This window comes from Leuresthes tenuis, unplaced genomic scaffold, assembly GCF_036924035.1.
Source record: "Leuresthes tenuis unplaced genomic scaffold, fLeuTen1.0.hap1 SCAF_23, whole genome shotgun sequence".
Taxonomy (NCBI): Eukaryota; Metazoa; Chordata; class Actinopteri; order Atheriniformes; family Atherinopsidae; genus Leuresthes; species Leuresthes tenuis.
This window is the reverse complement of record NW_027325377.1, coordinates 26769512-26841600: the sequence shown is the minus strand read 5'-3', so window position 1 is coordinate 26841600 and position 72089 is coordinate 26769512.

The window sequence follows — 72089 nt, the reverse complement described above, 5'->3', positions numbered from 1 at the left end:
CGTGGACCAGAAACGGAACATTACCGTGAAACCGAAACAGAACATTATCGTGGTCCAGAGACGGAACATTACCGTGAAACCGAACATTATCGTGGACCAGAGATCGAACATTACCGGTGACCAGAGACAGAACATTACTGTGGACCAGAGACAGAACATTACCGTGGACCAGAGACGGAACATTATCGTGGACCAGAGACGGAACATTATCGTGGACCAGAGACAGAACATTACCGTGAAACCTAAACAGAACATTATCGTGGACCAGAAACGGAACATTATCGTGGACCAGAAACACAACATTATCGTGGACCAGAAACGGAACATTACCGTGAAACAGAAACACAACATTATCGTGGACCAGAGACGGAACATTACCGTGAAACCGAACATTATCGTGGACCAGAGACGGAAGATTACCGTGAAACAGAAACAAAACATTACCGTGGACAAGAGACAGAACATTACCGTGAAACCGAAACAGAACATTACCGTGAAACTGAAACAGAACATTATCGTGGACCAGAAACGGAACATTACCGTGAAAAAGAAACACAAAATTATCGTGGACCAGAAACGGAACATTACCGTGAAACAGAAACAGAACATTATCGTGGACCAAAGACGGAACATTATCGTGGACCAGAGACGGAACATTACCGTGAAACCGAACATTATCGTGGACCAGACACAGAACATTACCGTGGACCAGAGACAGATCATTACCTGTAAACCAAACATTATCGTAGACCAGAAACGGAACATTACCGTGAAACAGAAACACAAAATTATCGTGGACCAGAAACGGAACATTACCGTGATACAGAAACAGAACATTATCTTGGACCAGAGACGGAACATTACCGTGAAACCGAACATTATCGTGGACCAGAGATCGAACATTACCTTGGACCAGAGACAGAACATTACCGTGGACCAGAGACAGAACATTACCGTGGACCAGAGACAGAACATTACCGTGGACACGAGACCGAACTTTACCTTGAAACCGAACATTATCGTGGACAAGAAACGGAACATTACCGTGAAACAGAAACACAAAATTATCGTGGACCAGAAACGGAACATTACCGTGATACAGAAACAGAACATTATCGTGGACCAGAGACGGAATATTACCGTGAAACCGAACATTATCGTGGACCAGAGATCAAACATTACCGTGGACCAGAGACAGAACATTACCGTGGACCAGAGACAGAACATTACCGGTGACCAGAGACAGAACATTACCGTGGACCAGAGACAGAACATTACCGTGGACCAGAGACAGAACATTACCATGGACCAGAGACAGAACATTACCGTGAAACAGAACATTATCATGGACCAGAAACGGAAAATTACCGTGAAACAGAAACACAACATTATCGTGGACCAGAGACGGAACATTACCGTGGACCAGAGACGGAACATTACCGTGAAACCGAAACAGAACATTATCGTGGACCAGAAACGGAACATTACCGTGAAACCGAAACAGAACATTATCGTGGACCAGAGACGGAACATTACCGTGAAACCGAACATTATCGTGGACCAGAGATCGAACATTACCGGTGACCAGAGACAGAACATTACCGTGGACCAGAGACAGAACATTACCGTGGACCAGAGACAGAACATTACCATGGACCAGAGACAGAACATTACCGTGAAACAGAACATTATCATGGACCAGAAACGGAAAATTACCGTGAAACAGAAACACAACATTATCGTGGACCAGAGACGGAACATTACCGTGGACCAGAGACTGAACATTACCGTGAAACCGAAACAGAACATTATCGTGGACCAGAAACGGAACATTACCGTGAAACCGAAACAGAACATTATCGTGGACCAGAGACGGAACATTACCGTGAAACCGAACATTATCGTGGACCAGAGATCGAACATTAGCGTGGACCAGAGACAGAACATTACCGCGGACCAGAGACAGAACATTACTCTGGACCAGAGACCGAACTTTACCTTGAAACCGAACATTATCGTAGACCAGAAACGGAACATTACCGTGAAACAGAAACACAAAATTATCGTGGACCAGAAACGGAACATTACCGTGATACAGAAACAGAACATTATCTTGGACCAGAGACGGAACATTACCGTGAAACCGAACATTATCGTGGACCAGAGATCGAACATTACCGTGGACCAGAGACAGAACATTACCGTGGACCAGAGAAAGAACATTACCGTGGACCAGAGACAGAACATTACCGTGGACCAGAGACCGAACTTTACCTTGAAACCGAACATTATCGTGGACCAGAAACGGAACATTACCGTGAAACAGAAACACAAAATTATCGTGGACCAGAAACGGAACATTACCGTGATACAGAAACAGAACATTATCGTGGACCAGAGACGGAACATTACCGTGAAACCGAACATTATCGTGGACCAGAGATCAAACATTACCGTCGACCAGAGACAGAACATTACCGTGGACCAGAGACAGAACATTACCGGTGACCAGAGACAGAACATTACCGTGGACCAGAGACAGAACATTACCGTGGACCAGAGACAGAACATTACCATGGACCAGAGACAGAACATTACCGTGAAACAGAACATTATCATGGACCAGAAACGGAAAATTACCGTGAAACAGAAACACAACATTATCGTGGACCAGAGACGGAACATTACCGTGAAACAGAAACAGAACATTATCGTGGACCAAAGACGGAAAATTATCGTGGACCAGAAACGGAACATTACCGTGATACAGAAACAGAACATTATCTTGGACCAGAGACGGAACATTACCGTGAAACCGAACATTATCGTGGACCAGAGATCGAACATTACCGTGGACCAGAGACAGAACATTACCGTGGACCAGAGAAAGAACATTACCGTGGACCAGAGACAGAACATTACCGTGGACCAGAGACCGAACTTTACCTTGAAACCGAACATTATCGTGGACCAGAAACGGAACATTACCGTGAAACAGAAACACAAAATTATCGTGGACCAGAAACGGAACATTACCGTGATACAGAAACAGAACATTATCGTGGACCAGAGACGGAACATTACCGTGAAACCGAACATTATCGTGGACCAGAGATCAAACATTACCGTCGACCAGAGACAGAACATTACCGTGGACCAGAGACAGAACATTACCGGTGACCAGAGACAGAACATTACCGTGGACCAGAGACAGAACATTACCGTGGACCAGAGACAGAACATTACCATGGACCAGAGACAGAACATTACCGTGAAACAGAACATTATCATGGACCAGAAACGGAAAATTACCGTGAAACAGAAACACAACATTATCGTGGACCAGAGACGGAACATTACCGTGAAACAGAAACAGAACATTATCGTGGACCAAAGACGGAACATTATCGTGGACCAGAGACGGAACATTACCGTGAAACCGAACATTATCGTGGACCAGACACAGAACATTACCGTGGACCAGAGACAGAACATTACCGTGAAACCGAACATTATCGTGGACCAGAAACGGAACATTACCGTGAAACAGAAACACAAAATTATCGTGGACCAGAAACGGAACATTACCGTGGACCAGAGATCGAACATTACCTTGGACCAGAGACACAACATTACCGTGGACCAGAGACACAACATTACCGTGGACCAGAGACAGAACATTACCGTGGACCAGAGACAGAACATTACCATGGACCAGAGACAGAACATTACCGTGAAACAGAAACACAACATTATCGTGGACAAGAGACGGAACATTACCGTGGACCAGAGACGGAACATTACCATGAAACCGAAACAGAACATTATCGTGGACCAGAGATCGAACATTACCGTGGACCAGAGACAGAAATTACCGCGGACCAGAGACAGAACATTACTGTGGACCAGAGACGGAACATTATCGTGGACCAGAGACGGAACATTATCGTGGACCAGAGACAGAACATTACCGTGAAACCTAAACAGAACATTATCGTGGACCAGAAACGGAACATTATCGTGGACCAGAAACACAACATTATCGTGGACCAGAAACGGAACATTACCGTGAAACAGAAACACAACATTATCGTGGACCAGAGACGGAACATTACCGTGAAACCGAACATTATCGTGGACCAGAGACGGAAGATTACCGTGAAACAGAAACAAAACATTACCGTGGACAAGAGACAGAACATTACCGTGAAACCGAAACAGAACATTACCGTGAAACTGAAACAGAACATTATCGTGGACCAGAAACGGAACATTACCGTGAAAAAGAAACACAAAATTATCGTGGACCAGAAACGGAACATTACCGTGAAACAGAAACAGAACATTATCGTGGACCAAAGACGGAACATTATCGTGGACCAGAGACGGAACATTACCGTGAAACCGAACATTATCGTGGACCAGACACAGAACATTACCGTGGACCAGAGACAGATCATTACCTGTAAACCAAACATTATCGTAGACCAGAAACGGAACATTACCGTGAAACAGAAACACAAAATTATCGTGGACCAGAAACGGAACATTACCGTGATACAGAAACAGAACATTATCTTGGACCAGAGACGGAACATTACCGTGAAACCGAACATTATCGTGGACCAGAGATCGAACATTACCTTGGACCAGAGACAGAACATTACCGTGGACCAGAGACAGAACATTACCGTGGACCAGAGACAGAACATTACCGTGGACACGAGACCGAACTTTACCTTGAAACCGAACATTATCGTGGACAAGAAACGGAACATTACCGTGAAACAGAAACACAAAATTATCGTGGACCAGAAACGGAACATTACCGTGATACAGAAACAGAACATTATCGTGGACCAGAGACGGAATATTACCGTGAAACCGAACATTATCGTGGACCAGAGATCAAACATTACCGTGGACCAGAGACAGAACATTACCGTGGACCAGAGACAGAACATTACCGGTGACCAGAGACAGAACATTACCGTGGACCAGAGACAGAACATTACCGTGGACCAGAGACAGAACATTACCATGGACCAGAGACAGAACATTACCGTGAAACAGAACATTATCATGGACCAGAAACGGAAAATTACCGTGAAACAGAAACACAACATTATCGTGGACCAGAGACGGAACATTACCGTGGACCAGAGACGGAACATTACCGTGAAACCGAAACAGAACATTATCGTGGACCAGAAACGGAACATTACCGTGAAACCGAAACAGAATATTATCGTGGACCAGAGACGGAACATTACCGTGAAACCGAACATTATCGTGGACCAGAGATCGAACATTACCGGTGACCAGAGACAGAACATTACCGTGGACCAGAGACAGAACATTACCGTGGACCAGAGACAGAACATTACCATGGACCAGAGACAGAACATTACCGTGAAACAGAACATTATCATGGACCAGAAACGGAAAATTACCGTGAAACAGAAACACAACATTATCGTGGACCAGAGACGGAACATTACCGTGGACCAGAGACTGAACATTACCGTGAAACCGAAACAGAACATTATCGTGGACCAGAAACGGAACATTACCGTGAAACCGAAACAGAACATTATCGTGGACCAGAGACGGAACATTACCGTGAAACCGAACATTATCGTGGACCAGAGATCGAACATTACCGTGGACCAGAGACAGAACATTACCGCGGACCAGAGACAGAACATTACTCTGGACCAGAGACCGAACTTTACCTTGAAACCGAACATTATCGTAGACCAGAAACGGAACATTACCGTGAAACAGAAACACAAAATTATCGTGGACCAGAAACGGAACATTACCGTGATACAGAAACAGAACATTATCTTGGACCAGAGACGGAACATTACCGTGAAACCGAACATTATCGTGGACCAGAGATCGAACATTACCGTGGACCAGAGACAGAACATTACCGTGGACCAGAGAAAGAACATTACCGTGGACCAGAGACAGAACATTACCGTGGACCAGAGACCGAACTTTACCTTGAAACCGAACATTATCGTGGACCAGAAACGGAACATTACCGTGAAACAGAAACACAAAATTATCGTGGACCAGAAACGGAACATTACCGTGATACAGAAACAGAACATTATCGTGGACCAGAGACGGAACATTACCGTGAAACCGAACATTATCGTGGACCAGAGATCAAACATTACCGTCGACCAGAGACAGAACATTACCGTGGACCAGAGACAGAACATTACCGGTGACCAGAGACAGAACATTACCGTGGACCAGAGACAGAACATTACCGTGGACCAGAGACAGAACATTACCATGGACCAGAGACAGAACATTACCGTGAAACAGAACATTATCATGGACCAGAAACGGAAAATTACCGTGAAACAGAAACACAACATTATCGTGGACCAGAGACGGAACATTACCGTGAAACAGAAACAGAACATTATCGTGGACCAAAGACGGAACATTATCGTGGACCAGAGACGGAACATTACCGTGAAACCGAACATTATCGTGGACCAGACACAGAACATTACCGTGGACCAGAGACAGAACATTACCGTGAAACCGAACATTATCGTGGACCAGAAACGGAACATTACCGTGAAACAGAAACACAAAATTATCGTGGACCAGAAACGGAACATTACCGTGGACCAGAGATCGAACATTACCTTGGACCAGAGACACAACATTACCGTGGACCAGAGACACAACATTACCGTGGACCAGAGACAGAACATTACCGTGGACCAGAGACAGAACATTACCATGGACCAGAGACAGAACATTACCGTGAAACAGAAACACAACATTATCGTGGACAAGAGACGGAACATTACCGTGGACCAGAGACGGAACATTACCATGAAACCGAAACAGAACATTATCGTGGACCAGAGATCGAACATTACCGTGGACCAGAGACAGAAATTACCGCGGACCAGAGACAGAACATTACTGTGGACCAGAGACCGAACTTTACCTTGAAACCGAACATTACCGTGGACCAGAGACAGAACATTACCATGGACCAGAGACAGAACATTACCGTGAAACAGAACATTATCATGGACCAGAAACGGAACATTACCGTGAAACAGAAACAGAACATTATCGTGGACCAGAAACGGAACATTACCGTGAAACTGAAACAGAACATTATCGTGGACCAGAAACGGAACATTATCATGGACCAGAGACAGAACATTACCGTGAAACCGAAACAGAACATTATCGTGGACCAGAAACGGAACATTACCGTAATACAGAAACAGAACATTATCTTGGACCAGAGACGGAACATTACCTTGAAACCGAACATTATCGTGGACCAGAGATCGAACATTACCGTGGACCAGAGACAGAACATTACCGTGGACCAGAGACAGAACATTACCGTGGACCAGAGACAGAACATTACCGTGGACAAGAGACCGAACTTTACCTTGAAACCTAACATTATCGTGGACCAGAAACGGAACATTACCGTGAAACAGAAACACAAAATTATCGTGGACCAGAAACGGAACATTACCGTGATACAGAAACAGAACATTATTGTGGACCAGAGACGGAACATTACCGTGAAACCGAACATTATCGTGGACCAGAGATCAAACATTACCGTGGACCAGAGACAGAACATTACCGTGGACCAGAGACAGAACATTACCGGTGACCAGAGACAGAACATTACCGTGGACCAGAGACAGAACATTACCGTGGACCAGAGACAGAACATTACCATGGACCAGAGACGGAACATTACCGTGAAACAGAACATTATCATGGACCAGAAACGGAAAATTACCGTGAAACAGAAACACAACATTATCGTGGACCAGAGACGGAACATTACCGTGGACCAGAGACGGAACATTACCGTGAAATCGAAACAGAACATTATCGTGGACCAGAAATGGAACATTACCGTGAAACCGAAACAGAACATTATCGTGGACCAGAGACGGAACATTACCGTGAAACCGAACATTATCGTGGACCAGAGATCGAACATTACCGGTGACCAGAGACAGAACATTACCGTGGACCAGAGACAGAACATTACCGTGGACCAGAGACAGAACATTACCATGGACCAGAGACAGAACATTACCGTGAAACAGAACATTATCATGGACCAGAAACGGAAAATTACCGTGAAACAGAAACACAACATTATCGTGGACCAGAAACGGAACATTACCGTGAAACTGAAACAGAACATTATCGTGGACCAGAAACGGAACATTATCGTGGACCAGAGACAGAACATTACCGTGAAACCGAAACAGAACATTATCGTGGACCAGAAACGGAACATTACCGTGAAACAGAAACACAAAATTATCGTGGACCAGAAACGGAACATTACCGTGAAACAGAAACATAACATTATCGTGGACCAAAGACGGTCCATTATCGAGGACCAGAGACGGAACATTACCGTGAAACCGAACATTATCGTGGACCAGACACAAAACATTACCGTGGACCAGAGACAGAACATTACCGTGAAACCGAACATTATCGTGGACCAGAAACGGAACATTACCGTGAAACAGAAACACAAAATTATCGTGGACCAGAAACGGAACATTACCGTGATACAGAAACAGAACATTATCGTGGACCAGAGACGGAACATTACCGTGAAACCGAACATTATCGTGGACCAGAGATCGAACATTAACGTGGACCAGAGACAGAACATTACCGTGGACCAGAGACAGAACAATACCGTGGACCAGAGACAGAACATTACCGTGGACCAGAGACCGAACTTTACCTTGAAACCGAACATTATCGTGGACCAGAAACGGAACATTACCGTGAAACAGAAACACAAAATTATCGTGGACCAGAGACGGAACATTACCGTGAAACCGAACATTATCGTGGACCAGAGATCGAACATTACCGTGGACCAGAGACAGAACATTACCGTGGACCAGAGACAGAATATTACCATGGACCAGAGACAGAACATTACCGTGAAACAGAAAGACAACATTATCGTGGACCAGAGACGGAACATTACCGTGGACCAGAGACGGAACATTACCGTGAAACCGAAACAGAACATTATCGTGGACCAGAGACGGAACATTACCGTGAAACCGAACATTATCGTGGACCAGAGATCGAACATTACCGTGGACCAGAGACAGAACATTACCGTGGACCAGAGAAAGAACATTACCGTGGACCAGAGACAGAACATTACCGTGGACCAGAAACGGAACATTACCGTGAAACCGAAACAGAACATTATCGTGGACCAGAGACGGAACATTACCGTGAAACCGAACATTATCGTGGACCAGAGATCGAACATTACCGTGGACCAGAGACAGAACATTACCGTGGACCAGAGACACAACATTACCGTGGACCAGAGACAGAATATTACCGTGGACCAGAGACAGAACATTACTGTGGACCAGAGACCGAACTTTACCTTGAAACCGAACATTACCGTGGACCAGAAACGAAACATTACCGTGAAACCGAAAGAGAACATTATCGTGGACCAGAGACGGAACATTACCGTGAAACCGAACATTATCGTGGACCAGAGATCGAACATTACCGTGGACCAGAAACGGAACATTACCTTGAAACCGAAACAGAACATTATCGTGGACCAGAGACGGAACATTACCGTGAAACCGAACATTATCGTGGACCAGAGATCGAACATTACCGTGGACCAGAGACAGAACATTACCGTGGACCAGAGAAAGAACATTACCGTGGACCAGAGACAGAACATTACCGTGGACCAGAAACGGAACATTACCGTGAAACCGAAACAGAACATTACCGTGGACCAGAGACGGAACATTACCGTGAAACCGAACATTATCGTGGACCAGAGATCGAACATTACCGTGGACCAGAGACAGAACATTACCGTGGACAAGAGACAGAACATTACTGTGGACCAGAGACCCAACTTTACCTTGAAACCGAACATTACCATGGACCAGAAACGGAACATTACCATGAAACCGAAACAGAACATTATCGTGGACCAGAGACGGAACATTACCGTGAAACCGAACATTATCGTGTACCAGAGATCGAACATTACCGTGGACCAGACACAGAACAGTACCGTGAACCAGAGACAGAAATTACCGCGGACCAGAGACAGAACATTACTGTGGACCAGAGACCGAACTTTACCTTGAAACCGAACATTACCGTGGACCAGAGACAGAACATTACCATGGACCAGAGACAGAACATTACCGTGAAACAGAACATTATCATGGACCAGAAACGGAACATTACCGTGAAACAGAAACAGAACATTATCGTGGACCAGAAACGGAACATTATCGTGGACCAGAGACAGAACATTACCGTGAAACCGAAACAGAACATTATCGTGGACCAGAAACGGAACATTACCGTGAAACAGAAACACAAAATTATCGTGGACCAGAAACGGAAAATTACCGTGAAACAGAAACATAACATTATCGTGGACCAAAGACGGTCCATTATCGAGGACCAGAGACGGAACATTACCGTGAAACCGAACATTATCGTGGACCAGACACAAAACATTACCGTGGACCAGAGACATAACATTACCGTGAAACCGAACATTATCGTGGACCAGAAACGGAACATTACCGTGAAACAGAAACACAAAATTATCGTGGACCAGAAACGGAACATTACCGTGATACAGAAACAGAACATTATCGTGGACCAGAGACGGAACATTACCGTGAAACCGAACATTATCGTGGACCAGAGATCGAACATTAACGTGGACCAGAGACAGAACATTACCGTGGACCAGAGACAGAACATTACCGTGGACCAGAGACGGAACAATACCGTGGACCAGAGACAGAACATTACCGTGGACCAGAGACCGAACTTTACCTTGAAACCGAACATTATCGTGGACCAGAAACGGAACATTACCGTGAAACAGAAACACAAAATTATCGTGGACCAGAAACGGAACATTACCGTGATACAGAAACAGAACATTATCGTGGACCAGAGACGGAACATTACCGTGAAACCGAACATTATCGTGGACCAGAGATCGAACATTACCGTGGACCAGAGACAGAACATTACCGTGGACCAGAGACAGAATATTACCATGGACCAGAGACAGAACATTACCGTGAAACAGAAACACAACATTATCGTGGACCAGAGACGGAACATTACCGTGGACCAGAGACGGAACATTACCGTGAAACCAAAACAGAACATTATCGTGGACCAGATACGGAACATTACCGTGAAACCGAAACAGAACATTATCGTGGACCAGAGACGGAATATTACCGTGGAACCGAACATTATCGTGGACCAGAGATCGAACATTACCGTGGACCAGAGACAGAACATTACCGTGGACCAGAGAAAGAACATTACCGTGGACCAGAGACAGAACATTACCGTGGACCAGAAACGGAACATTACCGTGAAACCGAAACAGAACATTATCGTGGACCAGAGACGGAATATTACCGTGAAACCGAACATTATCGTGAACCAGAGATCGAACATTAACGTGGACCAGAGACAGAACATTACCGTGGACCAGAGACAGAACAATACCGTGGACCAGAGACAGAACATTACCGTGGACCAGAGACCGAACTTTACCTTGAAACCGAACATTATCGTGGACCAGAAACGGAACATTACCGTGAAACAGAAACACAAAATTATCGTGGACCAGAAACGGAACATTACCGTGATACAGAAACAGAACATTATCGTGGACCAGAGACGGAACATTACCGTGAAACCGAACATTATCGTGGACCAGAGATCGAACATTACCGTGGACCAGAGACAGAATATTACCATGGACCAGAGACAGAACATTACCGTGAAACAGAAACACAACATTATCGTGGACCAGAGACGGAACATTACCGTGGACCAGAGACGGAACATTACCGTGAAACCGAAACAGAACATTATCGTGGACCAGAGACGGAACATTACCGTGAAACCGAACATTATCGTGGACCAGAGATCGAACATTACCGTGGACCAGAGACAGAACATTACCGTGGACCAGAGAAAGAACATTACCGTGGACCAGAGACAGAACATTACCGTGGACCAGAGACAGAACATTACCGTGGACCAGAAACGGAACATTACCGTGAAACCGAAACAGAACATTATCGTGGACCAGAGACGGAACATTACCGTGAAACCGAACATTATCGTGGACCAGAGATCGAACATTACCGTGGACCAGAGACAGAACATTACCGTGGACCAGAGACACAACATTACCGTGGACCAGAGACAGAATATTACCGTGGACCAGAGACAGAACATTACTGTGGACCAGAGACCGAACTTTACCTTGAAACCGAACATTACCGTGGACCAGAAACGAAACATTACCGTGAAACCGAAAGAGAACATTATCGTGGACCAGAGACGGAACATTACCGTGAAACCGAACATTATCGTGGACCAGAGATCGAACATTACCGTGGACCAGAAACGGAACATTACCTTGAAACCGAAACAGAACATTATCGTGGACCAGAGACGGAACATTACCGTGAAACCGAACATTATCGTAGACCAGAGATCGAACATTACCGTGGACCAGAGACAGAACATTACCGTGGACCAGAGAAAGAACATTACCGTGGACCAGAGACAGAACATTACCGTGGACCAGAAACAGAACATTACCGTGAAACCGAAACAGAACATTACCGTGGACCAGAGACGGAACATTACCGTGAAACCGAACATTATCGTGGACCAGAGATCGAACATTACCGTGGACCAGAGACAGAACATTACCGTGGACAAGAGACAGAACATTACTGTGGACCAGAGACCCAACTTTACCTTGAAACCGAACATTACCATGGACCAGAAACGGAACATTACCATGAAACCGAAACAGAACATTATCGTGGACCAGAGACGGAACATTACCGTGAAACCGAACATTATCGTGGACCAGAGATCGAACATTACCGTGGACCAGACACAGAACAGTACCGTGAACCAGAGACAGAAATTACCGCGGACCAGAGACAGAACATTACTGTGGACCAGAGACCGAACTTTACCTTGAAACCGAACATTACCGTGGACCAGAGACAGAACATTACCATGGACCAGAGACAGAACACTACCGTGAAACAGAACATTATCATGGACCAGAAACGGAACATTACCGTGAAACAGAAACAGAACATTATCGTGGACCAGAAACGGAACATTACCGTGAAACTGAAACAGAACATTATCGTGGACCAGAAACGGAACATTATCGTGGACCAGAAACGGAACATTACCGTGAAACAGAAACACAAAATTATCGTGGACCAGAAACGGAACATTACCGTGAAACAGAAACATAACATTATCGTGGACCAAAGACGGTCCATTATCGAGGACCAGAGACGGAACATTACCGTGAAACTGAACATTATCGTGGACCAGACACAAAACATTACCGTGGACCAGAGACAGAACATTACCGTGAAACCGAACATTATCGTGGACCAGAAACGGAACATTACCATGAAACAGAAACACAAAATTATCGTGGACCAGAAACGGAACATTACCGTGATACAGAAACAGAACATTATCGTGGACCAGAGACGGAACATTACCGTGAAACCGAACATTATCGTGGACCAGAGATCGAACATTAACGTGGACCAGAGACAGAACATTACCGTGGACCAGAGACAGAACATTACCGTGGACCAGAGACAGAACAATACCGTGGACCAGAGACAGAACATTACCGTGGACCAGAGACCGAACTTTACCTTGAAACCGAACATTATCGTGGACCAGAAACGGAACATTACCGTGATACAGAAACAGAACATTATCGTGGACCAGAGACGGAACATTACCGTGAAACCGAACATTATCGTGGACCAGAGATCGAACATTAACGTGGACCAGAGACAGAACATTACCGTGGACCAGAGACGGAACATTACCGTGAAACCGAACATTATCGTGGACCAGAGATCGAACATTACCGTGAACCAGAGACAGAACATTACCGTGGACCAGAGACAGAACATTACCGTGAAACAGAAACGGAACATTATCGTGGACCAGAGACGGAACATTACCGTGGACCAGAGACGGAACATTACCGTGAAACCAAAACAGAACATTATCGTGGACCAGAAACGGAACATTACCGTGAAACCGAAACAGAACATTATCGTGGACCAGAGACGGAACATTACCGTGGAACCGAACATTATCGTGGACCAGAGATTGAACATTACCGTGGACCAGAGACAGAACATTACCGTGGACCAGAGACAGAACAATACCGTGGACCAGAGACAGAACATTACCGTGGACCAGAGACCGAACTTTACCTTGAAACCGAACATTATCGTGGACCAGAAACGGAACATTACCGTGAAACAGAAACACAAAATTATCGTGGACCAGAAACGGAACATTACCGTGATACAGAAACAGAACATTATCGTGGACCAGAGACGGAACATTACCGTGAAACCGAACATTATCGTGGACCAGAGATCGAACATTACCGTGGACCAGAGACAGAACATTACCGTGGACCAGAGACAGAACATTACCGTGAAACAGAAACGGAACATTATCGTGGACCAGAGACGGAACATTACCGTGGACCAGAGACGGAACATTACCGTGAAACCAAAACAGAACATTATCGTGGACCAGAAACGGAACATTACCGTGAAACCGAAACAGAACATTATCGTGGACCAGAGACGGAACATTACCGTGGAACCGAACATTATCGTGGACCAGAGATTGAACATTACCGTGGACCAGAGACAGAACATTACCGTGGACCAGAGAAAGAACATTACCGTGGACCAGAGACAGAACATTACCGTGGACCAGAAACGGAACATTACCGTGAAACCGAAACAGAACATTATCGTGGACCAGAGACGGAACATTACCGTGAAACCGAACATTATCGTGAACCAGAGATCGAACATTAACGTGGACCAGAGACAGAACATTACCGTGGACCAGAGACAGAACAATACCGTGGACCAGAGACAGAACATTACCGTGGACCAGAGACCGAACTTTACCTTGAAACCGAACATTATCGTGGACCAGAAACGGAACATTACCGTGAAACAGAAACACAAAATTATCGTGGACCAGAAACGGAACATTACCGTGATACAGAAACAGAACATTATCGTGGACCAGAGACGGAACATTACCGTGAAACCGAACATTATCGTGGACCAGAGATCGAACATTACCGTGGACCAGAGACAGAACATTACCGTGGACCAGAGACAGAATATTACCATGGACCAGAGACAGAACATTACCGTGAAACAGAAACACAACATTATCGTGGACCAGAGACGGAACATTACCGTGGACCAGAGACGGAACATTACCGTGAAACCGAAACAGAACATTATCGTGGACCAGAGACGGAACATTACCGTGAAACCGAACATTATCGTGGACCAGAGATCGAACATTACCGTGGACCAGAGACAGAACATTACCGTGGACCAGAGAAAGAACATTACCGTGGACCAGAGACAGAACATTACCGTGGACCAGAAACGGAACATTACCGTGAAACCGAAACAGAACATTATCGTGGACCAGAGACGGAACATTACCGTGAAACCGAACATTATCGTGGACCAGAGATCGAACATTACCGTGGACCAGAGACAGAACATTACCGTGGACCAGAGACACAACATTACCGTGGACCAGAGACAGAATATTACCGTGGACCAGAGACAGAACATTACTGTGGACCAGAGACCGAACTTTACCTTGAAACCGAACATTACCGTGGACCAGAAACGAAACATTACCGTGAAACCGAAAGAGAACATTATCGTGGACCAGAGACGGAACATTACCGTGAAACCGAACATTATCGTGGACCAGAGATCGAACATTACCGTGGACCAGAAACGGAACATTACCTTGAAACCGAAACAGAACATTATCGTGGACCAGAGACGGAACATTACCGTGAAACCGAACATTATCGTGGACCAGAGATCGAACATTACCGTGGACCAGAGACAGAACATTACCGTGGACCAGAGAAAGAACATTACCGTGGACCAGAGACAGAACATTACCGTGGACCAGAAACGGAACATTACCGTGAAACCGAAACAGAACATTACCGTGGACCAGAGACGGAACATTACCGTGAAACCGAACATTATCGTGGACCAGAGATCGAACATTACCGTGGACCAGAGACAGAACATTACCGTGGACAAGAGACAGAACATTACTGTGGACCAGAGACCCAACTTTACCTTGAAACCGAACATTACCATGGACCAGAAACGGAACATTACCATGAAACCGAAACAGAACATTATCGTGGACCAGAGACGGAACATTACCGTGAAACCGAACATTATCGTGGACCAGAGATCGAACATTACCGTGGACCAGACACAGAACAGTACCGTGAACCAGAGACAGAAATTACCGCGGACCAGAGACAGAACATTACTGTGGACCAGAGACCGAACTTTACCTTGAAACCGAACATTACCGTGGACCAGAGACAGAACATTACCATGGACCAGAGACAGAACATTACCGTGAAACAGAACATTATCATGGACCAGAAACGGAACATTACCGTGAAACAGAAACAGAACATTATCGTGGACCAGAAACGGAACATTACCGTGAAACTGAAACAGAACATTATCGTGGACCAGAAACGGAACATTATCGTGGACCAGAGACAGAACATTACCGTGAAACCGAAACAGAACATTATCGTGGACCAGAAACGGAACATTACCGTGAAACAGAAACACAAAATTATCGTGGACCAGAAACGGAACATTACCGTGAAACAGAAACATAACATTATCGTGGACCAAAGACGGTCCATTATCGAGGACCGGAGACGGAACATTACCGTGAAACCGAACATTATCGTGGACCAGACACAAAACATTACCGTGGACCAGAGACAGAACATTACCGTGAAACCGAACATTATCGTGGACCAGAAACAGAACATTACCGTGAAACAGAAACACAAAATTATCGTGGACCAGAAACGGAACATTACCGTGATACAGAAACAGAACATTATCGTGGACCAGAGACGGAACATTACCGTGAAACAGAACATTATCGTGGACCAGAGATCGAACATTAACGTGGACCAGAGACAGATCATTACCGTGGACCAGAGACGGAACATTACCGTGGACCAGAGACAGAACAATACCGTGGACCAGAGACAGAACATTACCGTGGACCAGAGACCGAACTTTACCTTGAAACCGAACATTATCGTGGACCAGAAACGGAACATTACCGTGAAACAGAAACACAAAATTATCGTGGACCAGAAACGGAACATTACCGTGATACAGAAACAGAACATTATCGTGGACCAGAGACGGAACATTACCGTGAAACCGAACATTATCGTGGACCAGAGATCGAACATTACCGTGGACCAGAGACAGAACATTACCGTGGACCAGAGACAGAATATTACCATGGACCAGAGACAGAACATTACCGTGAAACAGAAACACAACATTATCGTGGACCAGAGACGGAACATTATCGTGGACCAGAAACGGAACATTACCGTGAAACCGAAACAGAACATTATCGTGGACCAGAGACGGAACATTACCGTGAAACCGAACATTATCGTGGACCAGAGATCGAACATTACCGTGGACCAGAGAAAGAACATTACCGTGGACCAGAGACAGAACATTACCGTGGACCAGAAACGGAACATTACCGTGAAACCGAAACAGAACATTATCGTGGACCAGAGACGGAACATTACCGTGAAACCGAACATTATCGTGGACCAGAGATCGAACATTACCGTGGACCAGAGACAGAACATTACCGTGGACCAGAGACACAACATTACCGTGGACCAGAGACAGAATATTACCGTGGACCAGAGACAGAACATTACTGTGGACCAGAGACCGAACTTTACCTTGAAACCGAACATTACCGTGGACCAGAAACGAAACATTACCGTGAAACCGAAAGAGAACATTATCGTGGACCAGAGACGGAACATTACCGTGAAACCGAACATTATCGTGGACCAGAGATCGAACATTACCGTGGACCAGAAACGGAACATTACCTTGAAACCGAAAAGGAACATTATCGTGGACCAGAGACGGAACATTACCGTGAAACCGAACATTATCGTGGACCAGAGATCGAACATTACCGTGGACCAGAGACAGAACATTACCGTGGACCAGAGAAAGAACATTACCGTGGACCAGAGACAGAACATTACCGTGGACCAGAAACGGAACATTACCGTGAAACCGAAACAGAACATTACCGTGGACCAGAGACGGAACATTACTGTGAAACCGAACATTATCGTGGACCAGAGATCGAACATTACCGTGGACCAGAGACAGAACATTACCGTGAACAAGAGACAGAACATTACTGTGGACCAGAGACCCAACTTTACCTTGAAACCGAACATTACCGTGGACCAGAAACGGAACATTACCATGAAACCGAAACAGAACATTATCGTGGACCAGAGACGGAACATTACCGTGAAACCGAACATTATCGTGGACCAGAGATCGAACATTACCGTGGACCAGACACAGAACAGTACCGTGAACCAGAGACAGAAATTACCGCGGACCAGAGACAGAACATTACTGTGGACCAGAGACCGAACTTTACCTTGAAACCGAACATTACCGTGGACCAGAGACAGAACATTACCATGGACCAGAGACAGAACATTACCGTGAAACAGAACATTATCATGGACCAGAAACGGAACATTACCGTGAAACAGAAACAGAACATTATCGTGGACCAGAAATGGAACATTACCGTGAAACTGAAACAGAACATTATCGTGGACCAGAAACGGAACATTATCGTGGACCAGAGACAGAACATTACCGTGAAACTGAAACAGAACATTATCGTGGACCAGAAACGGAACATTACCGTGAAACAGAAACACAAAATTATCGTGGACCAGAAACGGAACATTACCGTGAAACAGAAACATAACATTATCGTGGACCAAAGACGGTCCATTATCGAGGACCAGAGACGGAACATTACCGTGAAACCGAACATTATCGTGGACCAGACACAAAACATTACCGTGGACCAGAGACAGAACATTACCGTGAAACCGAACATTATCGTGGACCAGAAACGGAACATTACCGTGAAAAAGAAACACAGAATTATCCTGGACCAGAAACGGAACATTACCGTGATACAGAAACAGAACATTATCGTGCACCAGAGACGGAACATTACCGTGAAACCGAACATTATCGTGGACCAGAGATCGAACATTAACGTGGACCAGAGACAGAACATTACCGTGGACCAGAGACAGAACAATACCGTGGACCAGAGACAGAACATTACCGTGGACCAGAGACCGAACTTTACCTTGAAACCGAACATTATCGTGGACCAGAAACGGAACATTACCGTGAAACAGAAACACAAAATTATCGTGGACCAGAAACGGAACATTACCGTGATACAGAAACAGAACATTATCGTGGACCAGAGATCGAACATTACCGTAGACCAGAGACAGAACATTACCGTGGACCAGAGACAGAATATTACCATGGACCAGAGACAGAACATTACCGTGAAACAGAAACACAACATTATCGTGGACCAGAGATGGAACATTACCGTGGACCAGACACGGAACATTACCGTGAAACCGAAACAGAACATTATCGTGGACCAGAGACGGAACATTACCGTGAAACCGAACATTATCGTGGACCAGAGATCGAACATTACCGTGGACCAGAGACGGAACATTACCGTGAAACCGAACATTATCGTGGACCAGAGATCGAACATTACCGTGGACCAGAGACAGAACATTACCGTGGACCAGAGACACAACACTACCGTGGACCAGAGACAGAATATTACCGTGGACCAGACACAGAACATTACTGTGGACCAGAGACCGAACTTTACCTTGAAACCGAACATTACCGTGGACCAGAAACGAAACATTACCGTGAAACCGAAAGAGAACATTATCGTGGACCAGAGACCGAACATTACCGTGAAACCGAACATTATCGTGGACCAGAGATCGAACATTACCGTGGACCAGAAACGGAACATTACCTTGAAACCGAAACAGAACATTATCGTGGACCAGAGACGGAACATTACCGTGAAACCGAACATTATCGTGGACCAGAGATCGAACATTACCGTGGACCAGAGACAGAACATTACCGTGGACCAGAGAAAGAACATTACCGTGGACCAGAGACAGAACATTACCGTGGACCAGAAACGGAACATTACCGTGAAACCGAAACAGAACATTACCGTGGACCAGAGACGGAACATTACCGTGAAACCGAACATTATCGTGGACCAGAGATCGAACATTACCGTGGACCAGAGACAGAACATTACCATGGACAAGAGACATAACATTACTGTGGACCAGAGACCCAACTTTACCTTGAAACCGAACATTACCATGGACCAGAAACGGAACATTACCATGAAACCGAAACAGAACATTATCGTGGACCAGAGACGGAACATTACCGTGAAACCGAACATTATCGTGGACCAGAGATCGAACATTACCGTGGACCAGACACAGAACAGTACCGTGAACCAGAGACAGAAATTACCGCGGACCAGAGACAGAACATTACTGTGGACCAGAGACCGAACTTTACCTTGAAACCGAACATTACCGTGGACCAGAGACAGAACATTACCATGGACCAGAGACAGAACATTACCGTGAAACAGAACATTATCATGGACCAGAAACGGAACATTACCGTGAAACAGAAACAGAACATTATCGTGGACCAGAAACGGAACATTACCGTGAAACTGAAACAGAACATTATCGTGGACCAGAAACGGAAAATTATCGTGGACCAGAGACAGAACATTACCGTGAAACCGAAACAGAACATTATCGTGGACCAGAAACGGAACATTACCGTGAAACAGAAACACAAAATTATCGTGGACCAGAAACGGAACATTACCGTGAAACAGAAACATAACATTATCGTGGACCAAAGAAGGTCCATTATCGAGGACCAGAGACGGAACATTACCGTGAAACCGAACATTATCGTGGACCAGACACAAAACATTACCGTGGACCAGAGACAGAACATTACCGTGAAACCGAACATTATCGTGGACCAGAAACGGAACATTACCGTGAAACAGAAACACAAAATTATCGTGGACCAGAAACGGAACATTTCCGTGATACAGAAACAGAACATTATCGTGGACCAGAGACGGAACATTACCGTGAAACCGAACATTATCGTGGACCAGAGATCGAACATTAACGTGGACCAGAGACAGAACATTACCGTGGACCAGAGACAGAACATTACCGTGGACCAGAGACAGAACAATACCGTGGACCAGAGACAGAACATTACCGTGGACCAGAGACCGAACTTTACCTTGAAACCGAACATTATCGTGGACCAGAAACGGAACATTACCGTGAAACAGAAACACAAAATTATCGTGGACCAGAAACGGAACATTACCGTGATACAGAAACAGAACATTATCGTGGACCAGAGACGGAACATTACCGTGAAACCGAACATTATCGTGGCCCAGAGATCGAACATTACCGTGGACCAGAGACAGAACATTACCGTGGACCAGAGACAGAATATTACCATGGACCAGAGACAGAACATTACCGTGAAACAGAAACACAACATTATCGTGGACCAGAGACGGAACATTACCGTGGACCAGAGACGGAACATTACCGTGAAACCAAAACAGAACATTATCGTGGACCAGAAACGGAACATTACCGTGAAACCGAAACAGAACATTATCGTGGACCAGAGACGGAACATTACCGTGAAACCGAACATTATCGTGGACCAGAGATCGAACATTACCGTGGACCAGAGACAGAACATTACCGTGGACCAGAGAAAGAACATTACCGTGGACCAGAGACAGAACATTACCGTGGACCAGAGACACAACATTACCGTGGACCAGAGACAGAATATTACCGTGGACCAGAGACAGAACATTACTGTGGACCAGAGACCGAACTTTACCTTGAAACCGAACATTACCGTGGACCAGAAACGGAACATTACCGTGAAACCGAAAGAGAACATTATCGTGGACCAGAGACGGAACATTACCGTGAAACTGAACATTATTGTGGACCAGAGATCGAACATTACCGTGGACCAGAAACGGAACATTACCTTGAAACCGAAACAGAACATTATCGTGGACCAGAGACGGAACATTACCGTGAAACCGAACATTATCGTGGACCAGAGATCGAACATTACCGTGGACCAGAGACAGAACATTACCGTGGACCAGAGAAAGAACATTACCGTGGACCAGAGACAGAACATTACCGTGGACCAGAAACGGAACATTACCGTGAAACCGAAACAGAACATTACCGTGGACCAGAGACGGAACATTACCGTGAAACCGAACATTATCGTGGACCAGAGATCGAACATTACCGTGGACCAGAGACAGAACATTACCGTGGACAAGAGACAGAACATTACTGTGGACCAGAGACCCAACTTTACCTTAAAACCGAACATTACCATGGACCAGAGACCCAACTTTACCTTAAAACCGAACATTACCATGGACCAGAAACGGAACATTACCATGAAACCGAAACAGAACATTATCGTGGACCAGAGACGGAACATTACCGTGAAACCGAACATTATCGTGGACCAGAGATCGAACATTACCGTGGACCAGACACAGAACAGTACCGTGAACCAGAGACAGAACATTACCGTGGACCAGAGACACAACATTACCGTGGACCAGAGACCGAACTTTACCTTGAAACCGAACGTTACCGTGGACCAGAGACAGAACATTACCGTGAAACAGAACATTATCATGGACCAGAAACGGAAAATTACCGTGAAACAGAAACACAACATTATCGTGGACCAGAGACGGAACATTACCGTGGACCAGAGACGGAACATTACCGTGAAACCGAAACAGAACATTATCGTGGACCAGAAACGGAACATTACCGTGAAACCGAAACAGAACATTATCGTGGACCAGAGACGGAACATTACCGTGAAACCGAACATTATCTCGGACCAGACACAGAACATTACCATGGACCAGAGACAGATCATTACCGTGAAACCGAACATTATCGTGGACCAGAAACGGAACATTACCGTGAAACAGAAAGACAAAAATATCGTGGACCAGAAAAGGAACATTACCGTGATACAGAAACAGAACATTATCTTGGACCAGAGACGGAACATTACCGTGAAACCGAACATTATCGTGGACCAGAGATCGAACATTACCGTGGACCAGAGACAGAACATTACCGTGGACCAGAGACAGAACATTACCGTGGACCAGAGACAGAACATTACAGTGGACCAGAGACCGAACTTTACCTTGAAACCGAACATTATCGTGGACCAGAAACGGAACATTGCCGTGAAACAGAAACACAAAATTATCGTGGACCAGAAACGGAACATTACCGTGATACAGAAACAGAACATTATCGTGGACCAGAGACGGAACATTACCGTGAAACCGAACATTATCGTGGACCAGAGATCAAACATTACCGTGGACCAGAGACAGAACATTACCGTGGACCAGAGACAATACATTACCGGTGACCAGAGACAGAACATTACCATGGACCAGAGACAGAACATTACCGTGGACCAGAGACAGAACATTACCATGGACCAGAGACAGAACATTACCGTGAAACAGAACATTATCATGGACCAGAAACGGAAAATTACCGTGAAACAGAAACACAACATTATCGTGGACCAGAGACGGAACATTACCGTGGACCAGAGACGGAACATTACCGTGAAACCGAAACAGAACATTATCGTGGACCAGAAACGGAACATTACCGTGAAACCGAAACAGAACATTATCGTGGACCAGAGATGGAACATTACCGTGAAACCGAACATTATCGTGGACCAGAGATCGAACATTACCGTGGACCAGAGACAGAACATTACCGCGGACCAGAGACAGAACATTACTCTGGACCAGAGACCGAACTTTACCTTGAAACCGAACATTACCGTGGACCAGAGACAGAACATTACCATGGACCAGAGACAGAACATTACGTGAAACAGAACATTATCATGGACCAGAAACGGAACATTACCGTGAAACAGAAACAGAACATTATCGTGGACCAGAAACGGAACATTACCGTGAAACTGAAACAGAACATTATCGTGGACCAGAAACGGAACATTATCATGGACCAGAGACAGAACATTACCGTGAAACCGAAACAGAACGTTATCGTGGACCAGAAACGGAACATTACCGTGAAACAGAAACACAAAATTATCGTGTACCAGAAACGGAACATTATCATGTACCAGAGACAGAACATTACCGTGAAACCGAAACAGAACATTATCGTGGACCAGAAACGGAACATTACCGTGAAACAGAAACACAAAATTATCGTGGACCAGAAACGGAACATTACCGTGAAACAAAAACAGAACATTATCGTGGACCAAAGACGGAACATTATCGTGGAACAGAGACGGAACATTACCGTGAAACCGAACATTATCGTGGACCAGACACAGAACATTACCGTGGACCAGAGACAGAACATTACCGTGAAACCGAACATTATCGTGGACCAGAAACGGAACATTACCGTGAAAGAGAAACACAAAATTATCGTGGACCAGAAACGGAACATTACCGTGATACAGAAACAGAACATTATCGTGGACCAGAGACGGAACATTACCGTGAAAGAGAAACACAAAATTATCGTGGACCAGAAACGGAACATTACCGTGATACAGAAACAGAACATTATCGTGGACCAGAGGCGGAACATTACCGTGAAACCGAATATTATCGTGGACCAGAGATCGAACAGAACATTATCGTGGCCCAGAGACAGAACATTACCGTGGACCAGAGACAGAACATTACCGTGGACCAGAGACAGAACATTACCGTGGACCAGAGACAGAACATTACCGTGGACCAGAGACAGAACATTACTGTGGACCAGAGACCGAACTTTACCTTGAAACCGAACGTTACCGTGGACCAGAGACTGGACATTACCATGGACCAGAGACAGAACATTACCATGAAACAGAACATTACCGTGGACCAGAAACGGAACATTACCGTGAAACAGAAACAGAACATTATCGTGGACCAGAAACGGAACATTATCATGGACCAGAGACAGAACATTACCGTGAAACCGAAACAGAACGTTATCGTGGACCAGAAACGGAACATTACCGTGAAACAGAAACACAAAATTATCGTGTACCAGAAACGGAACATTATCATGTACCAGAGACAGAACATTACCGTGAAACCGAAACAGAACATTATCGTGGACCAGAAACGGAACATTACCGTGAAACAGAAACACAAAATTATCGTGGACCAGAAACGGAACATTACCGTGAAACAAAAACAGAACATTATCGTGGACCAAAGACGGAACATTATCGTGGAACAGAGACGGAACATTACCGTGAAACCGAACATTATCGTGGACCAGACACAGAACATTACCGTGGACCAGAGACAGAACATTACCGTGAAACCGAACATTATCGTGGACCAGAAACGGAACATTACCGTGAAAGAGAAACACAAAATTATCGTGGACCAGAAACGGAACATTACCGTGATACAGAAACAGAACATTATCGTGGACCAGAGACGGAACATTACCGTGAAAGAGAAACACAAAATTATCGTGGACCAGAAACGGAACATTACCGTGATACAGAAACAGAACATTATCGTGGACCAGAGGCGGAACATTACCGTGAAACCGAATATTATCGTGGACCAGAGATCGAACAGAACATTATCGTGGCCCAGAGACAGAACATTACCGTGGACCAGAGACAGAACATTACCGTGGACCAGAGACAGAACATTACCGTGGACCAGAGACAGAACATTACCGTGGACCAGAGACAGAACATTACTGTGGACCAGAGACCGAACTTTACCTTGAAACCGAACGTTACCGTGGACCAGAGACTGGACATTACCATGGACCAGAGACAGAACATTACCATGAAACAGAACATTACCGTGGACCAGAAACGGAACATTACCGTGAAACAGAAACAGAACATTATCGTGGACCAGAAACGGAACATTATCGTGGACCAGAGACGGAACATTATCGTGGACCAGAGACAGAACATTATCGTGGACCAGAGACGGAACATTATCGTGGACCAGAGACGGAACATTATCGTGTACCAGAGACAGAACATTACCGTGAAACCTAAACAGAACATTATCGTGGACCAGAAACGGAACATTATCGTGGACCAGAAACACAACAGTATCGTGGACCAAAAACGGAACATTACCGTGAAACTTAAACAGAACATTATCGTGGACCAGAAACGGAACATTATCGTGGACCAGAGACAGAACATTATCGTGGACCAGAGACGGGACATTATCGTGGACCAGAGACGGAACATTATCGTGGACCAGAGACGGATAATGGCATTAAGGCAGTGAGTAGGTCTGTGAACACTGGACAATGTTGCCCCTCTGAAAAGGAAGGTAATCAGTCAGAAGAGGTTGGCTCCTTGGTATAATTCACAGCTGCGTGCGTTAAAGCAGACTGCAAGAAAGATGGAGAGACAGTGGCGTTCCTCTAATTTAGAAGAGTCTCAATTAGTCTGGAAAGATAGTTTAATAACGTATAAGAAAGCACTTCGTAAAGCTAGAACTGCTTATTACTCATTATTGATAGAAGAGAATAAGAATAATCCCAGGTTTCTTTTCAGCACTGTTGCCAGGCTGACAAAGAGTCCGAGCTCTGTTGAGCCATGTATTCCTTTAACTCTCAGCAGTGATGATTTCATGAGATTCTTCATCAATAAAATTGTTTCTATCAGAGAGAAGATTAATGGAATCCTTCCCATTATTATCACTGTGTATCATCAAGTAGAGCAGCTTTAGAAGTATCTTTCGAACCTGAATTGTATTTAGACAGCTTCTGTCCAGTTGATCTTTCTGAGCTAACAACAGCAATAGTCTCTTCTAAACCATCAACTTGTATGTTAGACCCAATCCCAACCAGACTGTTCAAGGAGGTTTTCCCCTTAATTGACACTTCCATTTTGGATTTGATCAATCGGTCTTTGTTGATAGGATATGTACCTCAGACTTTTAAGGTTGCTGTAATTAAACCTTTACTTAAAAAACCTACTCTTGATTCAGAAGTGTTGGCTAATTATCGACCTATATCCAATCTCCCTTTTTTGTCCAAAGTTCTTGAAAAAATAGTTGCAGCTCAACTTTGTGATCATTTACATAGAAATAATCTGTTTGAAGAGTTTCAGTCAGGATTCAGAGTGCATCATAGCACAGAAACGGCACTGGTGAAAGTTACCAATGATCTCCTGTTAGCTTCTGATAGCGGACTTGTTTCTGTGCTTGTCCTGTTGGATCTCAGTGCTGCATTTGATACGATCGATCACAGCATTCTGTTACAGAGACTTGAACATGTTATTGGGATTAAAGGAACTGCATTAGGCTGGTTTAAGTCATATTTATCTGATAGATTCCAGTTTGTTCTTGTAAATGAAGAATCTTCCTCACACGTTGGAGTAAGTCATGGAGTTCCTCAGGGTTCTGTGCTTGGACCGATTCTTTTTACTTTATACATGCTTCCATTAGGTAACATTATCAGACAGCATGGCATAAATTTCCATTGTTATGCTGATGATACTCAGCTGTACTTATCTATGAAACCAGATGAAACCTATAGGTTGGTCAGACTACAAGCCTGTCTTAAAGACATAAAGACCTGGATGACTCAGAACTGTCTGCTTTTAAATTCAGACAAAACTGAAGTTGTTCTCTTTGGACCTGAGCGCTTCAGGGAGAAATTGTCTAGTTATATAGTTACTCTAGATGGTATTTCTTTGGCTTCTAGTTCTACAGTGAGGAACCTTGGAGTTATTTTTGACCAGAATTTATCATTTGACGCACATATAAAACAGGTTTCTAGGACTGCCTTCTTTCACCTTCGTAATATTGCTAAAATCAGGAACATCCTGTCTCAGGGTGATGCAGAGAAACTAGTCCATGCATTTGTTACTTCAAGATTGGACTACTGTAATTCCTTATTATTGGGCTGTCCCACATATTCTCTGAAAAGCCTCCAGCTGATCCAAAATGCTGCAGCCAGAGTTCTGATGAGAACTAACAGGAGAGATCATGTTTCTCCAGTTTTAGCTTCTCTTCATTGGCTCCCTGTTAAATTCAGAATAGAATTTAAGATTCTTCTTCTCACTTATAAAGTTCTTAATGACCGAGCTCCATCATATCTTAAAGATTTAATTGTAAGATATTTTCCTAACAGAGCACTTCGCTCCCAAACTGCAGGTTTACTTGTTGTTCCCAGAGTTTCTAAAAGTAGAATGGGAGGTAGAGCCTTCAGTTATCAGGCCCCTCTCTTGTGGAATAAGCTGCCAGTAAATGTCCGGGAAGCAGACACCCTTTCCACTTTTAAGATTAGGCTTAAAACTTTTCTTTTCGATAAATCTTATAGTTAGGGATGGCTCAGGTAATCCTGAAAAATCCCATAGTTAAGCTGCTATAGGCTTAGACTGCTGGGGGACCTCATCTGTCACACCTTTCCTCACTTTGCTCTCTTTTTCCCCCTGATTAATTTCACAATTGATTTTATGTACATGTGACATTATTGTGATTATTAACCTATGTTTCCCTGTTCCAACAGATATCCTTTGAATGGCGTTATGGTGTTCCCCCCCCCCCCTCTTGTTTCCCGTGACCAGAGACAGAACATTACCGTGGACCAGAGACAGAACATTACTGTGGACCAGAGACCGAACTTTACCTTGAAACCGAACATTACCGTGGACCAGAGACAGAACATTATCATGGACCAGAAACGGAACATTACCGTGAAAGAGAAACACAACATTTTCGTGGACCAGAGACGGAACATTACCGTGGACCATAGACGGAACATTACCGTGGACCAGAGACGGAACATTACCGTGGACCAGAGACGGAACATTACCGTGGACCAGAGACAGAACATTACCGTGGACCAGAGACAGAACATTACCGTGGACCAGAGACAGAACATTACTGTGGACCAGAGACCGAACTTTACCTTGAAACCGAACATTACCGTGGACCGGAGACAGAACATTATCATGGACCAGAAACGGAACATTACCGTGAAACAGAAACACAACATTTTCGTGGACCAGAGACGGAACATTACCGTGGACCAGAGACGGAACATTACCGTGAAACCGAAACAGAACATTATCGTGGACCAGAGACGGAACATTACCGTGAAACCGAACATTATCATGGACCAGAGACGGAACATTACCGTGAAACAGAAACACAACATTATCGTGGACCAGAGACGGAACATTACCGTGAAACCGAAACAGAATATTATCGTGGACCAGAAAAGGAACATTACCGTGAAACCGAAACAGAACATTATCGTGGACGAGAGACGGAACATTACCGTGAAACCGAACATTATCGTGGACCAGAGATCGAACATTACCGTGGACCAGAGACAGAACATTACCGTGGACCAGAGACAGAACATTACCGTGGACCAGAGACAGAACATTACCGTGGACCAGAGACAGAACATTACCGTGGACCAGAGACCGAACTTTACCTTGAAACCGAACATTACCGTGGACCAGAGACAGAACATTATCATGGACCAGAGACAGAACATTACCGTGAAAAAGAACATTATCATGGACCAGAAACGGAACATTACCGTGAAACAGAAACACAACATTTTCGTGGAACAGAGACGGAACATTACCGTGGACCAGAGACGGAACATTACCGTGAAACCGAAACAGAACATTATCGTGGACCAGAGACAGAACATTACCGTGGACCAGAGACAGAACATTACCGTGGACCAGAGATAGAACATTACCGTGGACCAGAGACAGAACATTACCGTGGACCAGAGATAGAACATTACCGTGGACCAGAGACAGAACATTACCGTGGACCAGAGACAGAACATTACCGTGGACCAGAGACGGAACATTACCGTGAAACCGAAACAGAACATTATCGTGGACCAGAGATCCAACATTACCGTGGACCAGAGACAGAACATTACCGTGGACCAGAGATAGAACATTACCGTGGACCAGAGACAGAACATTACCGTGGACCAGAGAGAGAACATTACCGTGGACCAAAGACAGAACATTACTGTGGACCAGAGACCGAACTTTACCTTGAAACCGAACATTATCGTGGACCAGAGATCGAACATTACCGTGGACCAGAGACAGAACATTACCGTGGACCAGAGATAGAACATTACCGTGGACCAGAGACAGAACATTATCGTGGACCAAAGACGGAACATTATCATGGACCAGAGACGGAACATTACCGTGAAACCGAACATTATCGTGGACCAGACACAGAACATTACCGTGGACCAGAGACAGAACATTACCATGAAACCGAAACAGAACATTATCGTGGACCAGAAACGGAACATTACTGTGGACCAGAGACAGAACATTACCGTGGACCAGAGACAGAACATTACCGTTGACCAGAGACAGAACATCACCGTGGACCAGAGACAGAACATTACTGTGGACCAGAGACCGAACTTTACCATGAAACCGAACGTTACCGTGGACCAGAGACTGGACATTACCATGGACCAGAGACAGAACATTACCATGAAACAGAACATTATCATGGACCAGAAACGGAACATTACCGTGAAACCGAACATTATCGTGGACCAGAGACCAAACATTACCGTGAAACCGAACATTACCGTGAAACCGAAACAGAACATTATCGTGGACCAGAAACGGAACATTACCGTGAAACAGAAACACAACATTAGCGTGGACCAGAGACAGAACATTACCGTGAAACAGAAACACAACATTGTCGTGGACCAGAAACGGAACATTACCGTGAAACAGAAACAGAACATTAGCGTGGACCAGAGACAGAACATTACCGTGAAACAGAGACAGAACAATACCGTGAAAAAGAAACACAACATTACCGTGGACCAGAGACAGAACATTACCGTGAAACGGAAACAGAACATTACCGTGAAACCGAAACAGAACATTATCGTGGACCAGAAACGGAACATTATCGTGGACCAGAGAAGGAACATTATCGTGGACCAGAGACGGAACATTATCGTGGACCAGAGACAGAACATTACCGTGAAACCTAAACAAAACATTATCGTGGACCAGAAACGGAACATTATCGTGGACCAGAAACAAAACATTACCGTGAAACCGAACATTATCGTGGACCAGAGATCGAACATTACCGTGGACCAGAGACAGAACATTACCGTGGACCAGAGACAGAACATTACCGTGGACCAGAGACAGAACATTACCGTGGACCAGAGACCGAACTTTACCTTGAAACCGAACATTACCGTGGACCAGAGACAGAACATTACCATGGACCAGGGACAGAACATTACCGTGAAACAGAACATTATCATGGACCAGAAACGGAACATTACCGTGAAGCAGAAACAGAACATTATCGTGGACTAGAAACGGAACATTACCGTGGACCAGAGACAGAACATTACCGTGGACCAGAGACAGAACATTACTGTGGACCAGAGACCGAACTTTACCATGAAACCGAACGTTACCGTGGACCAGAGACTGGACATTACCATGGACCAGAGACAGATCATTACCATGAAACCGAACATTATCGTGGACCAGAGACCAAACATTACCGTGACACCGAACATTACCGTGGACCAGAGACCGAACATTACCGTCAAACCGAAACAGAACATTATCGTGGACCAGAAACGGAACATTACCGTGAAACAGAAACACAACATTATCGTGGACCACAAACGGAACATTACCGTGAAACAGAAACAGAACATTAGCGTGGACCAGAGACAGAACATTACCGTGAAACAGAAACACAACATTATCGTGGACCAGAAACGGAACATTACCGTGAAACAGAAACAGAACATTACCGTGGACCAGAGACAGAACATTACCGTGAACCAGAGACAGAACATTACCGTGAAAAAGAAACAAAACATTGCCGTGGACCAGAGACAGAACAGTACCGTGAAACGGAAACAGAACATTACCGTGAAACCGAAACAGAACATTATCGTGGACCAGAAACGGAACATTACTGTGGACCAGAGACAGAACATTACCGTGGACCAGAGACAGAATATTACCGTGGACCAGAGACAGAACATCACCGTGGACCAGAGACAGAACATTACTGTGGACCAGAGACCGAACTTTACCATGAAACCGAACGTTACCGTGGACCAGAGACTGGACATTACCATGGACCAGAGACAAAACATTACCATGAAACAGAACATTATCATGGACCAGAAACGGAACATTACCGTGAAACCGAACATTATCGTGGACCAGAGACCAAACATTACCGTGAAACCGAACATTACCGTGAAACCGAAACAGAAAATTATCGTGGACCAGAAACGGAACATTACCGTGAAACAGAAACACAACATTAGCGTGGACCAGAGACAGAACATTACCGTGAAACAGAAACACAACATTATCGTGGACCAGAAACGGAACATTACCGTGAAACAGAAACAGAACATTAGCGTGGACCAGAGACAGAACATTACCGTGAAACAGAGACAGAACATTACCGTGAAAAAGAAACACAACATTACCGTGGACCAGAGACAGAACATTACCGTGAAACGGAAACAGAACATTACCGTGAAACCGAAACAGAACATTATCGTGGACCAGAAACGGAACATTATCGTGGACCAGAGACGGAACATTATCGTGGACCAGAGACGGAACATTATCGTGGACCAGAGACAGAACATTACCGTGAAACCTAAACAGAACATTATCGTGGACCAGAAACGGAACATTATCGTGGACCAGAAACAAAACATTACCGTGAAACCGAACATTATCGTGGACCAGAGATCGAACATTACCGTGGACCAGACACAGAACATTACCGTGGACCAGAGATAGAACATTACCGTGGACCAGAGACAGAACATTTCCGTGGACCAGAGACAGAACATTACCGTGGACCAGAGACAGAACATTACTGTGGACCAGAGACCGAACTTTACCTTGAAACCGAACATTACCGTGGACCAGAGACAGAACATTACCATGGACCAGGGACAGAACATTACCGTGAAACAGAACATTATCATGGACCAGAAACGGAACATTACCGTGAAGCAGAAACAGAACATTATCGTGGACTAGAAACGGAACATTACCGTGGACCAGAGACAGAACATTACCGTGGACCAGAGACAGAACATTACTGTGGACCAGAGACCGAACTTTACCATGAAACCGAACGTTACCGTGGACCAGAGACTGGACATTACCATGGACCAGAGACAGAACATTACCATGAAACAGAACATTATCATGGACCAGAAACGGAACATTACCGTGAAACCGAACATTATCGTGGACCAGAGACCAAACATTACCGTGACACCGAACATTACCGTGGACCAGAGACCGAACATTACCGTCAAACCGAAACAGAACATTATCGTGGACCAGAAACGGAACATTACCGTGAAACAGAAACACAACATTATCGTGGACCACAAACGGAACATTACCGTGAAACAGAAACAGAACATTAGCGTGGACCAGAGACAGAACATTACCGTGAAACAGAAACACAACATTATCGTGGACCAGAAACGGAACATTACCGTGAAACAGAAACAGAACATTACCGTGGACCAGAGACAGAACATTACCGTGAACCAGAGACAGAACATTACCGTGAAAAAGAAACACAACATTGCCGTGGACCAGAGACAGAACAGTACCGTGAAACGGAAACAGAACATTACCGTGAAACCGAAACAGAACATTATCGTGGACCAGAAACGGAACATTATCATGGACCAGAGACAGAACATTATCGTGGACCAAAGACGGAACATTATCGTGGACCAGAAACGGAACATTATCGTGGACCAGAGACAGAACATTATCGTGGACCAGAAACGGAACATTATCGTGGACCAGAGACAGAACATTATCGTGGCCCAGAGACGGGACATTATCGTGGACCAGAGAGAGAACATTACCGTGAAACCTAAACAGAACATTATCGTGGACCAGAAACGGAAGATTATCGTGGACCAGAAACAAAACATTACCGTGAAACCGAACATTATCGTGGACCAGAGATCGAACATTACCGTGGACCAGAGACAGAACATTACCGTGGACCAGAGATAGAACATTACCGTGAACCAGAGACAGAACATTACCGTGGACCAGAGACAGAACATTACCGTGGACCAGAGACAGAACATTACTGTGGACCAGAGACCGAACTTTACCTTGAAACCGAACATTACCGTGGACCAGAGACAGAACATTACCATGGACCAGGGACAGAACATTACCGTGGACCAGAGACAGAACATTACTGTGGACCAGAGACCGAACTTTACCTTGAAACCGAACATTACCGTGGACCAGAGACAGAACATTACCATGGACCAGGGACAGAACATTACCGTGAAACAGAACATTATCATGGACCAGAAACGGAACATTACCGTGAAGCAGAAACAGAACATTATCATGGACCAGAAACGGAACATTACCGTGAAGCAGAAACAGAACATTATCGTGGACTAGAAACGGAACATTACCGTGAAACCGAAACAGAACATTATCGTGGACCAGAGATCGTACATTACCGTGGACCAGAGACAGAACATTACCGTGGACCAGAGACAGAACATTATCATGGACCAGAAACGGAACATTACCGTGAAACAGAAACACAACATTTTCGTGGACCAGAGACGGAACATTACCGTGGACCAGAGACGGAACATTACCGTGAAACCGAAACAGAACATTATCGTGGACCAGAGACGGAACATTACCGTGAAACCGAACATTATCATGGACCAGAGATCGAACATTACCGTGGACCAGAGACAGAACATTACCGTGGACCAGAGATATTATCGTGGACCAGAAACGGAACATTACCGTGAAACCGAAACAGAACATTATCGTGGACCAAAGACGGAACATTATCGTGGACCAGAGACGGAACATTACGTGAAACCGAACATTATCGTGGACCAGAAACGGAACATTACCGTGAAACAGACACACAAAATTATCGTGGACCAGAAACGGAACATTACCGTGATACAGAAACAGAACATTATCGTGGACCAGACATCGAACATTACCGTGAAACCGAACATTATCGTCGACCAGAGATCGAACATTACCGTGGACCAGAGACAGAACATTACCGTGGACCAGAGACAGAACATTATCGTGGACCACAAACGGAACATTACCGTGAAACAGAAACAGAACATTAGCGTGGACCAGAGACAGAACATTACCGTGAAACAGAAACACAACATTATCGTGGACCAGAAACGGAACATTACCGTGAAACAGAAACAGAACATTACCGTGCACCAGAGACAGAACATTACCGTGAACCAGAGACAGAACATTACCGTGAAAAAGAAACACAACATTACCGTGGACCAGAGACAGAACATTACCGTGAAACGGAAACAGAACATTATCGTGAAACCGAAACAGAACATTATCGTGGACCAGAAACGGAACATTATCATGGACCAGAGACAGAACATTATCGTGGACCAAAGACGGAACATTATCGTGGACCAGAAACGGAACATTATCGTGGACCAGAGACAGAACATTATCGTGGACCAGAAACGGAACATTATCGTGGACCAGAGACAGAACATTATCGTGGACCAGAGACGGGACATTATCGTGGACCAGAGACGGAACATTATCGTGGACCAGAGACGGAACATTATCGTGGACCAGAGACAGAACATTACCGTGAAACCTAAACAGAACATTATCGTGGACCAGAAACGGAAGATTATCGTGGACCAGAAACAAAACATTACCGTGAAACCGAACATTATCGTGGACCAGAGATCGAACATTACCGTGGACCAGAGACAGAACATTACCGTGGACCAGAGATAGAACATTACCGTGGACCAGAGACAGAACATTACCGTGGACCAGAGACAGAACATTACCGTGGACCAGAGACAGAACATTACTGTGGACCAGAGACCGAACTTTACCTTGAAACCGAACATTACTGTGGACCAGAGACAGAACATTACCATGGACCAGGGACAGAACATTACCGTGAAACAGAACATTATCATGGACCAGAAACGGAACATTACCGTGAAGCAGAAACAGAACATTATCGTGGACTAGAAACGGAACATTACCGTGAAACCGAAACAGAACATTATCGTGGACCAGAGATCGAACATTACCGAGGACCAGAGACAGAACATTACCGTGGACCAGAGACAGAACATTACCGTGGACCAGAGACAGAACATTACCGTGGACCAGAGACAGAACATTACTGTGGACCAGAGACCGAACTTTACCTTGAAACCGAATATTACCGTGGACCAGAGACAGAACATTATAATGGACCAGAAACGGAACATTACCGTGAAACATAAACACAACATTTTCGTGGACCAGAGACGGAACATTACCGTGGACCAGAGACGGAACATTACCGTGGACCAGAGACAGAACATTACCGTGGACCAGAGACAGAACATTACTGTGGACCAGAGACCGAACTTTACCTTGAAACCGAACATTACCGTGGACAAGAGACAGAACATTATCATGGACCAGAAACGGAACATTACCGTGAAACAGAAACACAACATTTTCGTGGACCAGAGACGGAACATTACCGTGGACCAGAGACGGAACATTACCGTGAAACCGAAACAGAACATTATCGTGGACCAGAGACGGAACATTACCGTGAAACCGAACATTATCATGGACCAGAGATCGAACATTACCGTGGACCAGAGACAGAACATTACCGTGGACCAGAGATATTATCGTGGACCAGAAACGGAACATTACCGTGAAACCGAAACAGAACATTATCGTGGACCAAAGACGGAACATTATCGTGGACCAGAGACGGAACATTACGTGAAACCGAACATTATCGTGGACCAGAAACGGAACATTACCATGAAACAGACACACAAAATTATCGTGGACCAGAAACGGAAAATTACCGTGATACAGAAACAGAACATTATCGTGGACCAGACATCGAACATTACCGTGAAACCGAACATTAGCGTGGACCAGAGATAGAACATTACCGTGGACCAGAGACAGAACATTACCGTGGACCAGAGACAGAACATTATCGTGGACCACAAACGGAACATTACCGTGAAACAGAAACAGAACATTAGCGTGGACCAGAGACAGAACATTACCGTGAAACAGAAACACAACATTATCGTGGACCAGAAATGGAACATTACCGTGAAACAGAAACAGAACATTACCGTGGACCAGAGACAGAACATTACCGTGAAACGGAAACAGAACATTACCGTGAAACCGAAACAGAACATTATCGTGGACCAGAAACGGAACATTATCATGGACCAGAGACAGAACATTATCGTGGACCAAATACGGAACATTATCGTGGACCAGAAACGGAACATTATCGTGGACCAGAGACAGAACATTATCGTGGACCAGAAACGGAACATTATCGTGGACCAGAGACAGAACATTATCGTGGACCAGAGACGGGACATTATCGTGGACCAGAGACGGAACATTATCGTGGACCAGAGACGGAACATTATCGTGACCAGAGACAGAACATTACCGTGAAACCTAAACAGAACGTTATCGTGGACCAGAAACGGAAGATTATCGTGGACCAGAAACAAAACATTACCGTGAAACCGAACATTATCGTGGACCAGAGATCGAACATTACCGTGGACCAGAGACAGAACATTACCGTGGACCAGAGATAGAACATTATCATGAACCAGAAACGGAACATTACCGTGAAACAGAAACACAACATTTTCGTGGACCAGAGACGGAACATTACCGTGGACCAGAGACGGAACATTACCGTGAAACCGAAACAGAACATTATCGTGGACCAGAGACGGAACATTACCGTGAAACCGAACATTATCATGGACCAGAGATCGAACATTACCGTGGACCAGAGACAGAACATTACCTTGGACCAGAGATAGAACATTACTGTGGACCAGAGACGGAACATTACCGTGAAACCGAACATTATCATGGACCAGAGATCGAACATTACCGTGGACCAGAGACAGAACATTACCTTGGACCAGAGATAGAACATTACCGTGGACCAGAGACAGAACATTACCGTGGACCAGAGAAAGAACATTACCGTGGACCAGAGACAGAACATTACTGTGGACCAGAGACCGAACTTTACCTTGAAACCGAACATTACCGTGGACCAGAGACAGAACATTACCATGGACCAGGGACAGAACATTACCGTGAAACAGAACATTATCATGGACCAGAAACAGAACATTACTGTGAAACCGAAACAGAACATTATCGTGGACCACAAACGGAACATTACCGTGGACCAGAGACAGAACATTACCGTGGACCAGAGACAGAACATTACTGTGGACCAGAGACCGAACTTTACCTTGAAACCGAACGTTACCGTGGACCAGAGACTGGACATTACCATGGACCAGAGACGGAACATTACTGTGAAACCGAAACAGAATATTATCGTGGACCAGAAACGGAACATTACCGTGAAACCGAAACAGAACATTATCGTGGACCAGAGACGGAACATTACCGTGAAACCGAACATTATCGTGGACCAGAGATCGAACATTACCGTGGACCAGAGACAGAACATTACCGTGGACCAGAGACAGAACATTACCGTGGACCAGAGACAGAACATTACCGTGGACCAGAGACAGAACATTACTGTGGACCAGAGACCGAACTTTACCTTGAAACCGAACATTACCGTGGACCAGAGACAGAACATTACCATGGACCAGAGACAGAACATTACCGTGAAAAAGAACATTATCATGGACCAGAAACGGAACATTACCGTGAAACAGAAACACAACATTTTCGTGGACCAGAGACAGAACATTACCGTGGACCAGAGACGGAACATTACCGTGAAACCGAAACAGAACATTATCGTGGACCAGAGACAGAACATTACCGTGAAACCGAACATTATCGTGGACCAGAGATCGAACATTAACGTGGACCAGAGACAGAACATTACCGTGGACCAGAGATAGAACATTACCTTTGACCAGAGACAGAACATTACCGTGGACCAGAGACAGAACATTACCGTGGACCAGAGACAGAACATTACTGTGGACCAGAGACCGAACTTTACCTTGAAACCGAACATTATCTTGGACCAGAGATCGAACATTACCGTGGACCAGAGACAGAACATTATCGTGGACCAAAGACGGAACATTATCGTGGACCAGAGACGGAACATTACCGTGAAACCGAATATTATCGTGGACCAGACACAGAACATTACCGTGGACCAGAGACAGAACATTACCATGAAACCGAAACAGAACATTATCGTGGACCAGAAACGGAACATTACCGTGAAACCGAACATTATCGTGAACCAGAGATCGAACATTATCGTGAAAATGAACATTATCGTGGACCAGACACAGAACATTACCGTGGACCAGAGACAGAACATTACCATGAAACCGAAACAGAACATTATCGTGGACCAGAAACGGAACATTACTGTGGACCAGAGACAGAACATTACCGTGGACCAGAGACAGAACATTACCGTGGACCAGAGACAGAACATTACCGTGGACCAGAGACAGAACATTACTGTGGACCAGAGACCGAACTTTACCATGAAACCGAACGTTACCGTGGACCAGAAACGGAACATTACCGTGAAACCGAACATTATCGTGGACCAGAGACCAAACATTACCGTGAAACCGAACATTACCGTGAAACCGAAACAGAACATTATCGTGGACCAGAAACGGTACATTACCGTGAAACAGAAACACAACATTAGCGTGGACCAGAGACAGAACATTACCGTGAAACAGAAACACAACATTATCGTGGACCAGAAACGGAACATTACCGTGAAACAGAAACAGAACATTAGCGTGGACCAGAGACAGAACATTACCGTGAACCAGAGACAGAACATTACCGTGAAAAAGAAACACAACATTACCGTGGACCAGAGACAGAACATTACCGTGAAACGGAAACAGAACATTACCGTGAAACCGAAACAGAACATTATCGTGGACCAGAAACGGAACATTATCGTGGACCAGAGACGGAACATTATCGTGGACCAGAGACAGAACATTATCGTGGACCAGAGACAGAACATTACCGTGAAACCTAAACAGAACATTATCGTGGACCAGAAACGGAACATTATCGTGGACCAGAAACAAAACATTACCGTGAAACCGAACATTATCGTGGACCAGAGATCGAACATTACCGTGGACCAGAGACAGAACATTACCATGGACCAGAGATAGAACATTACCGTGGACCAGAGAAAGAACATTACCGTGGACCAGAGACAGAACATTACCGTGGACCAGAGACAGAACATTACTGTGGACCAGAGACCGAACTTTACCTCTAAACCGAACATTACCGTGGACCAGAGACAGAACATTACCATGGACCAGGGACAGAACATTACCGTGAAACAGAACATTATCATGGACCAGAAACGGAACATTACCGTGAAGCAGAAACAGAACATTATCGTTTCCTAGAAACGGAACATTACCGTGGACCAGAGACAGAACATTACCGTGGACCAGAGACAGAACATTACTGTGGACCAGAGACCGAACTTTACCATGAAACCGAACGTTACCGTGGACCAGAGACTGGACATTACCATGGACCAGAGACAGAACATTACCATGAAACAGAACATTATCATGGACCAGAAACGGAACATTACCGTGAAACCGAACATTATCGTGGACCAGAGACCAAACATTACCGTGAAACCGAACATTACCGTGGACCAGAGACCGAACATTACCGTCAAACCGAAACAGAACATTATCGTGGACCAGAAACGGAACATTACCGTGAAACAGAAACACAACATTATCGTGGACCACAAACGGAACATTACCGTGAAACAGAAGCAGAACATTAGCGTGGACCAGAGACAGAACATTACCGTGAAACAGAAACACAACATTATCGTGGACCAGAAACGGAACATTACCGTGAAACAGAAACAGAACATTACCGTGGACCAGAGACAGAACATTACCGTGAACCAGAGACAGAACATTACCGTGAAAAAGAAACACAACATTACCGTGGACCAGAGACAGAACATTACCGTGAAACGGAAACAGAGCATTACCGTGAAACCGAAACAGAACATTATCGTGGACCAGAAACGGAACATTATCATGGACCAGAGACAGAACATTATCGTGGACCAAAGACGGAACATTATCGTGGACCAGAAACGGAACATTATCGTGGACCAGAGACAGAACATTATTGTGGACCAGAAACGGAACATTATCGTGGACCAGAGACAGAACATTATCGTGGACCAGAGACGGGACATTATCGTGGACCAGAGACGGAACATTATCGTGGACCAGAGACGGAACATTATCGTGGACCATAGACAGAACATTACCGTGAAACCTAAACAGAACATTATCGTGGATCAGAAACGGAAGATTATCGTGGACCAGAAACAAAACATTACCGTGAAACCGAACATTATCGTGGACCAGAGATCGAACATTACCGTGGACCAGAGACAGAACATTACCGTGGACCAGAAACGGAACATTATCGTGGACCAGAGACGGAACATTATCGTGGACCAGAGACAGAACATTATCGTGGACCAGAGACAGAACATTACCGTGAAACCTAAACAGAACATTATCGTGGACCAGAAACGGAACATTATCGTGGACCAGAAACAAAACATTACCGTGAAACCGAACATTATCGTGGACCAGAGATCGAACATTACCGTGGACCAGAGACAGAACATTACCGTGGACCAGAGATAGAACATTACCGTGGACCAGAGAAAGAACATTACCGTGGACCAGAGACAGAACATTACCGTGGACCAGAGACAGAACATTACTGTGGACCAGAGACCGAACTTTACCTCTAAACCGAACATTACCGTGGACCAGAGACAGAACATTACCATGGACCAGGGACAGAACATTACCGTGAAACAGAACATTATCATGGACCAGAAACGGAACATTACCGTGAAGCAGAAACAGAACATTATCGTTTCCTAGAAACGGAACATTACCGTGGACCAGAGACAGAACATTACCGTGGACCAGAGACAGAACATTACTGTGGACCAGAGACCGAACTTTACCATGAAACCGAACGTTACCGTGGACCAGAGACTGGACATTACCATGGACCAGAGACAGAACATTACCATGAAACAGAACATTATCATGGACCAGAAACGGAACATTACCGTGAAACCGAACATTATCGTGGACCAGAGACCAAACATTACCGTGAAACCGAACATTACCGTGGACCAGAGACCGAACATTACCGTCAAACCGAAACAGAACATTATCGTGGACCAGAAACGGAACATTACCGTGAAACAGAAACACAACATTATCGTGGACCACAAACGGAACATTACCGTGAAACAGAAACAGAACATTAGCGTGGACCAGAGACAGAACATTACCGTGAAACAGAAACACAACATTATCGTGGACCAGAAACGGAACATTACCGTGAAACAGAAACAGAACATTACCGTGGACCAGAGACAGAACATTACCGTGAACCAGAGACAGAACATTACCGTGAAAAAGAAACACAACATTACCGTGGACCAGAGACAGAACATTACCGTGAAACGGAAACAGAGCATTACCGTGAAACCGAAACAGAACATTATCGTGGACCAGAAACGGAACATTATCATGGACCAGAGACAGAACATTATCGTGGACCAAAGACGGAACATTATCGTGGACCAGAAACGGAACATTATCGTGGACCAGAGACAGAACATTATCGTGGACCAGAAACGGAACATTATCGTGGACCAGAGACAGAACATTATCGTGGACCAGAGACGGGACATTATCGTGGACCAGAGACGGAACATTATCGTGGACCAGAGACGGAACATTATCGTGGACCATAGACAGAACATTACCGTGAAACCTAAACAGAACATTATCGTGGATCAGAAACGGAAGATTATCGTGGACCAGAAACAAAACATTACCGTGAAACCGAACATTATCGTGGACCAGAGATCGAACATTACCGTGGACCAGAGACAGAACATTACCGTGGACCAGAGACAGAACATTACTGTGGACCAGAGACCGAACTTTACCTTGAAACCGAACATTACCGTGGACCAGAGACAGAACATTACCATGGACCAGGGACAGAACATTACCGTGAAACAGAACATTATCGTGGACCAGAGACCAAGCATTACCGTGAAACCGAACATTACCGTGGACCAGGGACCGAACATTACCGTGAAACCGAAACAGAACATTATCGTGGACCAGAAACGGAACATTACCGTGAAACAGAAACACAACATTATCGTGGACCAGAAACGGAACATTACCGTGAAACAGAAACAGAACATTAGCGTGGACCAGAGACAGAACATTACCGTGAAACAGAAACACAACATTATCGTGGACCAGAAACGGAACATTACCGTGAAACAGAGACAGAACATTACCGTGAAAAAGAAACACAACATTACCGTGGACCAGAGACAGAACATTACCGTGAAACGGAAACAGAACATTACCGTGAAACCGAAACAGAACATTATCGTGGACCAGAGACGGAACATTACCGTGAAACCGAACATTATCGTGGACCAGAGATCGAACATTATCGTGAAACCGAACATTATCGTGGACCAGACACAGAACATTACCGTGGACCAGAGACAGAACATTACCATGAAACCGAAACAGAACATTGTCGTGGACCAGAAACGGAACATTACTGTGGACCAGAGACAGAACATTACCGTGGACCAGAGACAGAACATTACCGTGGACCAGAGACAGAACATTACCGTGGACCAGAGACAGAACATTACTGTGGACCAGAGACCGAACTTTACCATGAAACCGAACGTTACCGTGGACCAGAGACTGGACATTACCATGGACCAGAGACAGAACAATACCATGAAACAGAACATTATCATGGACCAGAAACGGAACATTACCGTGAAACCGAACATTACCGTGAAACCGAAACAGAACATTATCGTGGACCAGAAACGGAACATTATCGTGAAACAGAAACACAACATTAGCGTGGACCAGAGACAGAGCATTACCGTGAAACAGAAACACAACATTATCGTGGACCAGAAACGGAACATTACCGTGAAACAGAAACAGAACATTAGCGTGGACCAGAGACAGAACATTACCGTGAACCAGAGACAGAACATTACCGTGAAAAAGAAACACAACATTACCGTGGCCCAGAGACAGAACATTACCGTGAAACGGAAACAGAACATTACCGTGAAACCGAAACAGAACATTATCATGGACCAGAAACGGAACATTATCGTGGACCAGAGACGGAACATTATCGTGGACCAGAGACGGAACAATATCGTGGACCAGAGACAGAACATTACCGTGAAACCTAAACAGAACATTATCGTGGACCAGAAAAGGAACATTATCGTGGACCAGAAACAAAACATTACCGTGAAACTGAACATTATCGTGGACCAGAGATCGAACATTACCGTGGACCAGAGACAGAACATTACCGTGGACCAGAGATAGAACATTACCGTGGACCAGAGACAGAACATTACCGTGGACCAGAGACAGAACATTACCGTGGACCAGAGACAGAACATTACTGTGGACCAGAGACCGAACTTTACCTTGAAACCGAACATTACCGTGGACCAGAGACAGAACATTACCATGGACCAGGGACAGAACATTACCGTGAAACAGAACATTATCATGGACCAGAAACGGATCATTACCGTGAAGCAGAAACAGAACATTATCGTGGACTAGAAACGGAACATTACCGTGGACCAGAGACAGAACATTACCGTGGACCAGAGACAGAACATTACTGTGGACCAGAGACCGAACTTTACCATGAAACCGAACGTTACCGTGGACCAGAGACTGGACATTACCATGGACCAGAGACAGAACATTACCATGAAACAGAACAGTATCATGGACCAGAAACGGAACATTACCGTGAAACCGAACATTATCGTGGACCAGAGACCAAATATTACCGTGAAACCGAACATTACCGTGGACCAGAGACCGAACATTACCGTCAAACCGAAACAGAACATTATCGTGGACCAGAAACGGAACATTACCGTGAAACAGAAACAGAACATTATCGTGGACCAGAAACGGAACATTACCGTGAAACTGAAACAGAACATTATCGTGGACCAGAAACGGAACATTATCATGGACCAGAGACAGAACATTACCGTGAAACCGAAACAAAACATTATCGTGGACCAGAAACGGAACATTACCGTGAAACAGAAACACAAAATTATCGTGGACCAGAAACGAAACATTACCGTGAAACAGAAACATAACATTATCGTGGACCAAAGACGGTCCATTATCGTGGACCAGAGACGGAACATTACCGTGAAACCGAACATTATCGTGGACCAGAAACAGAACATTACCCTGAAACAGAAACACAAAATTATCGTGGACCAGAAACGGAACATTACCGTGATACAGAAACAGAACATTATCGTGGACCAGAAACGGAACATTACCGTGGACCAGAGACGGAACATTACCGTGAAACCGAACATTATCGTGGACCAGAAACGGAACATTACCGTGAAACCAAAACAGAACATTATCGTGGACCAGAGACGGAACATTACCGTGAAACCGAACATTATCGTGGACCAGAGAAAGAACATTACCGTGGACCAGAAATGGAACATTACCGTGAAACCGAACATTACCGTGGACCAGATACGGAACATTACTGTGGACCAGAGACGGAACATTACCGTGGACCAGATACGGAACATTACTGTGGACCAGAGACGGAACATTACCGTGGACCAGAACATTACCGTGGACCAGAACATTACCATGAAACCGAACATTACCGTGAAACCGAAACAGAACATTACCGTGGACAAGAGACAGAACATTACCGTGAAACCGAAAGAGGACATTATCGTTGACCAGAAACGGAACATTACCGTGAAACAGAAACAAAACATTATCGTGGACCAGAAACGGAACATTACCGTGAAACAGAAACAGAACAATACCTTGGACCAGAGACAGAACATTACCGTGGACAAGAGACAGAACATTACCGTGAAACAGAACATTATCATGGACAAGAAACGGAACATTACCGTGAAACAGAAACACAACATTATCGCGGACCAGAGACCGAACAATACCGTGAAACCGAACATTACAGTGAAACAGAACATTACCGTGGACCAGAGACCGAACATTACCGTGAAACAGAACATTATCTTGGACCAGAAACGGAACATTACCGTGAAACAGAAACACAACATTATCGTGGACCAGAAACGGAACATTACCGTGAAACAGAAACAGAACAATACCGTGGACCAGAGACAGAACATTACAGTGAAACAGAAACAGAACATTATCGTGGACCAGAGACCGAACATTATCGTGAAACCGAACATTATCATGGAACAGAGACAGAACATTACCGTGAAACCGAACATTACCATGAAACCGAACATTACCGTGAAACCGAAACAGAACATTATCGTGGACCAGAAACGGAACATTACCGTGAAACAGAAACACAAAATTATCGTGGACCAGAAACGGAACATTACCGTGAAACAGAAACAGAACATTATCGTGGACCAGAGACGGAACATTACCGTGAAACCGAACATTATCGTGGACCAGAGATCGAACATTACCGTGGACCAGAGACAGAACATTACCGTGGACCAGAGACAGAACATTACCGTGAAACCGAAACACAACATTATCGTGGACCAGAAACGGAACATTATCGTGGACCAGAGACAGAACATTATCGTGGACCAGAAACGGAACATTACCATGAAACAGAAACAGAACATTAGCGTGGACCAGAGACAAAACATTACCGTGAAACAGAACATTATCATGGACCAGAAACGGAACATTACCGTGAAACAGAAACAGAACATTATCGTGGACCAGAGACGGAACATTATAGTGGACCAGAGACGGAACATTACCGTGAAACAGAAACACAACATTATCGTGGACCAGAAACGGAACATTACCGTGAAAAAGAAACACAACATTATCGTGGACCAGAAACGGAACATTACCGTGAAACAGAAACAGAACATTATCGTGGACCAGAGACGGAACATTACCGTGAAACCGAACATTATCGTGGACCAGAGATCAAACATTACCGTGGACCAGAGACAGAACATTATTGCGGACCAAAGACGGAACATTATCGTGGACCAGAGACGGAACATTACCGTGAAACCGAACATTATCGTGGACCTGAGACAGAACATTACCGTGGACCAGAGACAGAACATTATCGTGAAACTGAAACAGAACATTATCGTGGACCAAAAACGGAACATTACCGTGAAACAGAAACACAAAATTATCATGGACTAGAAACGGAACATTACCGTGAAACCGAAACAGAACATTATCATGGACCAGAAACGGAACATTATTGTGGACCAGAGACAGAACATTATCGTGGACCAGAGACGGAACATCATCGTGTACAAGAGACGGAACATTATCGTGGACCAGAGACAGAACATTACCCTGAAACCTAAACAGAACATTATCGTGGACCAGAAACGGAACATTATCGTGAAACCGAACATTATCGTGGACCAGAGACAGAACATTACCGTGAAACAGAAACACAACATTATCGTGTACCAGAAACGGAACATTACCGTGAAACAGAAACAGAACATTACCGTGGACCAGAGACAGAACATTACCGTGGACCAGAGACGGAACATTACCGTGAAACCTAAACAGAACATTATCGTGGACCAGAAACGGAACATTATCGTGAAACCGAACATTATCGTGGACCAGAGACGGAACATTACCGTGAAACAGAAACACAACATTATCGTGGACCAGAAACGGAACATTACCGTGAAAAAGAAACACAACATTATCGTGGACCAGAAACGGAACATTACCGTGAAACAGAAACAGAACATTATCGTGGACTAGAGACGGAACATTACCGTGGACCAGATACGGAACATTACTGTGGACCAGAGACGGAACATTACCGTGGACCAGATACGGAACATTACTGTGGACCAGAGACGGAACATTACCGTGGACCAGAACATTACCGTGGACCAGAACATTACCATGAAACCGAACATTACCGTGAAACCGAAACAGAACATTACCGTGGACAAGAGACAGAACATTACCGTGAAACCGAAAGAGGACATTATCGTTGACCAGAAACGGAACAAAACCTTGAAACAGAAACACAACATTATCGTGGACCAGAGACAGAGCATTACCGTGAAACAGAAACACAACATTATCGTGGACCAGAAACGGAACATTACCGTGAAACAGAAAGTGAACATTAGCGTGGACCAGAGACAGAACATTACCGTGAACCAGAGACAGAACATTACCGTGAAAAAGAAACACAACATTACCGTGGCCCAGAGACAGAACATTACCGTGAAACGGAAACAGAACATTACCGTGAAACCGAAACAGAACATTATCATGGACCAGAAACGGAACATTATCGTGGACCAGAGACGGAACATTATCGTGGACCAGAGACGGAACATTATCGTGGACCAGAGACAGAACATTACCGTGAAACCTAAACAGAACATTATCGTGGACCAGAAAAGGAACATTATCGTGGACCAGAAACAAAACATTACCGTGAAACCGAACATTATCGTGGACCAGAGATCGAACATTACCGTGGACCAGAGACAGAACATTACCGTGGACCAGAGATAGAACATTACCGTGGACCAGAGACAGAACATTACCGTGGACCAGAGACAGAACATTACCGTGGACCAGAGACAGAACATTACTGTGGACCAGAGACCGAACTTTACCTTGAAACCGAACATTACCGTGGACCAGAGACAGAACATTACCATGGACCAGGGACAGAACATTACCGTGAAACAGAACATTATCATGGACCAGAAACGGATCATTACCGTGAAGCAGAAACAGAACATTATCGTGGACTAGAAACGGAACATTACCGTGGACCAGAGACAGAACATTACCGTGGACCAGAGACAGAACATTACTGTGGACCAGAGACCGAACTTTACCATGAAACCGAACGTTACCGTGGACCAGAGACTGGACATTACCATGGACCAGAGACAGAACATTACCATGAAACAGAACATTATCATGGACCAGAAACGGAACATTACCGTGAAACCGAACATTATCGTGGACCAGAGACCAAACATTACCGTGAAACCGAACATTATCGTGGACCAGAGAAAGAACATTACCGTGGACCAGAAATGGAACATTACCGTGAAACCGAACATTACCGTGGACCAGATACGGAACATTACTGTGGACCAGAGACGGAACATTACCGTGGACCAGATACGGAACATTACTGTGGACCAGAGACGGAACATTACCGTGGACCAGAACATTACCGTGGACCAGAACATTACCATGAAACCGAACATTACCGTGAAACCGAAACAGAACATTACCGTGGACAAGAGACAGAACATTACCGTGAAACCGAAAGAGGACATTATCGTTGACCAGAAACGGAACATTACCGTGAAACAGAAACACAACATTATCGTGGACCAGAAACGGAACATTACCGTGAAACAGAAACAGAACAATACCTTGGACCAGAGACAGAACATTACCGTGGACAAGAGACAGAACATTACCGTGAAACAGAACATTATCATGGACAAGAAACGGAACATTACCGTGAAACAGAAACACAACATTATCGCGGACCAGAGACCGAACAATACCGTGAAACCGAACATTACAGTGAAACAGAACATTACCGTGGACCAGAGACCGAACATTACCGTGAAACAGAACATTATCTTGGACCAGAAACGGAACATTACCGTGAAACAGAAACACAACATTATCGTGGACCAGAAACGGAACATTACCGTGAAACAGAAACAGAACAATACCGTGGACCAGAGACAGAACATTACAGTGAAACAGAAACAGAACATTATCGTGGACCAGAGACCGAACATTATCGTGAAACCGAACATTATCATGGAACAGAGACAGAACATTACCGTGAAACCGAACATTACCATGAAACCGAACATTACTGTGAAACCGAAACAGAACATTATCGTGGACCAGAAACGGAACATTACCGTGAAACAGAAACACAAAATTATCGTGGACCAGAAACGGAACATTACCGTGAAACAGAAACAGAACATTATCGTGGACCAGAGACGGAACATTACCGTGAAACCGAACATTATCGTGGACCAGAGATCGAACATTACCGTGGACCAGAGACAGAACATTACCGTGGACCAGAGACAGAACATTACCGTGAAACCGAAACACAACATTATCGTGGACCAGAAACGGAACATTATCGTGGACCAGAGACAGAACATTATCGTGGACCAGAAACGGAACATTACCATGAAACAGAAACAGAACATTAGCGTGGACCAGAGACAAAACATTACCGTGAAACAGAACATTATCATGGACCAGAAACGGAACATTACCGTGAAACAGAAACAGAACATTATCGTGGACCAGAGACGGAACATTATAGTGGACCAGAGACGGAACATTACCGTGAAACAGAAACACAACATTATCGTGGACCAGAAACGGAACATTACCGTGAAAAAGAAACACAACATTATCGTGGACCAGAAACGGAACATTACCGTGAAACAGAAACAGAACATTATCGTGGACCAGAGACGGAACATTACCGTGAAACCGAACATTATCGTGGACCAGAAACGGAACATTATTGTGGACCAGAGACAGAACATTATCGTGGACCAGAGACGGAACATCATCGTGTACAAGAGACGGAACATTATCGTGGACCAGAGACAGAACATTACCCTGAAACCTAAACAGAACATTATCGTGGACCAGAAACGGAACATTATCGTGAAACCGAACATTATCGTGGACCAGAGACAGAACATTACCGTGAAACAGAAACACAACATTATCGTGTACCAGAAACGGAACATTACCGTGAAACAGAAACAGAACATTACCGTGGACCAGAGACAGAACATTACCGTGGACCAGAGACGGAACATTACCGTGAAACCTAAACAGAACATTATCGTGGACCAGAAACGGAACATTATCGTGAAACCGAACATTATCGTGGACCAGAGACGGAACATTACCGTGAAACAGAAACACAACATTATCGTGGACCAGAAACGGAACATTACCGTGAAAAAGAAACACAACATTATCGTGGACCAGAAACGGAACATTACCGTGAAACAGAAACAGAACATTATCGTGGACTAGAGACGGAACATTACCGTGGACCAGATACGGAACATTACTGTGGACCAGAGACGGAACATTACCGTGGACCAGATACGGAACATTACTGTGGACCAGAGACGGAACATTACCGTGGACCAGAACATTACCGTGGACCAGAACATTACCATGAAACCGAACATTACCGTGAAACCGAAACAGAACATTACCGTGGACAAGAGACAGAACATTACCGTGAAACCGAAAGAGGACATTATCGTTGACCAGAAACGGAACAAAACCTTGAAACAGAAACACAACATTATCGTGGACCAGAGACAGAGCATTACCGTGAAACAGAAACACAACATTATCGTGGACCAGAAACGGAACATTACCGTGAAACAGAAACAGAACATTAGCGTGGACCAGAGACAGAACATTACCGTGAACCAGAGACAGAACATTACCGTGAAAAAGAAACACAACATTACCGTGGCCCAGAGACAGAACATTACCGTGAAACGGAAACAGAACATTACCGTGAAACCGAAACAGAACATTATCATGGACCAGAAACGGAACATTATCGTGGACCAGAGACGGAACATTATCGTGGACCAGAGACAGAACATTACCGTGAAACCTAAACAGAACATTATCGTGGACCAGAAAAGGAACATTATCGTGGACCAGAAACAAAACATTACCGTGAAACCGAACATTATCGTGGACCAGAGATCGAACATTACCGTGGACCAGAGACAGAACATTACCGTGGACCAGAGATAGAACATTACCGTGGACCAGAGACAGAACATTACCGTGGACCAGAGACCGAACATTACCGTGGACCAGAGACAGAACATTACTGTGGACCAGAGACCGAACTTTACCTTGAAACCGAACATTACCGTGGACCAGAGACAGAACATTACCATGGACCAGGGACAGAACATTACCGTGAAACAGAACATTATCATGGACCAGAAACGGATCATTACCGTGAAGCAGAAACAGAACATTATCGTGGACTAGAAACGGAACATTACCGTGGACCAGAGACAGAACATTACCGTGGACCAGAGACAGAACATTACTGTGGACCAGAGACCGAACTTTACCATGAAACCGAACGTTACCGTGGACCAGAGACTGGACATTACCATGGACCAGAGACAGAACATTACCATGAAACAGAACATTATCATGGACCAGAAACGGAACATTACCGTGAAACCGAACATTATCGTGGACCAGAGACCAAACATTACCGTGAAACCGAACATTACCGTGGACCAGAGACCGAACATTACCGTCAAACCGAAACAGAACATTAACGTGGACCAGAAACGGAACATTACCATGAAACAGAAACAGAACATTATCGTGGACCAGAAACGGAACATTACCGTGAAACTGAAACAGAACATTATCGTGGACCAGAAACGGAACATTATCATGGACCAGAGACAGAACATTACCGTGAAACCGAAACAAAACATTATCGTGGACCAGAAACGGAACATTACCGTGAAACAGAAACACAAAATTATCGTGGACCAGAAACGAAACATTACCGTGAAACAGAAACATAACATTATCGTGGACCAAAGACGGTCCATTATCGTGGACCAGAGACGGAACATTACCGTGAAACCGAACATTATCGTGGACCAGAAACAGAACATTACCCTGAAACAGAAACACAAAATTATCGTGGACCAGAAACGGAACATTACCGTGATACAGAAACAGAACATTATCGTGGACCAGAAACGGAACATTACCGTGGACCAGAGACGGAACATTACCGTGAAACCGAACATTATCGTGGACCAGAAACGGAACATTACCGTGAAACCAAAACAGAACGTTATCGTGGACCAGAGACGGAACATTACCGTGAAACCGAACATTATCGTGGACCAGAGAAAGAACATTACCGTGGACCAGAAATGGAACATTACCGTGAAACCGAACATTACCGTGGACCAGATACGGAACATTACTGTGGACCAGAGACGGAACATTACCGTGGACCAGATACGGAACATTACTGTGGACCAGAGACGGAACATTACCGTGGACCAGAACATTACCGTGGACCAGAACATTACCATGAAACCGAACATTACCGTGAAACCGAAACAGAACATTACCGTGGACAAGAGACAGAACATTACCGTGAAACAGAACATTATCTTGGACCAGAGACCGAACATTACCGTGAAACAGAACATTACAGTGAAACAGAACATTACCGTGGACCAGAGACCGAACATTACCGTGAAACAGAACATTATCTTGGACCAGAAACGGAACATTACCATGAAACAGAAACACAACATTATCGTGGACCAGAAACGGAACATTACCGTGAAACAGAAACAGAACAATACCGTGGACCAGAGACAGAACATTACAGTGAAACAGAAACAGAACATTATCGTGGACCAGAGACCGAACATTATCGTGAAACCGAACATTATCATGGAACAGAGACAGAACATTACCGTGAAACCGAACATTACCATGAAACCGAACATTACCGTGAAACCGAAACAGAACATTATCGTGGACCAGAAACGGAACATTACCGTGAAACAGAAACACAAAATTATCGTGGACCAGAAACGGAACATTACCGTGAAACAGAAACAGAACATTATCGTGGACCAGAGACGGAACATTACCGTGAAACCGAACATTATCGTGGACCAGAGATCGAACATTACCGTGGACCAGAGACAGAACATTACCGTGGACCAGAGACAGAACATTACCGTGAAACCGAAACACAACATTATCGTGGACCAGAAACGGAACATTATCGTGGACCAGAGACAGAACATTATCGTGGACCAGAAACGGAACATTACCATGAAACAGAAACAGAACATTAGCGTGGACCAGAGACAAAACATTACCGTGAAACAGAACATTATCATGGACCAGAAACGGAACATTACCGTGAAACAGAAACAGAACATTATCGTGGACCAGAGACGGAACATTATAGTGGACCAGAGACGGAACATTACCGTTAAACAGAAACACAACATTATCGTGGACCAGAAACGGAACATTACCGTGAAAAAGAAACACAACATTATCGTGGACCAGAAACGGAACATTACCGTGAAACAGAAACAGAACATTATCGTGGACCAGAGACGGAACATTACCGTGAAACCGAACATTATCGTGGACCAGAGATCAAACATTACCGTGGACCAGAGACAGAACATTATTGCGGACCAAAGACGGAACATTATCGTGGACCAGAGACGGAACATTACCGTGAAACCGAACATTATCGTGGACCTGAGACAGAACATTACCGTGGACCAGAGACAGAACATTATCGTGAAACTGAAACAGAACATTATCGTGGACCAAAAACGGAACATTACCGTGAAACAGAAACACAAAATTATCATGGACTAGAAACGGAACATTACCGTGAAACCGAAACAGAACATTATCGTGGACCAGAAACGGAACATTATTGTGGACCAGAGACAGAACATTATCGTGGACCAGAGACGGAACATCATCGTGTACAAGAGACGGAACATTATCGTGGACCAGAGACAGAACATTACCCTGAAACCTAAACAGAACATTATCGTGGACCAGAAACGGAACATTATCGTGAAACCGAACATTATCGTGGACCAGAGACAGAACATTACCGTGACACAGAAACACAACATTATCGTGTACCAGAAACGGAACATTACCGTGAAACAGAAACAGAACATTACCGTGGACCAGAGACAGAACATTACCGTGGACCAGAGACGGAACATTACCGTGAAACCTAAACAGAACATTATCGTGGACCAGAAACGGAACATTATCGTGAAACCGAACATTATCGTGGACCAGAGACGGAACATTACCGTGAAACAGAAACACAACATTATCGTGGACCAGAAACGGAACATTACCGTGAAAAAGAAACACAACATTATCGTGGACCAGAAACGGAACATTACCGTGAAACAGAAACAGAACATTATCGTGGACTAGAGACGGAACATTACCGTGGACCAGATACGGAACATTACTGTGGACCAGAGACGGAACATTACCGTGGACCAGATACGGAACATTACTGTGGACCAGAGACGGAACATTACCGTGGACCAGAACATTACCGTGGACCAGAACATTACCATGAAACCGAACATTACCGTGAAACCGAAACAGAACATTACCGTGGACAAGAGACAGAACATTACCGTGAAACCGAAAGAGGACATTATCGTTGACCAGAAACGGAACAAAACCTTGAAACAGAAACACAACATTATCGTGGACCAGAAACGGAACATTACCGTGAAACAGAAACAGAACAATACCTTGGACCAGAGACAGAACATTACCGTGGACAAGAGACAGAACATTACCGTGAAACAGAACATTATCATGGACAAGAAACGGAACATTACCGTGAAACAGAAACACAACATTATCGCGGACCAGAGACCGAACAATACCGTGAAACCGAACATTACAGTGAAACAGAACATTACCGTGGACCAGAGACCGAACATTACCGTGAAACAGAACATTATCTTGGACCAGAAACGGAACATTACCGTGAAACAGAAACACAACATTATCGTGGACCAGAAACGGAACATTACCGTGAAACAGAAACAGAACAATACCGTGGACCAGAGACAGAACATTACAGTGAAACAGAAACAGAACATTATCGTGGACCAGAGACCGAACATTATCGTGAAACCGAACATTATCATGGAACAGAGACAGAACATTACCGTGAAACCGAACATTACCATGAAACCGAACATTACCGTGAAACCAAAACAGAACATTATCGTGGACCAGAAACGGAACATTACCGTGAAACAGAAACACAAAATTATCGTGGACCAGAAACGGAACATTACCGTGAAACAGAAACAGAACATTATCGTGGACCAGAAATGGAACATTACCGTGAAACAGAAACAGAACATTATCGTGGACCAGAGACGGAACATTACCGTGAAACCGAACATTATCGTGGACCAGAGACAGAACATTACCGTGGACCAGAGACAGAACATTACCGTGAAACAGAAACACAACATTATCGTGGACCAGAAACGGAACATTACCGTGAAACAGAGACAGAACATTACCGTGAAAAAGAAACACAACATTACCGTGGACCAGAGACAGAACATTACCGTGAAACGGAAACAGAACATTACCGTGAAACCGAAACAGAACATTATCGTGGACCAGAGACGGAACATTACCGTGAAACCGAACATTATCGTGGACCAGAGATCGAACATTATCGTGAAACCGAACATTATCGTGGACCAGACACAGAACATTACCGTGGACCAGAGACAGAACATTACCATGAAACCGAAACAGAACATTATCGTGGACCAGAAACGGAACATTACTGTGGACCAGAGACAGAACATTACCGTGGACCAGAGACAGAACATTATCGTGGACCAAAGACGGTCCATTATCGTGGACCAGAGACGGAACATTACCGTGAAACCGAACATTATCGTGGACCAGAAACAGAACATTACCCTGAAACAGAAACACAAAATTATCGTGGACCAGAAACGGAACATTACCGTGATACAGAAACAGAACATTATCGTGGACCAGAAACGGAACATTACCGTGGACCAGAGACGGAACATTACCGTGAAACCGAACATTATCGTGGACCAGAAACGGAACATTACCGTGAAACCGAAACAGAACATTATCGTGGACCAGAGACGGAACATTACCGTGAAACCGAACATTATCGTGGACCAGAGAAAGAACATTACCGTGGACCAGAAATGGAACATTACCGTGAAACCGAACATTACCGTGGACCAGATACGGAACATTACTGTGGACCAGAGACGGAACATTACCGTGGACCAGATACGGAACATTACTGTGGACCAGAGACGGAACATTACCGTGGACCAGAACATTACCGTGGACCAGAACATTACCGTGAAACCGAAACAGAACATTACCGTGGACAAGAGACAGAACATTACCGTGAAACCGAAAGAGGACATTATCGTTGACCAGAAACGGAACATTACCGTGAAACAGAAACACAACATTATCGTGGACCAGAAACGGAACATTACCGTGAAACAGAAACAGAACAATACCTTGGACCAGAGACAGAACATTACCGTGGACAAGAGACAGAACATTACCGTGAAACAGAACATTATCATGGACAAGAAACGGAACATTACCGTGAAACAGAAACAAAACATTACCGTGAAACCGAACATTATCGTGGACCAGAAACGGAACATTATCGTGGACCAGAGACGGAACATTATCGTGGACCAGAGACGGAACATTATCGTGGACCAGAGACAGAACATTACCGTGAAACCTAAACAGAACATTATCGTGGACCAGAAACGGAACATTATCGTGGACCAGAAACAAAACATTACCGTGAAACCGAACATTATCGTGGACCAGAGATCGAACATTACCGTGGACCAGAGACAAAACATTACCGTGGACCAGAGATAGAACATTACCGTGGACCAGAGACAGAACATTACCGTGGACCAGAGACAGAACATTACCATGGACCAGGGACAGAACATTACCGTGAAACAGAACATTATCATGGACCAGAAACGGAACATTACCGTGAAGCAGAAACAGAACATTATCGTGGACTAGAAACGGAACATTACCGTGGACCAGAGACAGAACATTACCGTGGACCAGAGACAGAACATTACTGTGGACCAGAGACCGAACTTTACCATGAAACCGAACGTTACCGTGGACCAGAGACTGGACATTACCATGGACCAGAGACAGAACATTACCATGAAACAGAACATTATCATGGAACAGAAACGGAACATTACCGTGAAACCGAACATTATCGTGGACCAGAGACCAAACATTACCGTGAAACCGAACATTACCGTGGACCAGAGACCGAACATTACCGTCAAACCGAAACAGAACATTATCGTGGACCAGAAACGGAACATTACCGTGAAACAGAAACAGAACATTATCGTGGACCAGAAACGGAACATTACCGTGAAACTGAAACAGAACATTATCGTGGACCAGAAACGGAACATTATCATGGACCAGAGACAGAACATTACCGTGAAACCGAAACAAAACATTATCGTGGACCAGAAACGGAACATTACCGTGAAACAGAAACACAAAATTATCGTGGACCAGAAACGAAACATTACCGTGAAACAGAAACATAACATTATCGTGGACCAAAGACGGTCCATTATCGTGGACCAGAGACGGAACATTACCGTGAAACCGAACATTATCGTGGACCAGAAACAGAACATTACCCTGAAACAGAAACACAAAATTATCGTGGACCAGAAACGGAACATTACCGTGATACAGAAACAGAACATTATCGTGGACCAGAAACGGAACATTACCGTGGACCAGAGACGGAACATTACCGTGAAACCGAACATTATCGTGGACCAGAAACGGAACATTACCGTGAAACCGAAACAGAACATTATCGTGGACCAGAGACGGAACATTACCGTGAAACCGAACATTATCGTGGACCAGAGAAAGAACATTACCGTGGACCAGAAATGGAACATTACCGTGAAACCGAACATTACCGTGGACCAGATACGGAACATTACTGTGGACCAGAGACGGAACATTACCGTGGACCAGATACGGAACATTACTGTGGACCAGAGACGGAACATTACCGTGGACCAGAACATTACCGTGGACCAGAACATTACCGTGAAACCGAAACAGAACATTACCGTGGACAAGAGACAGAACATTACCGTGAAACCGAAAGAGGACATTATCGTTGACCAGAAACGGAACATTACCGTGAAACAGAAACACAACATTATCGTGGACCAGAAACGGAACATTACCGTGAAACAGAAACAGAACAATACCTTGGACCAGAGACAGAACATTACCGTGGACAACAGACAGAACATTACCGTGAAACAGAACATTATCATGGACAAGAAACGGAACATTACCGTGAAACAGAAACACAACATTATCGCGGACCAGAGACCGAACAATACCGTGAAACCGAACATTACAGTGAAACAGAACATTACCGTGGACCAGAGACCGAACATTACCGTGAAACAGAACATTATCTTGGACCAGAAACGGAACATTACCGTGAAACAGAAACACAACATTATCGTGGACCAGAAACGGAACATTACCGTGAAACAGAAACAGAACAATACCGTGGACCAGAGACAGAACATTACAGTGAAACAGAAACAGAACATTATCGTGGACCAGAGACCGAACATTATCGTGAAACCGAACATTATCATGGAACAGAGACAGAACATTACCGTGAAACCGAACATTACTATGAAACCGAACATGTACCAATTACCGCAATTAACATTCACGGTAATGTTCCGTTTCTGGTCCACGGTAATGTTCGATCTCTGGTCCACGATAATATTCTGTTTCATGGGAATGTTCCGTCTCTGGTCCACGATAATGTTCTGTTTCTGTTTCACGGTAATGTTCCGTTTCTGATCCACGATAATTTTGCGTTTCTGTTTCACGGTAATGTTCTGTCTCTGGTCCACGGTAATGTTCCGTCTCTGGTCCAAGATAATGTTGTGTTTCTGTTTCACGGTAATGTTCCGTTTCTGGTCGACGATAATATTGTGTTTCTTTTTCACGGTAATGTTCTGTCTCTGGTCCACGGTAATGTTCTGTCTCTGGTCCAGGTAATGTTCCGTCTCTGGTCCACGATAATGTTGTGTTTCTGTTTTACGGTAATGTTCAGTTTCTGGTCCACGATAATGTTGTGTTTCTGTTTCACGATAATGTTCCGTTTCTGGTCCACGATAATGTTCTGTTTCGGTTTCACGGTAATGTTCCGTTTCTGGTCCACAATAATGTTCCGTTTCGGTTTCACGGTAATGTTCCGTCTCTGGTCCACGGTAATGTTCCGTCTCTGGTCAACGATAATTTTGTGTTTCTGTTTCACGGTAATGTTCCGTTTCTGGTCCACGATAATGTTCTGTTTCAGTTTCACGATAATGTTCTGTCTCTGGTCCACGGTAATGATCTGTCTCAGGTCCACGGTAATGTTCGGTTTCACAGTAATGTTCCGTCTCTGGTCCACGATAATGTTCCGTCTTTGGTCCGCGATAATGTTCTCTCTCTGGTCAACGGTAATGTTCTGTCTCTGGTCCACGGTAATGTTCGATCTCTGGTCCACGATAATGTTCGGTTTCACGGTAATGTTCCGTCTCTGGTCCACGATAATGTTCTGTTTCTGTTTCACGGTAATGTTCCGTTTCTGGTCCACGATAATGTTGTGTTTCTTTTTCACGGTAATGTTCCGTTTCTGGTCCACGATAATGTTGTTTTTCTGTTTCACGGTAATATTCCGTCTCTGGTCCACGATAATGTTCGGTTTCACGATAATGTTCCGTTTCTGGTCCACGATAATGTTGTGTTTCTGTTTTACGGTAATGTTCAGTTTCTGGTCCACGATAATGTTGTGTTTCTGTTTCACGATAATGTTCCGTTTCTGGTCCACGATAATGTTCTGTTTCGGTTTCACGGTAATGTTCCGTTTCTGGTCCACAATAATGTTCCGTTTCGGTTTCACGGTAATGTTCCGTCTCTGGTCCACGGTAATGTTCCGTCTCTGGTCAACGATAATTTTGTGTTTCTGTTTCACGGTAATGTTCCGTTTCTGGTCCACGATAATGTTCTGTTTCAGTTTCACGATAATGTTCTGTCTCTGGTCCACGGTAATGATCTGTCTCAGGTCCACGGTAATGTTCGGTTTCACAGTAATGTTCCGTCTCTGGTCCACGATAATGTTCCGTCTTTGGTCCGCGATAATGTTCTCTCTCTGGTCAACGGTAATGTTCTGTCTCTGGTCCACGGTAATGTTCGATCTCTGGTCCACGATAATGTTCGGTTTCACGGTAATGTTCCGTCTCTGGTCCACGATAATGTTCTGTTTCTGTTTCACGGTAATGTTCCGTTTCTGGTCCACGATAATGTTGTGTTTCTTTTTCACGGTAATGTTCCGTTTCTGGTCCACGATAATGTTGTGTTTCTGTTTCACGGTAATATTCCGTCTCTGGTCCACGATAATGTTCGGTTTCACGATAATGTTCCGTTTCTGGTCCACGATAATGTTCTGTTTAGGTTTCACGGTAATGTTCTGTCTCTGGTCCACGGTAATGTTGTGTTTCTGTTTCACGGTAATGTTCCGTCTCTGGTCCACGATAATGTTCGGTTTCACGATAATGTTCCATTTCTGGTCCACGATAATTTTCTGTTTAGGTTTCAGGGTAATGTTCTGTCTCTGGTCCACGATAATGTTCCGTCTCTGGTCCACGATGATGTTCCGTCTCTGGTCCACGATAATGTTCTGTCTCTGGTCCACAATAATGTTCCGTTTCTGGTCCACGATAATGTTCTGTTTCGGTTTCACGGTAATGTTCCGTTTCTAGTCCACGATAATTTTGTGTTTCTGTTTCACGGTAATGTTCCGTTTCTGGTCCACGATAATGTTCTGTTTCAGTTTCACGATAATGTTCTGTCTCTGGTCCACGGTAATGTTCTGTCTCAGGTCCACGGTAATGTTCGGTTTCACGGTAATGTTCCGTCTCTGGTCCACGATAATGTTCCGTCTTTGGTCCGCGATAATGTTCTGTCTCTGGTCCACCGTAATGTTCGATCTCTGGTCCACGATAATGTTCGGTTTAACGGTAATGTTTCGTCTCTGGTCCACGATAATGTTCTTTTTCTGTTTCACGGTAATGTTCCGTTTCTGGTCCACGATAATGTTGTGTTTCTTTTTCACGGTAATGTTCCGTTTCTGGTCCACGATAATGTTGTGTTTCTGTTTCACGGTAATGTTCCGTTTCTGGTCCACGATAATGTTCTGTTTCGGTTTCACGGTAATGTTCCGTTTCTGGTCCACGATAATGTTCCGTTTCGGTTTCACGGTAATGTTCCGTCTCTGGTCCACGGTAATGTTCCGTCTCTGGTCAACGATAATTTTGTGTTTCTGTTTCACGGTAATGTTCCGTTTCTGGTCCACGATAATGTTTTGTTTCAGTTTCACGATAATGTTCTGTCTCTGGTCCACGGTAATGTTCTGTCTCAGGTCCACGGTAATGTTCGGTTTCACGGTAATGTTCCGTCTCTGGTCCACGATAATGTTCCGTCTTTGGTCCGCGATAATGTTCTGTCTCTGGTCCACGGTAATGTTCTGTCTTTGGTCCACGGTAATGTTCTGTCTCTGGTCCACGGTAATGTTCAATCTCTGGTCCACGATAATGTTCGGTTTCACGGTAATGTTCCGTCTCTGGTCCACGATAATGTTCTGTTTCTGTTTCACGGTAATGTTCCGTTTCTAATCCACGATAATTTTGTGTTTCTGTTTCACGGTAATGTTCCGTTTCTGGTCCACGATAATGTTCTGTTTCGGTTTCACGATAATGTTCTGTCTCTGGTCCACGGTAATGTTCTGTTTCGGTTTCACGATAATGTTCCGTTTCTGGTCCACGATAATGTTGTGTTTCTTTTTCACGGTAATGTTCCGTTTCTGGTCCACGATAATGTTGTGTTTCTGTTTCACGGTAATGTTCCGTCTCTGGTCCACGATAATGTTCGGTTTCACGATAATGTTCCGTTTCTGGTCCACGATAATGTTCTGTTTAGGTTTCACGGTAATGTTCTGTCTCTGGTCCACGGTAATGTTCTGTCTCTGGTCCACGGTAATGTTCTGTTTCTGTTTCACGGTAATGTTCCGTTTCTGGTCCACGATAATGTTCTGTTTCACGGTAATGTTCTGTCTCTGGTCCACGCTAATGTTCTGTTTCTGTTTCAAGGTAATGTTCCGTTTCTGGTCCACGATAATGTTCTGTCTCTGGTCCACGATAATGTTCCGTTTCTGGTCCACGATAATGTTCTGTTTCGGTTTCACGGTAATGTTCTGTCCCTGGTCCACGGTAATGTTCTGTCTCTGGTCCACGGTAATGTTCTGTTTCTGTTTCACGGTAATGTTCCGTTTCTGGTCCACGATAATGTTGTGTTTCTTTTTCACGGTAATGTTCCGTTTCTGGTCCACAATAATGTTGTGTTTCTGTTTCACGGTAATGTTCCGTTTCTGGTCCACGATAATGTTGTGTTTCTTTTTCACGGTAATGTTCCATTTCTGGTCCACGATAATGTTGTGTTTCTGTTTCACGGTAATGTTCCGTCTCTGGTCCACGATAATGTTCGGTTTCACGATAATTTTCCGTTTCTGGTCCACGATAATGTTCTGTTTAGGTTTCACGGTAATGTTCTGTCTCTGGTCCACGGTAATGTTCTGTCTCTGGTCCACGGTAATGTTCTGTTTCTGTTTCACAGTAATGTTCCGTTTCTGGTCCACGATAATGTTGTGTTTCTTTTTCACGGTAATGTTCTGTCTCTGGTCCACAATAATGTTGTGTTTCTGTTTCACGGTAATGTTCCGTCTCTGGTCCACGATAATTTTCGGTTTCACGATAATGTTCCGTTTCTGGTCCACGATAATGTTCTGTTTAGGTTTCACGGTAATGTTCTGTCTCTGGTCCACGGTAATGTTCTGTCTCTGGTCCACGGTAATGTTCTGTTTCTGTTTCACAGTAATGTTCCGTTTCTGGTCCACGATAATGTTGTGTTTCTTTTTCACGGTAATGTTCCGTTTCTGGTCCACAATAATGTTGTGTTTCTGTTTCACGGTAATGTTCCGTCTCTGGTCCACGATAATTTTCGGTTTCACGATAATGTTCCGTTTCTGGTCCACGATAATGTTCTGTTTAGGTTTCAGGGTAATGTTCTGTCTCTGGTCCACGATAATGTTCCGTCTCTGGTCCACGGTAATGTTCCGTCTCTGGTCCAAGATAATGTTGTGTTTCTGTTTCACGGTAATGTTCCGTTTCTGGTCGACGATAATGTTGTGTTTCTTTTTAACGGTAATGTTCTGTCTCTGGTCAACGGTAATGGTCTGTCTCTGGTCCAGGTAATGTTCCGTCTCTGGTCCACGATAATGTTGTGTTTCTGTTTCACGGTAATGTTCCGTTTCTGGTCCACGATAATGTTGTGTTTCTGTTTCACGGTAATGTTCCGTTTCTGGTCCACGATGATGTTGTGTTTCGGTTTCACGGTAATGTTCCGTTTCTGGTCCACGGTAATGTTCGATCTCTGGTCCACGATAATATTCTGTTTCATGGGAATGTTCCGTCTCTGGTCCACGATAATGTTCTGTTTCTGTTTCACGGTAATGTTCCGTTTCTGATCCACGATAATTTTGCGTTTCTGTTTCACGGTAATGTTCTGTCTCTGGTCCACGGTAATGTTCCGTCTCTGGTCCAAGATAATGTTGTGTTTCTGTTTCACGGTAATGTTCCGTTTCTGGTCGACGATAATATTGTGTTTCTTTTTCACGGTAATGTTCTGTCTCTGGTCCACGGTAATGTTCTGTCTCTGGTCCAGGTAATGTTCCGTCTCTGGTCCACGATAATGTTGTGTTTCTGTTTTACGGTAATGTTCAGTTTCTGGTCCACGATAATGTTGTGTTTCTGTTTCACGATAATGTTCCGTTTCTGGTCCACGATAATGTTCTGTTTCGGTTTCACGGTAATGTTCCGTTTCTGGTCCACAATAATGTTCCGTTTCGGTTTCACGGTAATGTTCCGTCTCTGGTCCACGGTAATGTTCCGTCTCTGGTCAACGATAATTTTGTGTTTCTGTTTCACGGTAATGTTCCGTTTCTGGTCCACGATAATGTTCTGTTTCAGTTTCACGATAATGTTCTGTCTCTGGTCCACGGTAATGTTCTGTCTCAGGTCCACGGTAATGTTCGGTTTCACAGTAATGTTCCGTCTTCGGTCCGCGATAATGTTCTCTCTCTGGTCAACGGTAATGTTCTGTCTCTGGTCCACGGTAATGTTCGATCTCTGGTCCACGATAATGTTCGGTTTCACGGTAATGTTCCGTCTCTGGTCCACGATAATGTTCTGTTTCTGTTTCACGGTAATGTTCCGTTTCTGGTCCACGATAATGTTGTGTTTCTTTTTCACGGTAATGTTCCGTTTCTGGTCCACGATAATGTTGTGTTTCTGTTTCACGGTAATATTCCGTCTCTGGTCCACGATAATGTTCGGTTTCACGATAATGTTCCGTTTCTGGTCCACGATAATGTTCTGTTTAGGTTTCACGGTAATGTTCTGTCTCTGGTCCACGGTAATGTTCTGTCTCTGGTCCACGGTAATGTTCTGTTTCTTTTTCACGGTAATGTTCCGTTTCTGGTCCACGATAATGTTGTGTTTCTGTTTCACGGTAATGTTCCGTTTCTGGTCCACGATGATGTTGTGTTTCGGTTTCACGGTAATGTTCCGTTTCTGGTCCACGGTAATGTTCGATCTCTGGTCCACGATAATATTCTGTTTCATGGGAATGTTCCGTCTCTGGTCCACGATAATGTTCTGTTTCTGTTTCACGGTAATGTTCCGTTTCTGATCCACGATAATTTTGCGTTTCTGTTTCACGGTAATGTTCTGTCTCTGGTCCACGGTAATGTTCCGTCTCTGGTCCAAGATAATGTTGTGTTTCTGTTTCACGGTAATGTTCCGTTTCTGGTCGACGATAATATTGTGTTTCTTTTTCACGGTAATGTTCTGTCTCTGGTCCACGGTAATGTTCTGTCTCTGGTCCAGGTAATGTTCCGTCTCTGGTCCACGATAATGTTGTGTTTCTGTTTTACGGTAATGTTCAGTTTCTGGTCCACGATAATGTTGTGTTTCTGTTTCACGATAATGTTCCGTTTCTGGTCCACGATAATGTTCTGTTTCGGTTTCACGGTAATGTTCCGTTTCTGGTCCACAATAATGTTCCGTTTCGGTTTCACGGTAATGTTCCGTCTCTGGTCCACGGTAATGTTCCGTCTCTGGTCAACGATAATTTTGTGTTTCTGTTTCACGGTAATGTTCCGTTTCTGGTCCACGATAATGTTCTGTTTCAGTTTCACGATAATGTTCTGTCTCTGGTCCACGGTAATGTTCTGTCTCAGGTCCACGGTAATGTTCGGTTTCACAGTAATGTTCCGTCTTTGGTCCGCGATAATGTTCTCTCTCTGGTCAACGGTAATGTTCTGTCTCTGGTCCACGGTAATGTTCGATCTCTGGTCCACGATAATGTTCGGTTTCACGGTAATGTTCCGTCTCTGGTCCACGATAATGTTCTGTTTCTGTTTCACGGTAATGTTCCGTTTCTGGTCCACGATAATGTTGTGTTTCTTTTTCACGGTAATGTTCCGTTTCTGGTCCACGATAATGTTGTGTTTCTGTTTCACGGTAATATTCCGTCTCTGGTCCACGATAATGTTCGGTTTCACGATAATGTTCCGTTTCTGGTCCACGATAATGTTCTGTTTAGGTTTCACGGTAATGTTCTGTCTCTGGTCCACGGTAATGTTCTGTCTCTGGTCCACGGTAATGTTCTGTTTCTTTTTCACGGTAATGTTCCGTTTCTGGTCCACGATAATGTTGTGTTTCATTTTCACGGTAATGTTCCGTTTCTGGTCCACGATAATGTTGTGTTTCTGTTTCACGGTAATGTTCCGTCTCTGGTCCACGATAATGTTCGGTTTCACGATAATGTTCCATTTCTGGTCCACGATAATTTTCTGTTTAGGTTTCAGGGTAATGTTCTGTCTCTGGTCCACGATAATGTTCCGTCCCTGGTCCACGATGATGTTCCGTCTCTGGTCCACGATAATGTTCTGTCTCTGGTCCACAATAATGTTCCGTTTCTGGTCCACGATAATGTTCTGTTTCGGTTTCACGGTAATGTTCCGTTTCTAGTCCACGATAATTTTGTGTTTCTGTTTCACGGTAATGTTCCGTTTCTGGTCCACGATAATGTTCTGTTTCAGTTTCACGATAATGTTCTGTCTCTGGTCCACGGTAATGTTCTGTCTCAGGTCCACGGTAATGTTCGGTTTCACGGTAATGTTCCGTCTCTGGTCCACGATAATGTTCCGTCTTTGGTCCGCGATAATGTTCTGTCTCTGGTCCACCGTAATGTTCGATCTCTGGTCCACGATAATGTTCGGTTTAACGGTAATGTTTCGTCTCTGGTCCACGATAATGTTCTTTTTCTGTTTCACGGTAATGTTCCGTTTCTGGTCCACGATAATGTTGTGTTTCTTTTTCACGGTAATGTTCCGTTTCTGGTCCACGATAATGTTGTGTTTCTGTTTCACGGTAATGTTCCGTTTCTGGTCCACGATAATGTTCTGTTTCGGTTTCACGGTAATGTTCCGTTTCTGGTCCACGATAATGTTCCGTTTCGGTTTCACGGTAATGTTCCGTCTCTGGTCCACGGTAATGTTCCGTCTCTGGTCAACGATAATTTTGTGTTTCTGTTTCACGGTAATGTTCCGTTTCTGGTCCACGATAATGTTCTGTTTCAGTTTCACGATAATGTTCTGTCTCTGGTCCACGGTAATGTTCTGTCTCAGGTCCACGGTAATGTTCGGTTTCACGGTAATGTTCCGTCTCTGGTCCACGATAATGTTCCGTCTTTGGTCCGCGATTATGTTCTGTCTCTGGTCCACGGTAATGTTCTGTCTTTGGTCCACGGTAATGTTCTGTCTCTGGTCCACGGTAATGTTCAATCTCTGGTCCACGATAATGTTCGGTTTCACGGTAATGTTCCGTCTCTGGTCCACGATAATGTTCTGTTTCTGTTTCACGGTAATGTTCCGTTTCTAATCCACGATAATTTTGTGTTTCTGTTTCACGGTAATGTTCCGTTTCTGGTCCACGATAATGTTCTGTTTCGGTTTCACGATAATGTTCTGTCTCTGGTCCACGGTAATGTTCTGTTTCGGTTTCACGATAATGTTCCGTTTCTGGTCCACGATAATGTTGTGTTTCTTTTTCACGGTAATGTTCCGTTTCTGGTCCACGATAATGTTGTGTTTCTGTTTCACGGTAATGTTCCGTCTCTGGTCCACGATAATGTTCGGTTTCACGATAATGTTCCGTTTCTGGTCCACGATAATGTTCTTTTTAGGTTTCACGGTAATGTTCTGTCTCTGGTCCACGGTAATGTTCTGTCTCTGGTCCACGGTAATGTTCTGTTTCTGTTTCACGGTAATGTTCCGTTTCTGGTCCACGATAATGTTGTGTTTCTTTTTCACGGTAATGTTCCGTTTCTGGTCCACGATAATGTTGTGTTTCTGTTTCACGGTAATGTTCCGTCTCTGGTCCACGATAATGTTCGGTTTCACGATAATGTTCCGTTTCTGGTCCACGATAATTTTCTGTTTAGGTTTCAGGGTAATGTTCTGTCTCTGGTCCACGATAATGTTCCGTCTCTGGTCCACGATGATGTTCCGTCTCTGGTCCACGATAATGTTCTGTCTCTGGTCCACAATAATGTTCCGTTTCTGGTCCACGATAATGTTCTGTTTCGGTTTCACGGTAATGTTCCGTTTCTAGTCCACGATAATTTTGTGTTTCTGTTTCACGGTAATGTTCCGTTTCTGGTCCACGATAATGTTCTGTTTCAGTTTCACGATAATGTTCTGTCTCTGGTCCACGGTAATGTTCTGTCTCAGGTCCACGGTAATGTTCGGTTTCACGGTAATGTTCCGTCTCTGGTCCACGATAATGTTCCGTCTTTGGTCCGCGATAATGTTCTGTCTCTGGTCCACCGTAATGTTCGATCTCTGGTCCACGATAATGTTCGGTTTAACGGTAATGTTTCGTCTCTGGTCCACGATAATGTTCTTTTTCTGTTTCACGGTAATGTTCCGTTTCTGGTCCACGATAATGTTGTGTTTCTTTTTCACGGTAATGTTCCGTTTCTGGTCCACGATAATGTTGTGTTTCTGTTTCACGGTAAGGTTCCGTTTCTGGTCCACTATAATGTTCCGTTTCTGGTCCACGATAATGTTCTGTTTCGGTTTCACGGTAATGTTCCGTTTCTAGTCCACGATAATTTTGTGTTTCTGTTTCACGGTAATGTTCCGTTTCTGGTCCACGATAATGTTCTGTTTCACGGTAATGTTCTGTCTCTGGTCCACGCTAATGTTCTGTTTCTGTTTCTAGGTAATGTTCCGTTTCTGGTCCACGATAATGTTGTGTTTCTTTTTCAAGGTAATGTTCCGTTTCTGGTCCACGATAATGTTGTGTTTCTGTTTCACGGTAATGTTCCGTTTCTGGTCCACTATAATGTTCTGTTTCGGTTTCACGGTAACGTTCCGTCTCTGGTCCACGGTAATGTTCCGTCTCTGGTCCAGGATAATGTTCTGTTTCTGTTTCACGGTAATGTTCCGTTTCTGGTCCACGATAATGTTCTGTTTCACGATAATGTTCTGTCTCTGGTCCACGATAATGTTCCGTTTCTGGTCCACGATAATGTTCTGTTTCGGTTTCACGGTAATGTTCTGTCTCTGGTCCACGGTAATGTTCTGTCTCTGGTCCACGGTAATGTTCTGTTTCTGTTTCACGGTAATGTTCCGTTTCTGGTCCACGATAATGTTGTGTTTCTTTTTCACGGTAATGTTCCGTTTCTGGTCCACAATAATGTTGTGTTTCTGTTTCACGGTAATGTTCCGTTTCTGGTCCACGATAATGTTGTGTTTCTTTTTCACGGTAATGTTCCATTTCTGGTCCACGATAATGTTGTGTTTCTGTTTCACGGTAATGTTCCGTCTCTGGTCCACGATAATGTTCGGTTTCACGATAATGTTCCGTTTCTGGTCCACGATAATGTTCTGTTTAGGTTTCACGGTAATGTTCTGTCTCTGGTCCACGGTAATGTTCTGTCTCTGGTCCACGGTAATGTTCTGTTTCTGTTTCACAGTAATGTTCCGTTTCTGGTCCACGATAATGTTGTGTTTCTTTTTCACGGTAATGTTCTGTCTCTGGTCCACAATAATGTTGTGTTTCTGTTTCACGGTAATGTTCCGTCTCTGGTCCACGATAATTTTCGGTTTCACGATAATGTTCCGTTTCTGGTCCACGATAATGTTCTGTTTAGGTTTCACGGTAATGTTCTGTCTCTGGTCCACGGTAATGTTCTGTCTCTGGTCCACGGTAATGTTCTGTTTCTGTTTCACAGTAATGTTCCGTTTCTGGTCCACGATAATGTTGTGTTTCTTTTTCACGGTAATGTTCCGTTTCTGGTCCACAATAATGTTGTGTTTCTGTTTCACGGTAATGTTCCGTCTCTGGTCCACGATAATTTTCGGTTTCACGATAATGTTCCGTTTCTGGTCCACGATAATGTTCTGTTTAGGTTTCAGGGTAATGTTCTGTCTCTGGTCCACGATAATGTTCCGTCTCTGGTCCACGGTAATGTTCCGTCTCTGGTCCAAGATAATGTTGTGTTTCTGTTTCACGGTAATGTTCCGTTTCTGGTCGACGATAATGTTGTGTTTCTTTTTAACGGTAATGTTCTGTCTCTGGTCAACGGTAATGTTCTGTCTCTGGTCCAGGTAATGTTCCGTCTCTGGTCCACGATAATGTTGTGTTTCTGTTTCACGGTAATGTTCCGTTTCTGGTCCACGATAATGTTGTGTTTCTGTTTCACGGTAATGTTCCGTTTCTGGTCCACGATGATGTTCTGTTTCGGTTTCACGGTAATGTTCCGTTTCTGGTCCACGGTAATGTTCGATCTCTGGTCCACGATAATATTCTGTTTCATGGGAATGTTCCGTCTCTGGTCCACGATAATGTTCTGTTTCTGTTTCACGGTAATGTTCCGTTTCTGATCCACGATAATTTTGCGTTTCTGTTTTACGGTAATGTTCAGTTTCTGGTCCACGATAATGTTGTGTTTCTGTTTCACGATAATGTTCCGTTTCTGGTCCACGATAATGTTCTGTTTCGGTTTCACGGTAATGTTCCGTTTCTGGTCCACAATAATGTTCCGTTTCGGTTTCACGGTAATGTTCCGTCTCTGGTCCACGGTAATGTTCCGTCTCTGGTCAACGATAATTTTGTGTTTCTGTTTCACGGTAATGTTCCGTTTCTGGTCCACGATAATGTTCTGTTTCAGTTTCACGATAATGTTCTGTCTCTGGTCCACGGTAATGTTCTGTCTCAGGTCCACGGTAATGTTCGGTTTCACAGTAATGTTCCGTCTCTGGTCCACGATAATGTTCCGTCTTTGGTCCGCGATAATGTTCTCTCTCTGGTCAACGGTAATGTTCTGTCTCTGGTCCACGGTAATGTTCGATCTCTGG